The 72089-nt window shown below is 45.2% G+C and overlaps 1 protein-coding gene across 1 annotated transcript; it reads left to right on the top strand.

The window, feature by feature from the left end:
- The first annotated feature begins 21572 nt into the window (after positions 1–21572).
- ngfra (nerve growth factor receptor a (TNFR superfamily, member 16)) lies at positions 21573–67978 on the top strand. Its single transcript, XM_024403171.2, has 6 exons — positions 21573–22017; positions 30684–30846; positions 40551–40913; positions 57676–57913; positions 59054–59241; positions 64279–67978. The coding sequence occupies exons 1-6, from the start codon at positions 21979–21981 to the stop codon at positions 64323–64325; spliced, it is 1038 nt and encodes a 345-aa protein (XP_024258939.2). The 5' UTR covers positions 21573–21978; the 3' UTR covers positions 64326–67978.
- Positions 67979–72089: the final 4111 nt, after the last annotated feature.

Genomic DNA, 72089 nt, shown 5'->3' with positions numbered 1-72089 from the left:
TTGAGAACTTCAGGAAACAGCAGAGGGAGCACCCCCCTATCCACATCGAAGGGACAGCAGTGGAGAAGATGGAACGTTTTAAGTTCCTCGTCATACACATCACAGACAAACTGATATGGTCCACCCACACAGACAGTGTGGTGAAGAAGGCGCGACAGCACCTCTTCAACCTCAGGAGGCTGAAGAAATTTGGCTTGTCACCTAAAACCTTCAAACTTTTACAGATGCACAATTGAGAGCATCCTGTCGGGCTGTATCACCACCTGGTATGGCAACTGCAACTGCACCGCCCTCAACCACATGGCTCTCCAGAGGGTGGTGCAGTCTGTACAAAACATCACCGGAGCGAAACTTCCTGCCCTCCAGGACACCTACAGCACCCGATGTCACAGGAAGGCCAAAAAGATCATCAAGGACAACAACCACTCGAGCCACTGCCTGTTCACCCCATCCAGAAGGCGAGGTCTGTACAGGTGTATCAAAGCTGAGACAGAGAGACTGAAAAACACCTTCTATCTCAAGGCCATAAGACTGTTAAACAGCCATAATTAACACAGAGAGGCTTCTGCCTACATACAGACTTGAAATCATTGGCCACTTTAATAAATGGATCACTAGACACTAATAATGACACGTTAATAATGTTTACATATCTTGCATTACTCATCTCATATGTACAGTTGAAGTCGGAAGTTTACATACACTTAGTGTCACGACTTCCGCCCGAAGTTGATCCATCTCCTTGTTCGGGTGTTCGGCGGTAGAAGTCACCGACCTTCTAGCCATCGCTGATCCTCTTTTTATTTTCCTTTGGTTTTGTCTTGTCTTCACACCTGGTTCCAATAACATCAATTATATGTTGTCTATTTAACCCTCTGTTCCCCCTCATGTCGGTGATTGTTTATTGTAGTGCTTGTGAACGTCTGTCCTGGTGTGCGTTGGGTTATGTACCCATTTATTTTATTATTCTGTTTTCCGGTGGTTTTTGTTAATAAACTGCGCCGTTGGAAACACAGTTATTTCTCTCCTGCGTCTGACTTCTCTGCCGCCAGTTCGCACCCCTTACACTTAGGTTGGAGTCATTAAAATTCGTTTTTCAACCACCCCACAAATTTCTTGTTAACAAACTATAGTTTTGCCAAGTCAGTTAGGACATCTACTTTGTGCATGACACAAGTTATTTTTCCAACAATTGTTTACAGACAGATTATTTCTCTAAATCACAATTCCAGTGGGTCAGATGTTTACATACACTAAGTAGACTGTAAACAGCTTGGAAAATTCCAGAAAATTATGTCATGGCTTTAGAAGCTTCTGATAGGCTTATTGACATCATTTGAGTCAATTGGAGGTGAGGATGTATTTCAAGGCCTACCTTCAAACTCAGTGCCTCTTTGTTTGACATCTGTCAATGGCGTGCGTACTAAAAGCGGAGTCAGGTGCAGGAGAGCAGAGAGTTGTGAACAGGCACACACTTTATTTATGTCACGGTCGTCCTCCTCTTCATCTGAAGAGGAGAGGCGAGATGGATCGGAGGACCAAAATACGGCGTGGTATGTGTTCATCATTAATTTTAATAAAGAAAACACTGAACACTGAAACCCTGTACAAAAACAGTAAACGAAATAACAACCGTGAAGCTAATGTGAACTGCGCTGAAACAATCAATCAACATAGACAATCACCCACAAACAAACAGTGCAACTCAGGCTACCTAAGTATGATTCTCAATCAGAGACAACTAATGACACCTGCCTCTGATTGAGAACCATACTAGGCCGAAACATAGAAATCCCCAAATCATAGAAAAACAAACATAGACTGCCCACCCCAACTCACGCCCTGACCATACTAAATAATGACAAAACAAAGGAAATAAAGGTCAGAACGTGACAATTTAGGCAGGAGAAACCAACAGACGGACGCCACTGCATCGAAACCACCAGCCAATGCAAAAGTGCAAACGCGCAAACAGTCACAGTAATATTGTATAAACACAATAACATACCTCGTGAAATAAAACGCATACCAGTAAAGCGCGTCAACATAGACACGTAACACAAAACAATCTCACACAAAGACATGAGGGGAACAGAGGAATAAACACATGTAGTGTGATTGGGGAATGAATACCAGGTGTGCAGGGAACAAGACAAAACACATGAAAAATGGAGTGGCGATGGCTAGAAAGCCGGTGACGTCGACTGCCAAACGCCGCCCGAACAAAGAGAAGGGCCGACTTCGGCGAAAGTCGTGACAACATCATGGGAAAATCAAAAGAAATCAGCCAAGACCTCAGAAAAACAATTGTAGACCTCCACACGTCTGGTTCATCCTTGGGAGCAATTTCCAAACGCCTGAAGGTACCATGTTCATCTGTACAAATAATAGTACGCAAGTATAAACACCATTGGACCACGCAGCCGTCATACTTTTCAGGAAGGAGACGCGTTCTGTCTCCTAGAGATGAACGTACTTTGGTGAGAAAAGTGCAAATCAATCCCAGAACAACAACAAAGGACCTTGTGAAGAAGCTGGAGGAAACAGGTCCAAAAGTATGTATATCCATAGTTAAACAAGTCCTATATCGACATAACCTTCAAAGGACACTCAGCAAGGAAGAAGGCATTGCTCCAAAACCGCCATAAAAAAGCCAGACTACGGTTTGCAACTGCACATGGGGGACAAAGATTGTACTTTTTGGAGAAATGTCCTCTGGTCTGATGAAACAAAAATAGAACTGTTTGGCCACAATGACCATCGTTATGTTTGGAGGAAAAAGGGGGAGGCTTGCAAGCCGAAGAACACCAACCCAATGTGAAGCACGGGGGTGGCAGCATCATGTTGAGGGGGTGCTTTGCTGCAGAAGGGACTGGTGCACTTCACAAAATAGATGGCTTCATGAGGGAGGAAAATTATGTGGATATATTGATGCAACATCTCAAGACATCAGTCACGAAGTTAAAGCTTGGTCGCAAATGGGTCTTCCAAATGGACAATGACCCCAAGCGTACTCCCAAAGTTGTGGCAAAATAGCTTAAGGAAAACAAAGTCAAGTTTTTGGAGTGGCCATCACAAAGCCCTGACAATCCCATAGAAAATCTATGGGCAGAACTGAAAAAGCGTGTGTGAGCAAGGAGGCCTACAAACCTGACTCAGTTACACCAGCTCTGTCAGGAGAAATGATTCACCCAACTTATTGTGGGAACCTTGTGGAAGGCTACCCAAAACGTTTGACCCAAGTTAAATATTTTAAAGGCAATGCTACCAAATACTAATTGAGTGAATGTAAACTTCTGACCCACTGGGAATATGATGAAAGAAATAAAAGCTGAAATAAATCATTCTCTCTACTATTATTCTGACATTTCACATTTTTAAATAAAGTGGTGATCCTAACTGACCTAAGACAGGGAAATGTTACTTGGATTAAATGTCAGGAATTGTGAAAAACTGAGTTTAAATGTATTTGGCTAAGGTGTATGTAAACCTCCGACTTCAACTGTATATACTGTATTTTATACAATCTATTGCATCTTGTCTATGCCGCTCTGTCATTGCTCATCCGTATATTTATATATTCTTATTCCATTCCTTTACTTAGATTTGTGTGTTTTCGGTAGCTGTGGTGGAATTGTTAGATTACTTGTTAGATATTGCTGCACTGTCAGAACTAGAAGCACAAGCATTTCGCTACCCTCGCAATAACATCTGCTAACCATGTGTATGTGCCCAATAAAATAAAAATAAAAATATTTTTACTATCCAGCTTTTCAAGAACTGAACCTTCCCCAGCCCATCCTGTCCCCCCTACCCCCACCTGCAAATCCCAGGTCGAGGGAAACCTCAAGTAAAAAGTTGCAGGAAACAATTAAGGCTAATAATTGGGCACCAGTGAAACTGAGTTCCAGTTCATTTTGAATCTGCGTCTGTTTCTCAGGGACTGGTACCTGCTAAATCATGAACCTCAACCACTGCTCTGCAACATACTGTACATTAACAACTTATGACAGAGTTGATGCTACAAATCCACTGAGGATAACAGAGGATAACTGAGTCAATAACACAGTAGAAAACAAAGGGGGGAGTCTATATACAATGTGTGCAAAAGGCATGAGGAGGTAGGCGAATAATTACAATTTTGCAGATTAACACTGGAGTGATAAATGATCAGATGGTCATGTACAGGTAGAGATATTGGTGTGCAAAAGAGCAAGTAAATAAATAAAAACAGTATTGGGATGAGGTAGGTGAAAACGGGCAGCCTATTTACCAATAGACTATGTACAGCAGCAGCGATCGGTTAGCTGCTCAGATAGCTGATGTTTGAAGTTGGTGAGGGAGATAAAAGTCTCCAACTTCAGCGATTTTTGCAATTCGTTCCAGTCACAGGCAGCAGAGTACTGGAACGAAAGGCGGCCAAATGAGGTGTTGGCTTTAGGGATGATCAGTGAGATACACCTGCTGGAGCGCGTGCTACGGATGGGTGTTGCCATCGTGACCAGTGAACTGAGATAAGGCGGAGCTTTACCTAGCATGGACTTGTAGATGACCTGGAGCCAGTGGGTCTGGCGACGAATATGTAACGAGGGCCAGCCGACCAGAGCATACAGGTCGCAGTGGTGGGTGGTATAAGGTGCTTTAGTGACAAAACGGATGGCACTGTGATAGACTGCATCCAGTTTGCTGAGTAGAGTGTTGGAAGCCATTTTGTAGATGACATCGCCGAAGTCGAGGATCGGAAGGATAGTCAGTTTTACTAGGGTAAGCTTGGCGGCGTGAGTGAAGGAGGCTTTGTTGCGGAATAGAAAGCCGACTCTTGATTTGATTTTCGATTGGAGATGTTTGATATGAGTCTGGAAGGAGAGTTTGCAGTCTAGCCAGACACCTAGGTACTTATAGATGTCCACATATTCAAGGTTGGAACCATCCAGGGTGGTGATGCTAGTCGGGCATGCGGGTGCAGGCAGCGATCGGTTGAAAAGCATGCATTTGGTTTTACTAGCGTTTAAGAGCAGTTGGAGGCCACGGAAGGAGTGTTGTATGGCATTGAAGCTTGTTTGGAGGTTAGATAGCACAGTGTCCAATGACGGGCCGAAAGTATATAGAATGGTGTCGTCTGCGTAGAGGTGGATCAGGGAATCGCCCGCAGCAAGAGCAACATCATTGATATATACAGAGAAAAGAGTCGGCCCGAGAATTGAACCCTGTGGCACCCCCATAGAGACTGCCAGAGGACCGGACAGCATGCCCTCCGATTTGACACACTGAACTCTGTCTGCAAAGTAATTGGTGAACCAGGCAAGGCAGTCATCCGAAAAACCGAGGCTACTGAGTCTGCCGATAAGAATATGGTGATTGACAGAGTCGAAAGCCTTGGCAAGGTCAATGAAGACGGCTGCACAGTACTGTCTTTTATCGATGGCGGTTATGATATCGTTTAGTACCTTGAGTGTTGCTGAGGTGCACCCGTGACCGGCTCGGAAACCAGATTGCACAGCGGAGAAGGTACGGTGGGATTCGAGATGGTCAGTGACCTGTTTGTTGACTTGGCTTTCGAAGACCTTAGATAGGCAGGGCAGGATGGATATAGGTCTGTAACAGTTTGGGTCCAGGGTGTCTCCCCCTTTGAAGAGGGGGATGACTGCGGCAGCTTTCCAATCCTTGGGGATCTCAGACGATATGAAAGAGAGGTTGAACAGGCTGGTAATAGGGGTTGCGACAATGGCGGCGGAAAGTTTCAGAAATAGGGGGTCCAGATTGTCAAGCCCAGCTGATTTGTACGGGTCCAGGTTTTGCAGCTCTTTCAGAACATCTGCTATCTGGATTTGGGTAAAGGAGAACCTGGAGAGGCTTGGGCGAGGAGCTGCCGGGGGGGCAGAGCTGTTGGCCGAGGTTGGAGTAGCCAGGCGGAAGGCATGGCCAGCCGTTGAGAAATGCTTATTGAAGTTTTCGATAATCATGGATTTATCGGTGGTGACCGTGTTACCTAGCCTCAGTGCAGATTTATTGCTGGATGAAGATGCAGTGGGATGGAAAAACCTTCCCTGTTGCCTCAAGAGCTGTGGCCACAGATAGATAGAGTGCTCTTACAAATAACCTGACTTAATATATATTCCTTCCTGTTATGAAATGTCATGTCTGGATATTTCTGTGATTGTTGTTGGACGGTCTTTTTCACCTGTAAACAATTCTGATACGGATGGGGTTTGTATAGAGTGGACACTGTGATGATATAACAGCAAGGCTATTGCTTTGTGGCTGGAATGATAAGGGACACAAAGAGCAGTATATAGCCTGTAGGGATGCAGTATGTAAGGTTGTCTATGATGAGGTTTATTGGGCTGCTGATTGGAGAGAGAGATGATGAAAATACAGCAAGTTAGAGAGAGGAGGAGAAAAGGAGGAGGAGAAAGGGGAAAGAGTTCAAGTGCAAATTCTAGCATCCATTTGCAAAAACATAGAGACATAAGCATGCCACACACTGCCACAAACACATAGAGACATAAGCATGCCACACACTGCCGCAAACACATCCTGTATACACACTTGCATGGCACGTGCTGTACAAACACACGCAAACACATGCACACGCACACAAACACACACACACCCATGCAAATGCACACACACACAGAACATTTCTTTTCTCCTTGTTTGCTTGTTGTGGATTTCTAGGACATTAGCTTGAAGCCATGTGTGCTGCTTGACTGAACCTGTCCCAGCCACACAAGGTTAAAGGCTTTGATCACTGTCAATGAGGCAAACAATATGGTCAGACTGACCCGTGTAAATAAGCATATGCACAACACAGACAGACAGACACACACATTATCTTTCCACATCCGCCCTGGGTGGCAAGTAAAATTACACACAAACAAACTAAATACATATTGAAGCACACACATCAACATAATGTAGGCTTCATAAGTAAGCATTCTTTGGATTGCCATTTCACAATTAGTGTATTATTTATTTATATGGTTTATTTCATTGGATCAGGCACACACTTTTATTATCCTATTAAATGTCATAATTCATTAGTAATATTATTCAATAGAATGGAGCTGAGGAAGTCCAGTGCCTGCAGAGTTCAATGAGAGCCTGAGCTCAGATCACATTGTGGAAGGAAAGGAAGCAGAGAGGAAGAGAGAGGAGATCAGGTTATCACTGATGGCTATTCAATACCAGGCCACCAACCAATCAGATTAGTACCTCACTGTGCCTGGCTGTCAATACTCATCACTAAGATCGTCTGTGTTAACACTTCTCCTTTCCTCCTTTCCTCGTTTGCTTTTTCTTTCTGCTCCTCTCCTCTCCTCTCCTCTCCTCTCCTCTCTCTCTCCTCTCCTCTCCTCTCCTCTCCCTCTCCTCTCCTCTCCCTCTCCTCTCCTCTCTCCTCTCCTCTCCTCCCTGGTGCTGTCCATTTAACAGATAAGAAGAAGACATCCAGTGGAGGTCTTGGTCTCAGTGGTTGTTAAGGATCCCAGGACACTCATACAGAGGATGAGAGGTTTAAACGATGATCTCCTGGCTTAGTTCCCATGCAATCTCACATACACTAAGACACTTTGATCATTCTACTGTTTGATATGCTGAATACATGACTAGCTGCGGGTGTCCAGAACAAAATAGCTCCGATGCCTTAACCCCCCCTGTAAAAGGTCTGGGTGTAGCTGGTGCAGAGGAGTCAGGCGCAGGACAGCATAGATGAGTAATAAAAGTATCAAATACATGTAGTAATTCCAAGCCCACACAATAGGACCGAAATACATAAAACAAACACATACAAAAACCATGGGGAAAACAGGGTTAAATAATGAACATGTAATCGGGGAATTGAAACCAGGTGTGTAAAACAAAGACAAACAAATGGAAAATGAAAAGTGGATCGGCGATGGCTAGAAGGCCGGTGATGCCGAACGCCGCCCGAACAAGGAGAGGGACCGACTTCAGCGGAAGTCGTGACAGTACCCCCCCTTGACGCGTGGCTCCAGCAGGGCGTCGACACCGACCTCGGGGACGACCCGGAGGACGAGGCGCAGGGTGTTCCGGATGGAGACGGTGGAACTCCTGCAGCAACGAAGGGTCCAAAACGTCCTCCACCGGCACCCAGTATCTCTCCTCCAGACAGTACCCCTCCCACTCCACGAGGTACTGAAGGCCCCTCGCCTGACGCCTCGAGCCCAGAATGGCTCGAACAGCATACGCTGGGGCCCCCTCGATGTCCAGAGGGGGCGGAGGAACCCCCCGCACCTCAGACTCCTGGAGTGGACCAGCCACCACTGGCCTGAGGAGAGACACATGGAACGAGGGGTTAATACGGTAATCTGGGGGAAGCTGTAACCTGTTGCAAACTTCGATCAGTCTCCTCAGGACTTTGAATGGCCCCACAAACCGCGGGCCCAGCTTCCGGCAGGGCAGGCAGAGGGGCAGGTTTCAGGTCGAGTGCCAGACCCGGTCCCCCGGTGCGAACACCGGAGCCTCACTGCGCTGGCGATCGGCGCTCGCCTTCTGATGCCTCACGGCCCATTGCAGGTGCACATGAGCGGTGTCCCAGGTCTCCTCCGAGCGCTTAAACCATTTGTCTACTGCAGGAGCCTCGATCTGGCTCTGATGCCAAGGTGGCAGAACCGGCTGATACCCCAGTACGGACTGGAAGGGAGAGAGGTTAGTGGAGGAGTGGCGAAGCAAGTTTTGGGCCATCTCTGCCCACTCCCCTGCCCACTCCCCCGGCCGGTCCTGGCAATAAGACCGCAGAAACCTGCCCACATCCTGGTTTACTCCCTCCACCTGCCCGTTCCATGAACGCCCACCAGACCCTTGACGTGAACTGGGGACCTCGATCAGACACTATATCCTCAGGCACCCCGTAGTGCCGGAAGACGTGTGTAAACAGGGCCTCCGCAGTCTGTAGGGCCGTAGGGAGACCGGGCAAACGAAGGAGACGGCTGGACTTAGAGAACCAATCCACAACGACCAGGATCGTGGTGTTACCCTGTGAGGGAGGAATATCCGTGAGGAAATCAACCGATAGGTGTGACCACGGCCGTTGTGGAACGGGTAAGGGCTGTAACTTCCCTCTGGCCAGGTGCCAAGGGGCCTTACACTGGACGCACACCGAGCAGGAGGAAACATAAACCCTCACGTCCTTGGCCAAGGTGGACCACCAGTACTTCCCACTAAGACAACGCACCGTCTGACCGATGCCAGGATGACCAGAGGAGGGTGACGTGTGGGCCCAATAGATCAAACGGTCGCGGACAGCAGACGGAACGTACAGACGCCCAGCTGGACACTGAGGAGGAGTGGGTTCTGTATGTAACGCCCGCTCGATGTGGGCTCAGTACGTAACGGCCACTCGATGTGGGCTCAGTATGTAACGCCCACTCGATGTGGGCTCAGTACGTAACGGTCACTCGATGTGGGCTCAGTATGTAACGGCCACTCAATGTGGGCTCAGTACGTAACGGCCACTCGATGTGGGCTCACTCGCCCGCTCATGTGGGCTCAGTACGTAACGCCCGCCACTGGGCTCAGTACGTAACGGCCATGTGGGCTCAGTATGTAACGCCCACTCGATGTGGGCTCAGTACGTAACGCCCGCTCAATGTGGGCTCAGTACGTAACGCCCGCTCGATGTGGGCTCAGTACGTAACGGCCACTCGATGTGGGCTCAGTACGTAACGGCCACTCGATGTGGGCTCAGTATGTAACGCCCACTCGATGTGGGCTCAGTACGTAACGGCCACTCGATGTGGGCTCAGTACGTAACGCCCGCTCGATGTGGGCTCAGTACGTAACGCCCGCTCGATGTGGGCTCAGTATGTAACGCCCGCTCGATGTGGGCTCTGTATGTAACGCGCGCTTCAGGTGACCAAAATCCCTGTCCGCCTTAGCCGACCACTGCAGTCACACCGGTCTCCCCTTCAGCAGTGAGGTAATGGGAGCCGCTACCTGACCAAAACCCTGGATAAGCCTCCGGTCGTAGTTGGCAAACCCTAGAAACCGCTGCACTTCCTTTACCGTGGTGGGAGTCGGCCAATTACACACGGCTGAAATGCGGTCACTCTCCATCTCCACCCCTGACGTGGAAATGCGGTAGCCTAGGAAGGAGACGGACTGTTGGAAGAACAGACATTTCTCAGCCTTGACGTACAGGTCATGCTCCAACAGTCGACCATGCACCCTGCGCACCTGGGACACATGCTCGGTGCGTGTAGCGGAGTATATCAGAATGTCATCGATATACACCACTACACCCTGCCTGTGCAGGTCCCGGCAAATCTTGTCTACAAATACCTGTAAGACTGATAGAGCATTCATTAACCCGTACGGCATGACAAAGTACTCATAGTGCCCTGAGGTGGTACTAAATTCCGTCTTCCACTCGTTCCCCACCTGTATACGCACCAGGTTGTAAGCGCTCCTGAGATCCAATTTTGTGAAGAAGCGCGCCCCGTGCATTGACTCTATCGCACTGGTGATGAGAGGCAGCGGGCAGCTGTACCTGACAGTGATTTGGTTGATACCCCGATAGTCAATGCACGGGCACAGACCTCCATCCTTGTTCTTCACAAAAAAGAAACTCGAAGAGGCAGCGTGAAGTGCAGGGCCGAATGTACCCCTGCCCCAGGGATTCAGAGACATATGTTTCGATAGCCGCCATCTCCTCCTGTGACAGGGGATACACGTGACTCCTAGGAAGTGCAGTGTCTACCAGGAGATTTATCGCTCAATCCCCCCGTCGACAGGGTGGTAATTGAGTCGCCTTCTTCTTACAGAAGGCGAGAGCCAAATCGGCATATTCTGAGGGGATGCGCACGGTGGAGACCTGGTCTGGACTTTCCACTGTAGTAGCACCGATGGAAACCCCTAAACACCTCCCCGAGCACTTTCGTGACCACCCCTTGAGAGCCCTCTGTTGCCACAAAATAGTGGGGTCATGACAGGCCAACCAGGGTAGGCCCAGCACCACGGGAAACGCAGGAGAATCAATAAGGAAAATACTAATTCTCTCCTTGTGACCCTCCTGCGTAACCATGACCAGTGGAGCGGTGGCCTCCCTAATCAGCCCTGACCCCAATGGTCGACTATCTAGGTCATGCACAGGGAAGGGCATATCCACAGGAACAATGGGGATCCCTAAACTATGGGAAAATGCTCTGTCAATAAAATTCCCAGCTGCGCCTGAATCTACAAGCGCCTTATGCTGGGAATGTGGGGAAAACTCAGGAAATTTTATAAACAAAAACATGTGAGCAACAGGGGGCTCTGAGTGAGCCTGGTGCCGACTCACCTGGGGTGACACGAGAGTGCCCTGCCTGCTGTCTCGACTTCCAGAGGAACCTCCCCAGCACTGATCAGCATTGTGCCCTCTGTGGCCACAAATGGTACAGGGAACGGCCCCTAAGTGCAGCACCTCCCAGCTCCATGGGCATCGGAGCGGTGGTGTTGGGGGATAGAACTGACAGGCCCCGATCCAGACGTCCATAGGTAGCTAGCAGGTTATCCAGCCGGATGGACAGGTCCACCAGCTGGTCAAACGTCAGAGTGGTATCCCTGCAGGCCAACTCCCGACGGACGTCCTTGCGCAGACTGCACCGGTAGTGATCAATCAGGGCCCTGTCGTTCCATCCCGCGCTGGCGGCCAGGGTCCGGACGTCCAAGGCGAACTCCTGTGCGCTCCTCGTCCCCTGCCTCAAGTGGAACAGATGTTCACCCCCCCCACTCTACCCTCAGGCGGGTGGTTGAAAACTGCCCGAAAGCGACGGGTGAACTCCGCGTAATGGTCCAACACCGCTTCTCCTTCCCCCCATACGGCATTGGCTCACTCCAGGGCTTTCCCTGAGAGACAGGAGACGAGGGCGGACACACTATCACATCCCGAAGGAGATCCCGAAGGAGCCGGGTGGACGCCAGGTAGAGTTCCAGCTGGAGTAGGAACCCCTGCCATCCGCCAGCTGTCCCATCATACTCCCTCGGGAACGTGAGCCGAATCCCACTGGGACCGGGTGAAGGAGGGGTGATTGGTGGTGGCTGTTGTAGTGGTGCCGGTGGAGGTGCTGGCAGAACCTCTTCTCTCCCATCGGTCGTCTGCAGCACGCGATCCACGGCGGTGACGAAATGTTGCAACATGGTCGCATGCTGTTAGACGCACTCCTCGACCGCCAAAGGGGTTTTGTCTGCTCCTGCTGACAAACAGGCATTTTAAGGTGCCTGTTTCTGTAAAAGGTCTGGGTGTAGCTGGTGCAGAGGAGTCAGGCACAGGACAGCAGAGATGAGTAATATAACTTTACTCAAAATTACCAAATACATTTAGTAATACCAAGCCACACAATAGGACCGAAATACATAAAACAAACACACACAAAAACCATGGGGAAAACAGAGGGTTAAATAATGAACATGTAATTGAGGAATTGAAACCAGGTGTGTAAAACAAAGACAAAACGAATGGAAAATGAAAAGTGGATTGGCTAGAAGGCCGGTGACGTCGACCGCCGTACCGAACGTGACACCACCCCCTCCCCTCAATACATATTGTATATATTGAGAGATATAAATGAAACCATATCATAGTGCAAATAGCAAACTACTGATACTGATATACTCATAATAAAATACATTACTGAAATGTTCTTGAAATGTTATACACACCATTTTACACAATACAATAGTAACAGTATTGTTGCGGAAAATTCTAATTCTGCCACAACAATATGCAATAATAATCTCCCTCCCCCCGAGAAGACCCCAGGGGAGGTTTCAAGGTCCCCACCTCTCAACATCATCAATATTCACCCAGAGCAGACCATCCATTTAGCTGATTAGAGCTAGTAGCTCAACCAGACTGATTAGAATGGGAGGGGAGAGCAGGAGGGAGACTAAAGAGAATGACTCCTCTCTTTTCTGTGGCCAGTATGTGGTGGTGAGTGTCCAGTTGTAAAATACTGCTATGCATCCATCCACCAGGTTGGGTTTCTACATGTGCCCCCATGTGCTCTACGACACTCTGCACAATCAGTAGGAGAAGGGAGGCAGGACCCACTGGGCACACATCTATTCCACATTGGTTCAAAGTAATTCCATTTTAATGACATGGAAACAACGTTGATTCAACCAGCGTGTTCCCAGTGGGGAGTTTTCCATTCTAATCTACACACACAACATGAACAACCTAGCATCTATCCCACCAGTGGAAACGGGATGCTGTGTTTATTAGCTGACCTGCCTGCTTACAGACAACATCCTTCTCACATCTGGGGGATGTCAGGGGCACACTGGACTTCCATCCTGTTTGCTGAATTCTCAGACCACATCCTCAGGGCCAATAGAGGACCACCATGTCTATATTTGTCTGACACCCTCTCACTCCTCAATGCTCTCATGGCCAGATCAACCATACTGTAATAGACAGGTCTGTCTCTATCACCTGTACAAACACAGGAGCCATGGCCACTTCCCTGTGACATCCTCAGGATCATCCCCTCTAACAGGTCAGGTGCTTTACAACCTGGTCTCCCCAGCCTCAGTGCACCTTGCCACAACCCTGACCACTGATTCTGTTTGGCTTTGTGCTGCTGCCTTACGAGATGACCGCAGGGGAGCAGGCCTGAGCCGGAAGGGTGACACGGGCCTGTCGCCAGCCTTGTAACCAGGAACAGGGTCGAGGGACTTTACAACCACTCAGGACCATTACATAACACCTGCCCATTGTTTATGTTAGTATTGTGGGTGCTGGGTTAGTGAGCTGAGAAAGGTGGTGTTAGTGGGTGCATGGGTCGAGTCAGTGTAAACACATTGCACCATCATGGGCTGTGTGGAGACAGTGGTTGGGCTTGGACAGTGGTTGGCCCGTGGTTTCCCTTGTCTCTTCCCAGATAGAATGAGCATCTCAGGGAGCTATAATATGACCCATAACTGCACTAGCTTTCCCTTCTGAGCCACAGAGTCAAGGGGTAGATTGGGTCAATGTCTGGTCATGGTTAGTGCCTCCTACCAGCCCCAGCCCACCTCCCACTGGCCTCACAGATGTCAGAGGAGGACTGTGACTCGAGACATGAGGTATGAGTTTACACTTTGAAGATACAGTATAGCCACACAATGCATGACGAGGGGTGCTGTATAACATGCTGTATGCGTTTAGTTTTTTCCCTTTGATTTTATACAGAGCTGTCATTTGAATTCACTGTCCATGTCAGTTAGAGGAATTCAGCATAGTACAAAACATAGTAAACATGACTCAATCTAGCAAAAACACTCACAGGGGAGAGTTATGCATGCACACACATAACCAGAACAAATGATTGTTCCCTAAAATAAACAGGGAGAGATTACAGTCATCTGTGATTTTGGACTTGTTGACCGCAGGCCCCAAAACAGAATGGATATCATTAGTCAGTCCATTAACGAGAGGGTTAATTAACACATAACTAATGCACTTAGCATCACATAATGATTGAGGGGGGAGCATGGAGTCTTGCACGGAGTTCCCCCCATAACCTGATGTTCTAATGAAAACAGATTTCAGAACGATGCAGAATCTTCAGGTTTCTAAGCAATCAACAACTCCACCTGAATGTGGTTCCTATAATAACACTTTAAGGGGGAGAGGGGGCATTTATATAATGGTCCTGATGGGATCATCATTTTGTGCATCCTTTTTCATCATCCTCTTTGAACCCTTGACATCCAATCTGAACACAGAACTCCATCAATCTGTCAGGGTTACGGTATATGCCAAAGTTAATGTGACAACACAAAGATGGCTGGCCAATGAAAAATGCTCCCCTGCTGCCGTCTTGGCTAAAGTCCACATTTTCACATTTCCCCCCCGCCTATCTATACTTACAAACTATTTGAACCGCCGCTCTTTTATGTCAGGGAACCATATTTCTTGTTTTTAGATGTTGGTATTTTCTGTAACCATTCTCAGGTGATAGCCTATTCCCTTAGCAATAGATACACACATGTGGTGTCCACTCTCTCCACTCCATGCTGAAATGCACACCAGGCTGTGACCTCATAAGGAACAGTCCAACTCTTAGATCAGCCTCTACCTGCCCGGTCCCAGCCTCAGTGCACACTGCGCTGATTGGCCCTAACTCATCATTTGTCTGTTAATGTTCTGTATTATGTCATGTTTCATGTTTTGTGTGGACCCCAGGAAGAGTAGCTGCTGCTTTCTCAACAGCTAATGGGGATCTTAATAAAATATGAAAAATTCTAAATACTGTGCTGATAGGCTCTAACTCCAGTACACTGTGCTGATAGGCCCTAACTCCAGTACACTGTGCTGATAGGCTCTAACTCCAGTATACTGTGCTGATAGGCCCTAACTCCAGTACACTGTGCTGATAGGCTCTAACTCCAGTATACTGTGCTGATAGGCTCTAACTCCAGTACACTGTGCTGATAGGCTCTAACTCCAGTACACTGTGCTGATAGGCTCTAACTCCAGTACACTGTGCTGATAGGCTCTAACTCAAGTACACTGTGCTGATAGGCTCTAACTCCAGTACACTGTGCTGATAGGCCCTAAATCCACTAGATGTTGGAACTTTGCCACAGGGACTTGGTCCCATTCAGCCACAAGACCATTAGTGTGGTCGGTCACTGATGTTGGGTGATTAGGCCTGGCTCACAGTCGGCGTTCCAATTCATCCCAAAGTTGTTAGAAGGGGTTGAGGTCAGAGCTCTGCGCAGGCCAGTCAAGACCTTCCACACTGATCTCTTCAAGCCATTTCTGCATGGGGGCATTGTCAGGCTGAAACAGGATAGGGCCTTCCCCAAAACGTTGCCACAAAGTTGGAAGCACAGAATTGTCTAGAATGCCATTGTATTCTGTAGCATTAAGGGGCCTAGCCCAAACCATGATAAACAGCCCCAGACCATTATTCCTTCTCCACCGTATTTTACAGTTGGCACTACTCAATGGGACAGGTAGCGTTCTCCTAGCATCCGCGAATGCCAGATTCATCAGTCGGACTGCCAGATGTGAAGCAGGATTTATCACTCCACAGAGCGCGTTTCCATGACTCCAGAGTCAAATTGCGGCAAGCTTTACACCACTCCAGCCAACGCTTGACATAGCGCATGGTGATCTTAGTCTTGTGTGGGGCTGCTCGGGCATGGAAACGACTTCATGAAGCTCCCGACGAACAGTTATTGTGCTGATGTTGCTGCCAGTGGCAGTTTGGAATGTCGTAGTGAGTGTTTCAACTGAGGACAGACGATTTTTAGAAGTTACCATTACCACTTCACGACTGAGCCATTGTTGCTCCTAGATGTTTCCACTTCACAATAACAGCACTTACAGTTGACTGGGGCAGCTCTAGCAGGGCAGAAATTTGACAAACTGACTTGTTGGAAAGGTCCCAACCTATGACGGTGCCACGTTGAAAGTCACTGAGCTCTTCAGTACCGGCCATCCTACTGCCACTGTCTTTTTATGGAGATTGCATGGCTGTGTGCTCGATTTTATACATCTGTCAGCAACGGGTGTGGCTGAAATAGGTGAATCCACTAACTTGAAAGGTTGTCCACATACATTTGGCCATCTAGTGTAGCTCTATATTATTGAAGGGAGTTCAATGTTCTGACTGCTGCGGGATAAAACACTGAAAGGGAAAAACACTGAAAGAAGTAATTGGATTGATGGGAGGGGTTATTGATGATTGTTTCTGCACATTTGGAGGTGTGCTTGGTGTACAGAAAGCTCACAGAGGGAAGGTCCCAGGACAGCCAGTAATCTTTGAGGCTTTCAGCACAACCCTCTCTAGTCTCTTCTTAATGAGACTGTCCATGTTACCATATCAAACTGTGACAGACTGTATGAGGCAAAGTCATGAGTAAGGTACTTTAAGAAACTTATCATGTTTCATTACCTATTCTAATGAATAGGACATTCAGCTACTTTACCAATTCAAACCTTTAAAACTTTCAGCCTCATCAAATCTTTATCAAGACTATATTTTATGAGTGACCTTGCCGAGTGGAATGACATTGGCTTACAGTATGCTGACTAATCACAAGGACAGGAACATGATATGTGGGGAGAGAATAATGTATGAGTCATAGACGGCCTTGTCAGCACACCAGCAGCATATACATAACACTACTTAAAGAGCTCTCATTCACTGGCTATTTGCTATCTATGGATAGATACATTTCAGCAAGACGTTCTATTCACCTCCATAACCATGTCATCACCATCATATTCATCATCACCTCTTCCAATGGGCTGTTTATCCATTAGCAAGTTGCCATGACAACCATCTTAACAAACCAACCAAGTGTATGACAACAAACTGTGGTAGGCCTGCCACCTACCATAATGGATAATAATATAGTCTGAAGAGTCATATTGTGGCTACATGCATACAAACAAAAAACAACTTGAGTGACACCATCTGGAAAGGTCAGTGACACAGTAGAAGACTTTCTTACTTGTGTATTTCCTATGCAATGTTTTAGATTAAAGCGACTTGTTGGTCCGTGTCCTCTGGATGGGGGACATGGGGGTGGGAGGAGTGGGGGCTGGTCTTCTGGGAGGATGGAGGATGTGGGATCATGGATGTGTCCAGAGATCAATAAAGGAGAGTATTCAGATCTCAATAGTGAAACCCAACCAGCCTGCCAATACAAGGGGGCTTCAGCCCATAGAGTAGAGCAGACCCGGTCAGCTGATACAGTGGGGCAAAAAAAGTATTTAGTCAGCCACCAATTGTGCAAGTTCTCCCACTTAAAAAGATGAGAGAGGACTGTAATTTTCATCATAGGTACACTTCAAAATGAGAAGAAAAAAATCCAGAAAATCACATTGTAGGATTTTTAATGAATTTATTTGCAAATGATGGTGGAAAATGAGTATTTGGTCAATAACAAAAGTTTATCTCAATACTTTGTTATACACCCTTTGTTGGCACTGACAGAGGTCAAACGTTTTCTGTACGTTTTCACAAGGTTTTCACACACTGTTGCTGGTATTTTGGCCCATTCCTCCATGCAGATCTCCTCTAGAGCAGTGATGTTTTGGGGCTGTTGCTGGGCAACACAGACTTTCAACTCTCTCCAAAGATTTTCTATGGGGTTGAGATCTGGAGACTGGCTAGGCCACTCCAGGACCTTGAAATGCTTCTTACGAAGCCACTCCTTCATTGCCCGGGTGGTGTGTTTGGGATCATTGTCATGCTGAAAGACCCAGCCACGTTTCATCTTCAATCCCCTTGCTGATGGAAGGAGGTTTTCACTCAAAATCTCACGATACATGGCCCCATTCATTCTTTCCTTTACACGGATCAGTCGTCCTGGTCCCTTTGCAGAAAAACAGCCCCAAAGCATGACGTTTCCACCCCCATGCTTCACAGTAGGTATGGTGTTCTTTGGATGCAACTCAGCATTCTTTGTCCTCCAAACACGACGAGTTGAGTTTTTACCAAAAACGTATATTTTGGTTTCATCTGACATTCTCCCAATCTTCTTCTGGATCATCCAAATGCTCTCTAGCAAACTTCAGACGGGCCTGGACATGTACTGGCTTAAGCAGGGGGACACGTCTGGCACTGCAGGATTTGAGTCCCTGGCGGCGTAGTGTGTTACTGATGGTAGGCTTTGTTACTTTGGTCCCAGTTCTCTGCAGGTCATTCACTAGGTCCCCCCGTGTGGTTCTGGGATTTTTGCTCACCGTTCTTGTGATCATTTTGACCCCATGGGGTGAGATCTTGCGTGGAGCCCTAGATCGAGGGAGATTATCAGTGGTCTTGTATGTCTTCCATTTCCTAATAATTGCTCCCACAGTTGATTTCTTCAAACCAAGCTGCTTACCTAATGCAGATTCAGTCTTCCCAGCCTGGTGCAGGTCTACAATTTTGTTTCTGGTGTCCTTTGACAGCTCTTTGGTCTTGGCCATAGTGGAGTTTGGAGTGTGACTGTTTGAGGTTGTGGACAGGTGTCTTTTATACTGATAACAAGTTTAAACAGGTGCCATTAATACAGGTAACGAGTGGAGGACAGAGGAGCCTCTTAAAGAAGAAGTTACAGATTTGTGAGAGCCAGAAATCTTGCTTGTTTGTAGGTGACCAAATACTTATTTTCCACCATAATTTGCAAATAAATTCATTAAAAATCCTACAATGTGATTTTCTGGATTTTTTCCCTCATTTTGTCTGTCGTTGTCTGTAGTTGAAGTGTAGTTATGATGAAAATTACAGGCCTCTCTCATCTTTTTAAATTGAAGAACTTGCACAATTGGTGCCTGACTAAATACTTTTGCCCCCCACTGTAGGTACAGTAGGGATGGAGCCAGACAGGGTCAGGGGGACAAAAAGGTTATAGTGGAGGTGGGACGTGACGGTAGCAGGTTCAGTGTGCTGCAACCTGATTGGTGGCTTCTGCTGGCCAAATTGTCTGAGCTCAATAGCCATCAACACTGGTTTGCCTTTAAGTGTAAATACCTCAATGAGCAGTAAACACAATTATAGAACTCAGACGTGCATTAGTGGTCTTTCAGTGGCCTTCCCAAATTTAGTGTATCATCAAGGACTGTGGAGCCTGTCCAAAAACTCCACATAATGGACCATGTGATCTGCTTTGATGGACAGGTTCAATACAGAGCATATCCCAGAGGTGTGTGTATGAGCATAATGGCTCAATTGAAAATTCACACTCTCTCTCACTCTATTCACTTACCATATGGCGTTGTGTCATGGTACCATAAGTACAAGTGGTAGGTTAACGGTTGTAAGCCTTGGTATGAAATTACATGACACGAAATGATGTTATAAAATGGGTTGTAAAACATGAGTCAATATTAATTCAGTTGTTTCTTTCTTGAAAGTGCACATCCCTCATTGAACTGTCTTACCTTGATTATTCACAGTAGTGTTACTTCAGGGATGACCAACTATGCAAGGGAAGTAGTCTCCCTCTTGTGGTCTAAGAGACTGTGGTGTATCATTATATTGTGTAAGAGACTGTGGTGTATCATTATATTGTGTAAGAGACTGTGGTGTATCATTATATTGTGTAAGAGACTGGGGTGTATCATTATATTGTATAAGAGACTGTGGTGTATCATTATATTGTATAAGAGATTGTGGTGTATCATTATATTGTGTAAGAGGCTGTGGTGTATCATTATATTGTGTAAGAGACTGTGGTGTATCATTATATTGTGTAAGAGACTGTGGTGTATCATTATATTGTATAAGAGACTGTGGTGTATCATTATATTGTGTAAGAGGCTGTGGTGTATCATTATATTGTGTAAGAGACTGGGGTGTATCATTATATTGTGTAAGAGACTGTGGTGTATCATTATATTGTGTAAGAGGCTGTGGAGTGGCTGGTAAAAAGCCTAGCTCTTCGAGCCATGTTACACATCCCACCAAGTGGGTTAACCCTATTATCGCGATGCATAGGGTGTTTGCCTTTCACGCCGGAGACCAGGATTCGCTTGCCGCTCCCTCTGTTCGCTACGTTGGTGTCAAGTCGGATGGCGGCCGTTAGGCCATCGAAAGGCACAGAGATATTTGTGAAGGGGTTTGAAAGAAAGTCGACGTGCCTACTGGTTCGAAAGGGGCAGTATTGCGGTCCTCGCTATATGACCCACTGTACAATTCCTACCAAGTGGGTTAACCCTATTGGCGCAATGCGTAGGGTGTTTGCCTTTCACGCCTGGATTTGCTTCCCACTTTTGTTCGCTACATATACTGTATATATATATATATATATATATTTTGGGGTGCGGGTGGTAAATATTGCAGGCTATAGGCCTAGGTACCTTACTACGTGACCATGTAGAAAACGCAAGAATCAAGCTGTGTCTAGAATGATGATGTGCTTGACACCAGACCCTGAAGAAGGCACAGTGATGCCAGAACGTTGGTGGGTTACCCAATACATTACTGGGAGTTTGTATATGGAGTATGCAACTCTCTTTTTTTGTTGTATAGTTTGCTCGCCATTGGTCAGCACCTCTACCAACTTTTGGGGTGTGCACCAGCTCATGAAATTCATTCATTAATATACAGTTGACGCAATAATACAGACCACATAAATGAGAAATTATCAATAAAACTGCATGTGAAAAACGCATCTACCCAGTAGATTTCAAGTAGATTTCCGGTATGCTTTTTTTGGCAAACAACATGCAATGCAACGCTTTGGAGGGAAAGCGAGAGAGCGCGATAGAGAGAAAGAGAGGGACAGAGAGAGAGAGATACAGATGAAGTGTCAGAAAAGTAACTCCAGTTGATCCTTATCTCTTGTCTATGTAGACCAGGGTCCCCCAACTCGCGGCCCGAGTGCCGAATTTGTACCGCAGGTGTTTTTTGTGTTTTTTTGTTGCATTTTCATTGTTGGACAAAAAACAAGGTAAATCAGCTCCAAGTTATTTTAATTTGGAATATCTGTTCCCAAGTATGTCCATGCATAATATAGAGACGCATTACCATATACAAATGCAAGCAAGGTTTGGAATTATTATGTTTTAGTCAAATATTATATCTGTTTGGGCTTAATGCGGTCTACAAATTATTTGTCATTATGTTCTTGCCCCCCAACCATCTACTCAAGAAAATAATGACGCGCGTCTGAATCTAGTTGATGATCCCAGGTGTAGATCGTGCAAGTCGACTACTGCAGAAGTCACAGCGTAAATCGGGAAGGAGTGGACGTGCCTCTCTTCAGTTCGTGCACGACTCTTGCCTCCGCAGTACACTGCTGGATAGCGCTCAGTACAGTCAGTCTGCGCCGGGACGCTTCACGCACGCACCAGTGACCTGCCAATGCGACGCATCTTACTCTCAAAAGGTCTCGAACGCTACACCGCAGCGAAGAGCATGGGGAATTCACTGCGGACTCATTGATAAAGAATTGCCACTGGAATTAAAATGAACAATTCGTCCTGTATGTTCCTTTGCAGTATCCATTTAGTATAGTCTATTTGTTTATGACACTGTAGGAAACCGAAGCATGGCGGGTACCTTATCTTTGGTGATGTTGTTTGGAGTGGTGAGTAGTAGCATGATTTATAACTCTGATTTCATAAAGATATATTTCATTTTGATTGAATAGGTAGCATGGGAGACACGTGTTCATTGTTTGCATGTTATTACTTTACGTTATAACTCTGTAGTTGTATTGGTCTGGAGACCCCTGCACTGTCCCTCGTATTTCTCCATCTAATGCTGGCAAATTAGTCACGATACTATTCTGAGGAGCTGCTGGAGGGAAGGTGTTTATCCCCCCCCCCCATCTCATAACATACCCGAATGTGTGTTTTATAATAACAGTTATAGTTCCCCATGCTCTTCATCTGAATCCTTTATAGAACAACCATCCTGAATGGTTTTCATAGGCAGGTGCCATAGCCCAAGGTTCCTTTTACAATGTAGGATTTCATAGCAGGTCCATCCATTTAAAACTGTGGTAAGATCACATTGGACTGAAATGAAAGGCTTGCTCAGTCATCGGTAAATATGCATACTCAGTGTTGGGGAAGCTACTCAGAAAATATAGTTTACCAAGCTACCAATTACTTCACACTGGAAGAAGTTAAGCCTCACCAAAGCTCCCCTTAAGACAAATATATATTTGACTTAAGTAAAGTTACTTTGAAAAAGTAGTTCACTACATCCAAACTTGTTCTGAAAAAATGTCAATATGTGCACCTGAAATACCATAGATAACAAATTGCAATTGAGGTCATATATTAAGAGAATGTGTAATTTAGCATAAGAAACAAAAAAACTGACGTTTCAAGTGAGAATTAGGCAGGTCTAATGCTGAAAAATTGAAAATGATTGCCTACTTCACCATATACCCAGTTTAACTTCTTCCAGTGTGAAGTAATTGGTAGCTTGGTAAAATATATTTTCAGAGTAGCTTCCCCAACACTGAGTATGCATATATGAAACAGATCTGTGCCATTTACTGATGACTGATCAAACCCTTAACATTTCAGTCCATACGTGATCTAATAACAGTTTTTATGCATGAATCTGTTATGAAATCCTAAAATACCCATATTTTCTCTTTTTATGGAAGTAGGCTTCTGTTGAAGTGGAGGTAGTGACTTATCTGAAGTTCAGAAAGTTGAGGAAATTCATGACATGTGTGGACTTTCGATAGTTGGGTGATGATAATGATAATGGTGAAGGGGATGATTAAACTGTTTGCTATTATTTGGTGAGTGGCTGTCATAGGCTAATCCTCCTGATATTTCAAGACCTGCTGGTCTAATAAGGCTTGTTCAATCACTCACCATGTGAACAGCCCTCTACATTACTCAGGAGCAGTCTGTTTTGACAGCTTCTTTACAACATTGTGGTAGTATAGAGCATGTTTGTAGAATTAGATTCAGAAATAGTCTCTAATTGACTATGAAATCAAGGAGAGTGCAAAGCAGGCATCTCAAGGCTGGGGATGTGACCTGGTGTGTGTATGTGTGTGTGTGTGTGTGTGTGAGAGGGCATTGCCTTATTCTACACAGTTGAGTTAAAGACTTAAAGCCAATTTATGCTTGATCCAGCAATGTGGTCAGAGGCTCCGTATGGATAGTGTGATGCATTTGTGGAGTCTACGGAGGGGAGGCACGCAGAGACAAAAATGAGCTCCGTACCGCGTCGCTATGCGCATCTCAAATTTTGTGACAATGCGGAGGGCTCCATATAGCTCCTCATTGACATGATTGTGTTACGGTTTTCTAGGTGTGAAGGATAGTCGGACCAAAATGCAGCGTGTAGATTGCGATCCATGTTTAATGAACAACGTGAAACACGAATAAACACAAAACACTACAAAACAAAGAACGTAACGAAAACCGAAACAGCCTATACTTGTGTAAATAAATAAAGAGCTAGGAACAACGACACTAAGGACAATCACCCACGACAAACTCAAAGAATATGGCTGCCTAAATATGGTTCCCAATCAGAGACAACGATAAACACCTGCCTCTGATTGAGAACCACTCCAGACAGCAATAGACTTTGCTAGATAACCCCACTAGCTACAATCCCAATACATACACACCAAAACCCCAAGACAAAACACACCACAATACAAAAACCCCATGCCACACCCTGGCCTGACCCAATACATGAAGAAAAACACAAAATACTTAGTGACAGAACCCCCTAAGGTGCGGACTCCCGAACGCACCTCAAAACAATAGGGAGGGTCCGGGTGGGCGTCTGTCCATGGTGGCGGCTCCGGCGCGGGACGTGGAACCCACTCAGTCAATGTCTTAGTCCCCTCTCCTCGTGTCCCTGGATAGTCCACCCTCGCCGCCGACCATGGCCTAGTAGTCCTCACCCAGAAACCCACTGGACTGAGGAGCAGATCGGGACTGAAGGACAGCTCGGGACTGAGGCAGCTCGGGAGTGAGAGAAAGCTCGGGAGTGAGAGAAAGCTCGGGAGTGAGAGAAAGCTCGGGAGTGAGAGAAAGCTCGGGAGTGAGAGGAAGCTCAGGCAGGTAGGTAGATCTACCAGATCCTGGCTGGCTGGTGGTTTCAGCAGATCCTGGCTGACTGGCGGATCTGGCGGATCCTGGCCGACTGGCGGATCCCGGCCGACTGGCAGGTCTGGCAGATCCCGGCTGACTGGCAGGTCTGGCAGATCCCGGCTGACTGGCGGTTCTGGAAGAGTCTGGCTGACTGGCAGATCTGGAAGAGTCTGGCTGACTGGCAGATCTGGAAGAGTCTGGCTGACTGGCGGATCTGGAAGAGTCTGGCTGACTGGCGGATCTGGAAGAGTCTGGCTGACAGGCGGATCTGGAAGAGTCTGGCGGATCTGGAAGAGTCTGGCTGACTGGCAGATCTGGAAGAGTCTGGCTGACTGGCAGATCTGGAAGAGTCTGGTTGACTGGCAGATCTGGAAGAGTCTGGCTGACTGGCGGATCTGGAAGAGTCTGGCGGATCTGGAAGAGTCTGGCTGACTGGCAGATCTGGAAGAGTCTGGCTGACTGGCAGATCTGGAAGAGTCTGGCTGACTGGCAGATCTGGAAGAGTCTGGCTGACTGGCAGATCTGGAAGAGTCTGGCTGACTGGCGGATCTGGAAGAGTCTGGCTGACTGGCAGATCTGGAAGAGTCTGGCTGACTGGCAGATCTGGAAGAGTCTGGCTGACTGGCAGATCTGGAAGAGTCTGGCTGACTGGCAGATCTGGAAGAGTCTGGCTGACTGGCAGATCTGGAAGAGTCTGGCCGCCTGGCGGATCCTGGCAGACTGAAAGATCTGGCTGCTCCATGCTGACTGGCGGCTCTGGCTGCTCCACGCTGACTGGCGGCTCTGGCTGCTCCATGTAGGCTGACAGCTCTGGCGGCTTCTTACAGACTGGCAGCTCTGGCGGCTCCGTGCAGACTGGCAGCTCCTTGCAGACGGCAGCTCTGGCTGCTCCATGCAGACTGGCAGCTCTGGCTGCTCCATGCAGGCTGGCAGCTCTGGCTGCTCCATGTAGGCTGGCAGCTCTGGCTGCTCCATGCAGGCTGGCTGCTCCATGCAGGCTGGCAGCTCTGGCTGCGCTGAACAGGCGGGAGACTCCGGCAGCGCAGGAGAGGAGAGAGGCTCTGGCTGCGCTGAACAGGCGGGAGACTCCAGCAGCGCTGTAGAGGAGAAAGGCTCTGGCTGCGCTGAACAGGCCGGAGACTCCAGCAGCGCTGTAGAGGAGAAAGGCTCCGGCAGCGCTGAACAGACGGGAGACTCCGGCAGCGCAGGAGAGGAGAAAGGCTCCGGCAGCACTGGAGAGGCGAGGCGCACTGTAGGCCTGATGCGTGGTGCTGGTACTGGTGGTACTGAACCGAGAACACACACAGGAAGCCTGGTGCGGGGAGCTGCTACCGGAGGGCTGGAGTGTGGAGGTGGCACAGGATGGGCTAGACCGTGAAGGCGTACTGGAGATCTTGAGAGCAGTGCTGGCACAGGACGTGCAAGGCTAGGGATGTGCACAGGAGGCCTGGTGCGTGAGGCTGGCACCAACTTCACCAGCCGACTAACACGCACCTCAGGACAAGTATGGAGCGCTAACCCAGGTGCCATCAAATCCCCGACACGTTCCGTCGGGCGAATTCCATGCAAAAAGCACCAACACAGCAACTCCCTCATTTCTCTCTCCTCCAATTTCCCCATTAACTCCTTCACAGTCTCTGTTTCGCTCACCTCCAACACCGGCTCTGGTTCTGGTCTCCTCCTTGGCTCCTCACGATAAACAGGGAGAGTTGGCTCAGGTCTGACTCCTGACTCTGCCACACTCTCCCTGAGCCCCCCCCAAGAAATTTTTGGGGCTGACTCTCAGGCTTCCTTCCGAGTCGCCGTGCTGCCTCCTCATACCGGCGCCTCTCCGTTTTCGCCGCCTCCAGTTCTTCTTTGGGGCGGCGATATTCTCCAGGCTGAGCCCAGGGTCCTTCTCCATTTAGGATTTCCTCCCATGTCCAGAAATCCTTATAGCGCATCTCCTCTTTGGGCTGCTCCTGCCTGTTGACACGCTGCTTGGTCCGTTGGTGGTGGGTGATTCTGTTACGGTTTTCTAGGTGTGAAGGATAGTCGGACCAAAATGCAGCGTGTAGATTGCGATCCATGTTTAATGAACAACGTGAAACACAAATAAACACAAAACACTACAAAACAAAGAACGTAACGAAAACCGAAACAGCCTATACTTGTGTAAATAAATAAAGAGCTAGGAACAACGACACTAAGGACAATCACCCACGACAAACTCAAAGAATATGGCTGCCTAAATATGGTTCCCAATCAGAGACAACGATAAACACCTGCCTCTGATTGAGAACCACTCCAGACAGCCATAGACTTTGCTAGATAACCCCACTAGCTACAATCCCAATACATACACACCAAAACCCCAAGACAAAACACACCACAATACAAAAACCCCATGCCACACCCTGGCCTGACCCAATACATGAAGAAAAACACAAAATACTTAGACCAGGGCGTGACAGATTGGTTGATGATAGGTACAGTTGATGTCGGAAGTTTACATACACCTTAGCCAAATACATTTAAACTCAGTTTTCCACAATTCCTGACATTTAATCCTAGTAAAAATTCCCTGTCTTAGGTCAGTTAGGATCAAGACTTTATTTTAAGAATGTGACATTCCCAGTGGGTCAGAAGTTTTAATACACTCAATTAGTATTTGGTAGCATTGCCTTTAAATGTATTAACTTGGGTCAAATGTTTTGGGTAGTCTTCCACAAGCTTCCCACAATAAGTTGGGTGAATTTTGGCCCATTCCTCCTGACAGAGCAGGTGTAACTGAGTCAGGTTTGTTGGCCTCCTTGCTCACACACACTTTTTCAGTTCTGCCCACAAATGTTCTATAGGATTGAGGTTAGGGCTTTGTGATGGCCACTCCAATACCTTGACTTTGTTGTCCTTAAGCCATTTTGCCACAACTTTGGAAGCATGCTTTGGGTCATTGTCCATTTGGAAGACCCATTTGCAACCAAGCTTTAACTTCCTGACTGATGTCTTGAGATGTTGCTTCAATATATCCACAGAATTTTCCTCCCTCATGAAGCCATCTATTTTGTGAAGTGCACCAGTCCCTCCTGCAGCAAAGCACCCCCACAATATGATGCTGCCACCCCAGTGCTTCACAGTTGGGATGGTGTTCTTCAGGTTGCAAGCCTCCCGTTTTTCCTCCAAACATAACAATGGTTATTATGGCCAAACTGTTATATTTTTGTTTCATCAGGGACAATCTTTGTCCCCATGTGCAGTTGCAAACCGTATTCTGGCTTTTTTATGGCGGTTTTGGAGCAGTGCCTTCTTCCTTGCTGAGCTGCCTTTCAGGTTATGTCAATATAGGACTCGTTTTACTGTGGATATAGATCATTTTGGACCTGTTTCCTCCAGCATCTTCACAAGGTCCTTTGCTGTTGTTCTGGAATTGATTTGCACTTTTCTCACCAAAGTACGTTCATCTCTAGAAGACAGAACGCATCTCCTTCCTGAGCGATATGATGGCTGAGTGGTCCCATGGTGTTTATACTTGCCTACTATTGTTTGTACAGATGAACATGGTACCTTCAGGCGTTTGGAAATTGCTCCCAAGGATGAACCAGACTTGTGGAGGTCTACAATAGTTTTTCTGAGGTCTTGGCTGATTTCTTTTGATTTTCCCATAATGTCAAGCAAAGAGGCACTGAGTTTGAAGGTATGCCTTGAAATACATCCACAGGTACACCTCCAATTGACTCAAATGATGTAAATAAGCCTATCAGAAGCTTCTAAAGCCATGACATCATTTTAGGAATTTTCCAAGCTGTTTAAAGGCACAGTCAACTTAGTGTACAGTATGTAAACTTCTGACCCACTGGAATTGTGATACAGTGAATTATAAGTGAAATAATCTGTCTGTCAACAATTGTTGGAAAAATTACGTGTGTCATGCACAAAGTAGAAGTCCTAACCGACTTGACAAAACTATAGTTTGTTAACAAGAAATTTGTGGAGTGGTTGAAAACGAGGTTTTAATGACTCCAATATGAGTGCATGTAAACTTCCGACTTCATCTGTAGGTCAAGAGGTCCTGTATAAACACAAACTCATTTCCTTGACAACTTCCTTCGCAACAGTTCTGCGCTGCTCCGCTAAGCTCAAGAAGTATGAATACCCTGACTTCTGCAGAGGCCATATCACCCTAAATGCTGCACGGCCAATGCAGATGTCAGGTTGACCATGCAGCACCTTTCAGTCACTCAGATCATGTTGAGAGTAGCAGGCTCCTTATCGGAGGTGAACCTGGTAAATTGCCAGTTTATAAACTTGGGGGTTTGGGCGGCATTCCAAGTTCACATTCACCGACCTGGTGATTATAGTGTAAGACCATATTCAAATAAAAACAGAGGTTTTGAGCCAAGGTTTGCATAAATTAGTAAGGATAAGAAAATATGCTTATGTGTGGTTTAACAATGCTTTGGGCAATTCTCCAATAGAGGGGGACATGCCAAGAGTAGAGGGGTCACAGGCGCAACTTTCACTGGGGACAGTGGGGGGACGGACAGACAAATGCAATCTGAAATTGCATTTTTGTCCTCCTCGGTTTTATCGTTGGATTGTGGTACAAAACGAGGCAACGGTGTGCTTTAGGACCATGCAGATCGATCCAAGTGGTCAGGTAGACTGTTTGGAGTGTTTATCTGACTGGATAAAAATTAAATAAAAAGTTATGTCCCCCCACTTCTAAAACCAAAGTTTCCCCCTTAAGAGGGTTTGAGATTATGTGGGGGATATCACTGGGGGGCACACACGCACACACACACACACACACACACACACACACACACACACACACACACACACACACACACACACACACACACACACACACACACACACACACACACACACACACACGCACGCACGCACACACAGAGAAGATAGAGAGAGAGGGAGAAATGTACAGAACGGATGATCGACAGAGAGAGAGAGCTGTGCTGGCGGCTGCTCTCAGTGCATCTGTTTCTGAATGAAAGCAGGGGCTGAGGGAGGGGGAGAGAGGGAGACAGTTAAATAGAGAAAGAAGGCATTTCAGTGAGAGAGAGACCAGCAGTTTTTCTTAGTAAAATGTGAGGCATTAAACATTAAAGCGTTTCAGTCTAATGGTTTTGATGATTATGACTTCAGAATGTGCCTCACATTATTTTATCCTTATTTAAATGTATTGTATGTATGAAAACATGCTTTAGTCTTGTGCCTGTGAAGCTGTTTGGCATTTATATCAGAGTGAGAGAGAGGAAGTGACAGAGAAGGAAGAGTGGAGAGAGGCAGTGAGAAAAAGACTGGAAATAAAGAGACAGAGAGAAGATTGTGTGTAGCAGGAAGCAGCATGTGTGTATGCCTTTGCGTGCGTGTGTGAATTTATAGTTTTAAGTTGCGCAATATGAGGACTTGTTATGCAAATTCCAGAGAGGAATCTGTCTTTTACCACACCTAGCAATTAGAGAGAATAACAAGGACGTTAACTCTCCCAGGCCCTCCATCAACAGTACGGAGTCTGACCAATAGCCCCGTAGACAGCTCCATTGCAGTATGCTCCAGCCAGCAGTTTTCAACTAACATTTGCACTACAAGCGAATAAATAAGGAGGAGAGTAACCCCTATGGGGAAGAAAACAAAAATCAACTATTAGAAAAACAAAGGTAGATCTTCTCCTTATAAATGAATGGGTTCAGGAGTCTTTGTAAACACCCTGCAGACTGACAGCTTCAGTGTGAAGGGCAGTGGGCTGGACATGGATGATCGGAACAGGAATTCTGGGGGGAAGTGTGTGTGTGTGCATGAGTGTGTGCATGCATGGGTGTGTGTGTGTATGGGGAGGATATATTGAAGTGCTAACATGCAACATGAGGTTGTGCATTAGGCACATATGTTTATAGGTGTTACTTGGACCAGTCATGGGTGAGCACCTTGAGGCTTGCCTTTATGTGCCTTTAAAGGCTGGGACAATGTATTGCTCTGTAGAAGAATTTGTCTCTGATTTAGATGTAGACAAAATGATTTATTGCGAATCATGATACGAGGTTAGATTAGGAACATGATTGTAATATGCATCTGGCTGTCATTTTTGCCTTCAAAACGTTCCCCTCTATGAGCCAGTATTATGGGTGACCTCTGCTTTAACACCCTTCTGTCTGTTCCTCTGTCGTGGCAGGTTGGGGTGTTGGTGGCTTCTAAGACGGAGCGGGCGGTGCAGGTGCCCTGTGACTCAGGCCAGTACACCAAGGGTGGAGAGTGCTGCGAGGTGTGCCCACCTGGAGAAGGGGTGGTGAGGAGGTGTGGTGCCAACCAGACCGTCTGCGCCCAGTGCCTAGACAGTGAGTTCATCCTTCAAATGTACAAGTACACATCTATACAGGCATACTGTATTATGCACATGCACACAGGCACGCACACACAGCTATTTTCAGGTGCACAACTAGAGGTTTTCTTCTGGATCAAAAAGGGGCTTAGGTGGTGGGCATGGCAGGGGGCGCTGTTGGCTCATTGGCGCGTCATCATTTTAGAAGCCCCCATCTTGGCGGGGTAAAGAATGGCTAATGTTGTGTTCTTTTGCTCAAACATAATAACAAAATCTATAATGGTAAATTCATTGTTTTTAGAATTTTCAATTCTCCCTGACTGTCTAGTTTTTATTTTGGGGATTGTTAGTTCTCAATGATTATGTCATCAAAAAATATATAGGTCCATTATCTTTTTTACACACTTTATGTTTGGTTTTAGTCGTTTAAGTACACACTGAAAGTGTTTTTATATGCCGAAAATTTATTTAAAAAGTACATATACAGTATATTAGAACTTTTCTTTACACTGTTTGGACTTATCCACCGCAATGATTTCAATGGCATAAAAATCGCTGAACTATACATTTCACCTTATATGCACTCATTTACACCATCAATGGGAATTTACACATTAATACCCCACCGTCTAAAACCATCCAATCAAAACAGAAAAAAGCCTGAACAAAAATGTTACTGTCCAATTTGCACATAACAAAAAACATAATTCTGTCCCTGCTTTACTAACAAAGTGTTCTTTAGAAACAGGCAGGGGTTCCTATGTTTGATGGCTGTAAGTGGGGCCAAATGTGTTCACTTACAACTCAGGCTGAAACCCATTAGCACTGATTCAGAGGGAGGATAAAACGGGACGGTAGAGGTGCCAATGTTGTGCTACAACGTCCTACAGAGAGGAAGAGCCTTTATGCAAACATACATATGCACTTCATCTTAGGGTTTGTTTCACCATTTTCCCTCTCTTTCTCTTTCACTCTCTTTCTGTTGTTGTCCTTTACAGTAGTTAAGATGCATAGTAGAAGTTAAAGTGTAGTTCTCACAGGTCACTGCATAGCATAGAAATAGAATCCAGAGAGAGAGAGTCAGCTGGATTCTACAGCACTTCTATAAGTCAAAATGTAGTTCCCAAGGTCACTGCATGGTTGTGGTGGATGAGCAGAATGTCAGAGTGCATTGTGACTCATGACTGGTGTCAGGTCTGCTCTATTGACTGAGTCATACAAATAGGATCTTCTTTCACAACTGTGACAATTCACAGACAAAGTATTCTTCAGTTGAGGTCCTTTACAAATCCCAGGAATGCCAGTGTCTTCCAACACAATTTGAGCAGGACACAGAACAGACGAGGTCTGAAATTAGATCAATTAAGTAATTTAGTCAGAAGATGGCCTGTGTTGCTGCTTGATATAGTATTACCATAACAAGCTCCTACAGACACAACACTGGCCTGGGATGCCTGTGAACTGCTGCCCAACAATGTGTAAAGACATGGTATGCACATATTATTTAATGTAACCTCCAAACATTCCTGGAGCTTGGCAGTTTAAGATCAAAGTCTCATCCACAGCAGCTGGTCAGTTGGGGAACAGCCAACCAGACAGTGTACATGGAGAGGTAAAAGAACAACGGGAAGGGAGGGGAAATGGAAATGGAAGAGGAGGGATGAGGAATGGAGACTAATTCATCATTATTATCAGCAAATTACACAAAGTGAATGATTACAGCAGGAAACTGGAGCCGCTTGGCTTCTCTGCAAAAGCAGCAGAGACATCCTAATATGGACTTGTATTCAAAGGTTTGACTGAACCCTGCCCTCAGAGTCCTTAATTTATAAATTAAAATGTATAAATGCTGTCACTTTTTTTCATGGGAAATAATAAACCACTACAGAGCGCTCCACTCTCATCCCCTACCAGTCTTTATGTGACTCATCGGCTGTAACGGGGACAAAAACTAGTCTGAGGGAGCATCAGGCACCAAAGAACAAGGTCTGCTCATTCATCTTGCATGGTGCTATATGACTGCATCTTTACACATTTAAACAGACTAATTATACCAGTGCGCCACGCCCATTTGATATCCTACACAGGGATGCAGAAAACAATGTTGTCAGTGTTGTCCCATCGCTGTAACTCCTGTACGGACTCAGGGGAGGTGAACGTCGAGAGCCACGAGTCCTCCGAAACACGACGCCACCAAGCCGCACTGCTTCTTGACACACTGCTCGCTTAACCCGGAAGTCAGCCGCACCTCTTGGGTCTCCCGGTTGCAGCCAGCTGCTACACAGCCCGGGATCGAATCTGGATCTGTAGTGACACCTCTAGTACTGCGATGCAGTGCCTTAGACCACTGCACCACTCGGGAAGCCCTAGAAAACAATTATCGTGAGCCACGATACAGACATGGTATCAATAATGTGGTAAACATTCCACAATTTAGCAGAATTGCATTAGTTTGTGACAATTTGAGTCAATTTACAATTGTTCTCTGCCTGTCCATTTTTGTTTGTCCCAATAAAATCTTATTGTGCCTGATGCATCCCTGAAACACTAACAAAATAGGGCCTGAGAGTGTTATAAATGGATGTCAGTGGCTGAAAACACGGAGCTTAATCCTGAATAACAAAAGCTATATGCGTACATAGAAGCAGTATTTCATAAAGCGCAGGTATTAATATTTTAAAAGGTGAAAAAACATTCAGAGCATCCATTTACAGTTTCATGGTAAATATGGGTGCATCTTTATTTACCTCTTCTTCCTCTCTGGATACTCTACTTCCTGTCCCGCTAACACCTCCCCTCCTCATTGCCCTATCAATTCAGGTCTAGACGCCTGCCAACGTCAGCACCGCTAAAATATTTATCAGTCCTTTCCACTTTCTCCCTCTCTCTGCCTGTCATGGGACACAGCACATACAGAGCTGCTTCTCAGTGAAGCATCACAAAGGGGGCTGCAACTGACTGGGGATCAGTGGGGATGGAGAGAGAAAAGGCCAGTCAATGAAGCATTTAGAAAGTCCTCTGACTGAATGGGGTTCAGTTGGGGATTTAGAGAGAGAGAGAGAGAGAGGGAAAGAGAGAGAGAGACGGAGAGAGAGAAGGACATACAGTAGAGAGAGGAGAACCACAGCTATCTTAGTCAATGGAGTGTATAAAAGAGGACTGACTGATTGTGGATCAGTGGGTAATGGGGGGAATGAGGAGAAATTAGTTTGAGAGTCCTCTGTGGCTCCTACAACGGAAACTACTGCATGACTCCACTGACCCCACAACAGCACTAGGTGAGCTAATGAGAGATAACATAACTGTCACCAGATATGACTTCTCTTTTTAACATCCTAATAATAGCATTATAGGAATGTTAATAATACCCTAAACAGATGTTGTAAACCTTGGGGTCGAGCCAAGCAGACCACTGAAGTGTGGCGATAATTACACACTGTTAAATAAATGTTTCAAGTTTTAAAAGACAAATAGAAACCGGCATGCAGGTTTCAGAACGTTTAACGTATAGCCCTACAGAGAAACAAGAGCAAGTGAAAGGTCAGTATGTTATGTTAGCATAGCAGAAAGAGAGAAAAGAGTTAAGGAAGGAAAGCTGTCTGACATTAGAGGGGAAATGGCCATTGGCCACGGTCCCCTAGAAGAACACAGCAGGATAGTGCTGACAATGGAGAAGATGAAAGAGGATGGACACAGGAGAAACTTAAGGATGTCCAGACCTGCATTATTAATGATGCTAATCTAATGGGGCCGAAACACTTCGATGTGAGAGGAGGAGCCTTCTCAGGCTGAATTGGCACATTTACACTACATCCCTCAGCCTTCAATCACTAACTGCTGACAGGATCATACTGCTAGATATCTAGAGGAGGTGGTCAGGTTGAGAGGAACCATTAGGATCATACTGCTAGATATCAAGAGGAGGTGGTCAGGTTGAGAGGAACCATGAGGATCATACTGCTAGATATCTAGAGGAGGGTGGTCAGGTTGAGAGGAACCACGAGGATCATACTGCTAGATATCTAGAGGAGGTGGTCAGGTTGAGAGGAACCATTAGGATCATACTGCTAGATATCAAGAGGAGGTGGTCAGGTTGAGAGGAACCATGAGGATCATACTGCTAGATATCTAGAGGAGGGTGGTCAGGTTGAGAGGAACCACGAGGATCATACTGCTATATATCTAGAGGAGGTGGTCAGGTTGAGAGGAACCACGAGGATCATACTGCTAGATATCTAGAGGAGGTGGTCGGTTTGAGAGGAACCATGAGGATCATACTGCTAGATATCTAGAGGAGGTTGGTCGGGTTGAGAGGAACCACGAGGATCATACTGCTAGATATCTAGAGGAGGGTGGTCGGGTTGAGAGGAACCACGATGATCATACTGCTAGATATCTAGAGGAGGTGGTCAGGTTGAGAGCATGGTAACTGATTTACTGAGAGACAGTGTGGTTCGGAACATCATCCTTCACACACACTCTCTCTCTCTCTCTCTCTCTCTCTCTCTCTCTCTCTCTCTCTCTCTCTCTCTCTCTCTCTCTCTCCTCTCTCTCCCTCTCTCCCTCTCTCTCTCTCTCTCACGTGCATGGTTCTGGAGCATACAGTCACGTTTAGACATGTTTATATACAATGATCGCATAGGGGTTTATGCATGCGAGCTAAAATTAGGTACTGCGGGATAATTGGGGAGGTTGAGGAAAGGTTGTACCGTCAAGCCTGACTGAAAAGAAAACAAAGGCTCTGAGTCCTACTTCAAATCATTATTTACCCTAAGGTCAGTTATTTATCCACCAGATCGAAGGCCCCACTCACTCAGTCAATGTCAGAGCTGCTCTGCTACCTCTAGCCAGAGCCATATAAAGAGACCAGACCACCATCTGAACCACTCACTGCCAAATGCCTGCTGAGAGAAATGTAAGAGAACAATAGCACTGGACCTGGGCTACCACCTGTCAGTGAAGGGAGCTCAACCTCAGGTCTCTCCATTGCCCTGTCACATGTTCCCTGATTGTTATGAAACATATGAATGTATATTTACTATTTGATCCTCTTTTTGATGGTCTGTAACATGTTGTCATGTTTGGAAATTGGACCATCGTCAATGTTTTTCACTGTGTTACCTCAAATGGTTGGAGTTGGAAGCTCAGAGGAAATAACATCCTGTTCTCACAGTATGAGCCTGTTTTATCCAATCCTGTTCTCACGGTATGAGCCTGTTTTATCCAATCCTGTTTTCACAGTATGAGCCTGTTTTATCCAATCCTGTTCTCACAGTATGAGCCTGTTTTATCCAATCCTGTTCTCACAGTATGAGCCTGTTTTATCCAATCCTGTTCTCACAGTATGAGCCTGTTTTATCCAATCCTGTTCTCACAGTATGAGCCTGTTTTATCCAATCCTGTTCTCACAGTATGAGCCTGTTTTATCCGATCCTGTTCTCACAGTATGAACCTGTTTTATCCAATCCTGTTCTCATAGTATGAGCCTGTTTTATCCGATCCTGTTCTCACAGTATGAACCTGTTTTATCCGATCCTGTTCTCACAGTATGAACCTGTTTTATCCAATCCTGTTCTCACAGTATGAGCCTGTTTTATCCGATCCTGTTCTCACAGTATGAACCTGTTTTATCCAATCCTGTTCTCATAGTATGAGCCTGTTTTATCCGATCCTGTTCTCACAGTATGAACCTGTTTTATCCAATCCTGTTCTGTTTATCCTCCACTAATGTCTCAATGCCGTTACCTCTCACATTCTCTGTTTCCAGTGTGTTTAAAGTAAGGGAGAGGACACCCTGTGTTGTCAGGTAGTAAGCTGTGCTGCTGTTTACAAGGTGCTAGAGATATTAGGCTCAGCCTGTGCTAGTGTTTACATGCTGGAGGAGCTTACAAGGCAAGGCAAGAGCTGGGACATTGCTGCAGGGCTTTTCACACCAGCAATACGCTCTCTCTCTCTTACTGAACACAACAACAACTGCCATCCAACACTTCTCACTGCTCGTCCTGACACAGACACACACAGACATGTGCACACAGACACACACACACACACACACACACACACACACACACACACACACACACACACACACACACACACACACACACACACACACACACACACGCACACACACACACACACACACACACACACACACACACACACACGGTACTCTCACGCAGCTGTAGACACACAAAAACATGCATCACTTGTTGTTTCTAATAGCAAGGGAAGCCTCTAAAGCTCTACATTGCAGAAGATGCCTCCTCTCTCCTGTTCCCCATTTAGAAGAGCATCACACAGGAGGACAGAGGGATTTGGGGAACCCTATACCTGGTGGGGATCCCGCTGTTCTGTTATTCAAACCAGCCTGCCCCTCCTCTCCACCGTCTCCTCCTCTCCTCTCTTATCCTCTCCTCTCTTATCCTCTCCTCTCCTCATCTCTTCCCTCTCCTCCCTCTCATCCTCCCTCTCCTCCTCTCCTCTCTTATCCTCTCCTTTCCTTATCTCTTCTCTCTCCTCCCTCTCCTCCTCTCCCCTCCTCTCCCGCCTAACGTCACTCTCATCTCCTACAGCCACAAAAATAACAGACTATATGAATAATTCAGCAGGGTTCCAATTATATCTGGAAAAAAAATCTATAAGAACATGCAATATTAATGGATGACTTTGTACCGCTAAGAACTCTCAGCATGAGAATAACCCAGTTTGGGGTGAACACCTTCATGGCTCAACTTCTAGCACCAACATTCCTGAAAAGCACATTCTACTAATGTAACTTCATAAAGACAATTACAACTGGCTCAGCAAATAGTCATAAACATTGCTTAGCTACAAGATATAACACAAAACATGTGTGTGCCAGTTGTCATTTATAAAAAGTGAACTTGGCTTGAGAATGTGCTTTCCTCCACGCACATTTTCTATTGGTTGTAGTATTGTATTGCAAGCAGGCAAGTAAGTATGTTGTGCAAATGGGGGATATGAGGACATGCTTATTCATAAAAACATAATAACAAGATGCAACCATTTGCTGTTAGTGAGAAGAACGAAAATCAATTTGTTTTATTTTTGGAATTGAAATCAAAACATTGTTGACAAGTCCACAACAATTGGCCACTGTTTTCTCTGTCTGAAAGTGTCAGTCCTTTACAGCCAGATACAGCATAAATTATTGTCAGCAGGGTTCCAATTATGACTGTCCTTTACAGCCAGATACAGCATAAATTACTGCCCTTTATAGCCAGATACAGCATAAATTACTGCCCTTTACAGCCAGATACAGCATAAATTACTGTCCTTTACAGCCAGATACAGCATAAATGACTGTCCTTTACAGCCAGATACAGCATAAATTACTGTCCTTTACAGCCAGATACAGCATAAATGACTGTCCTTTACAGCCAGATACAGCATAAATTATTGTCCTTTACAGCCAGATACAGCATAAATGACTGTCCTTTACAGCCAGATACAGCATAAATGACTGTCCTTTACAGCCAGATACAGCATAAATTATTGTCCTTTACAGCCAGATATTGTCCTTTACAGCCAGATACAGCATAAATGATTGTCCTTTACAGCCAGATACAGCATAAATTACTGCCCTTTACAGCCAGATACAGCATAAATTATTGTCCTTTACAGCCAGATACAGGATAATGACTGTCCTTTACAGCCAGATACAGCATAAATGATTGTCCTTTACAGCCAGATACAGCATAAATGACTGTCCTTTACAGCCAGATACAGCATAAATGATTGTCCTTTATCGCCAGGTACAGCATAAATTATTGTCCTTTACAGCCAGGTACAGCATAAATGACTGTCCTTTACAGCCAGGTACAGCATAAATTATTGTCCTTTACAGCCAGATACAGCATAAATGACTGTCCTTTACAGCCAGGTACAGCATAAATTACTGCCCTTTACAGCCAGATACAGCATAAATGATTGTCCTTTACAGCCAGGTACAGCATACATTATTGTCCTTTACAGCCAGGTACAGCATAAATGACTGTCCTTTACAGCCAGATACAGCATAAATTACTGCCCTTTACAGCCAGGTACAGCATAAATGACTGTCCTTTACAGCCAGATACAGCATAAATTATAGCCCTTTACAGCCAGATACAGCATAAATTATTGTCCTTTACAGCCAGGTACAGCATAAATGACTGCCCTTTACAGCCAGATACAGCATAAATGACTGTCCTTTACAGCCAGATACAGCATAAATGACTGCCCTTTACAGCCAGATACAGCATAAATGACTGTCCTTTACAGCCAGATACAGCATAAATGATTGTCCTTTATCGCCAGGTACAGCATAAATTATTGTCCTTTACAGCCAGATACAGCATAAATGACTGTCCTTTACAGCCAGATACAGCATAAATTACTGCCCTTTACAGCCAGATACAGCATAAATTACTGCCCTTTACAGCCAGATACAGCATAAATTACTGTCCTTTACAGCCAGATACAGCATAAATTACTGTCCTTTACAGCCAGATACAGCATAAATTATTGTCCTTTACAGCCAGATACAGCATAAATTACTGTCCTTTACAGCCAGATACAGCATAAATTACTGCCCTTTACAGCCAGATACAGCATAAATTACTGTCCTTTACAGCCAGATACAGCATAAATTACTGCCCTTTACAGCCAGATACAGGATAAATTACTGAAAAAGATTAATACATTTTTCCCACACAGTAAATATACCGGTAGCTTGTGTAAAAGACTTGACAGTATGGGTTTAGGCTACAGTATTGCTGTGCGATAGGAGCGCGACATCTCAGAGACCCAAGACAGGAGATACTGAAGAAACATAAGAATATATTGATAAACAAAACAATTAGTCTTTTGCAAAGAAGTGTGGGCTGAAGCATTTTAATTAAAACATTTTTGAATATACAATCAATAGGGTAAGTATTTGGCACTCGGTATAGGCAGTATGCATGTTTAGTTTGAAAAAGTCACTGTAAAAGACTAAAACATTCTGCCCACACCTCTACAGAAATGTGATCAAATTGGCCATTGCTCTTTCTTTGAGAAACTGCCGTCCCCTGGCCCAATTCCAATAGTTCCACATCATACAGCAAATAAAGTGTTTTGAAGGGTGTTATAGTCAGGTGAATGGAGGGCGTTTTCCTGGCAGAGTTATAATGCTTGTTCACACACGCACAGTTTCATGACGAGTCTGATTTACAATGGGAAACATGTGGATGGCGTGCGCTACGTTTATACATCTCAATATTGTTAGACGTATGCGTATGTATTCTTTTCAGAAATAGCTTGAAACATACTTTAAAATTATGAAGAGTGGCCAAGCATCAAATTGCCAGTGGTCATTTGTGCCAAACCCAGCTTGATTAACTTTGAATACAGGCCATCTCATAGTCTGTTCAGAGCAGTAGAGAGCTATATCATTACAGTACAGTCGGTACAGTCCACATAGAGATCAATCTAGTAATGAGCGCGGCGTGCTTCAGACTCCTTCCTTAACAAGAGCACCTTTCATGTCTCAGAACACTAATCATCCAGAGCCCACTGGATCACTGTGTGTCCCCCTCTCGATGAACACAGCAGCAGTAAACATGATTCATGTCATCAGACTGACTGTCTCTCTCTCTCCTCCCTCCATCCCCCTCTCCCCTCTGTCTCATCCTCCCCTCATTGTTCTCTATCCCCCTCTTCTTTCTTCTCCTCCAGGTGAGACCTACTCAGAGACCTACAGCCACACAGACACCTGTATCCCCTGCACCATGTGTACAGGTCTGATGCGCATGCAGACGCCCTGCACTGACTCCAACAATGCCATCTGCGTGTGTGACTACAACTACTACCTGAATGAGGTGTCTGGGCGCTGCGAGCCCTGCACGGTGTGCCCGGCGGGCCAGGGCGTGTTGGCACACTGCGAGCACAACCACGACACGGTGTGTGAGGAGTGTATAGACGACACCTACTCTGACCGGGACAGCTCCCTGGACCCCTGCCTGCCCTGCACCATATGTGATGAGGGCATCGAGGTGGAGCTGAGCGCCTGCACCCCCGTCAGCGACTCCTTCTGCCATAGTAAGAGAACTAACGCACACTCACAGCAACATACACACACACAACCTGCACACTAGCCAGTAGCAGTAACGTCTGGGAACTTATGGTAACCTTTGCCCTCCTGTCCTATCAGGGTTGTATAGTAAAGGCCTGTATGTCTCTATCACAATGTTTTCTTTCTCATGTGAATTTAGGAGGTCAACAGGGGTGACTTCCACATGTGTCTGTTCTACAGTCAGGGTCAGAGGGCCATGCAGGCCAAATTGTCAGACTGCAGAAAAAACAGAACAGCGGTCACAGAGGTCAAGAAGTGGTGGAGTGTCAACACAGACACAGTGCATAATCTCCAAACGCTCTAACTAGAGGCCAGGTATTCCCTCTGCAGGCACGGTGAACACAGATGCACTACAGGGCAGGCTGCAGCACTGGAGCACATACCCAGGAAGCTGTCAATCCAGTAGGGTGGATGTGGCATGAAATCAGCCATGTCAGTGAATAATAAGCCTAGCCTCTGGGAGGTCCACTGCTGCTGCAAGGTATGGACCTCCCTGCTTTGGTAACAGACTGGGTTATGTTTATATTAATGTGTTGGCTCTACAGGCTGGGTTAGATTTATGGGACCTGGGTTGGCTCCACAGGCTGGGTTAGGTCTATGGGACCTGGGTTGGCTCCACAGGCTGGGTTAGGTCTATGGGACAAGCAGGTTTGAGTTCCAGTAAATATACTGTATGAAGGAAATTATCAAATTTATAACAGAAGTCCTTAACGCCACCTCCAGATGACCTTTGGTACAGTAGGACTAGAATGTTCCAAGGTTTTGTAAAGGTGATCATAACAAGGCTTGATATTGGTTTTGGATCATGGACATTAATTTTGGGTTTTGGAAAAAATATTTCCGTAATGGTTTTGGATATTCGGTTCGGAAGTTGGAACTTGGACACTTACTAGGATTAGTTACTTTTTGGATGGGCGACTTAGGTGAGGTTTGTGTGCTGGGCTTGGATGCTGCCTGGGCCAGAAATGCCACGTTGCAAATGCAAGTGGGATATCCGTGGACACCTGCTGCACTGTGCTTGAGATGCTTGTCAGGCAGATGGGGGTCATAAATCGCTCTTCTTTTAATGTTCTGTCATCTCTTGGCCGCGGCTGGCAGTTCTCAGTTAGTTGTGAAACAGATTGAGAAAAGATAAATCCAGAAAGATCAGGAGAGGAAGAACCACTCTCTCACCCACACATAGGCTTTGTCCAAATTGGCACTCTATTCCCTATATAGTGAATTGCTTTTAACCAGAGCCTGTAGCGTGTCCTGGTCAAAAGTAGTACACTACATAGTGAGTAACGTGTCATTTAGGAGGCAAACTGACAGCTGTTTCTGGGTTCTCAAAAAGGCAGAAACACCTGCTTCTGATCAGCCAGGGACATCTCTGTTCAGAGAGAGGGAGATTACAATGAGAGAAGAGAGAAAAAGTTAGATACAGATAGACAGAAAGAGATCAAAAGAGAGAGAGACAGAGAGAGAGTAGAAGGTAGTGAGGGAAAAAGAGGACACATGTCCCAGCACCATAATCACATGAGCATGTCCAGAACCTTCCCAATTCATAATCACATGAGCATGTCCAGAACCTTCCCAATTCATAATCACATGAACCAATCCAGAACCTTCCCAATTCATAATCACATGAGCATGTCCAGAACCTTCCCAATTCATAATCACATGAGCATGTCCAGAACCTTCCCAATTCATAATCACATGAGCATGTCCAGAACCTTCCCAATTCATAATCACATGAGCATGTCCAGAACCTTCCCAATTCATAGTCACATGTATTAGTCCAGACATGAAAGTGTAAGAAATTGTGTCTTCTCTTCCCTTCTCTGTTTTCCTCACTACCTTCTTCTCTCTCTCTATCTCAATTCAATTCAAGGATTTTATTGGCATGGGAAACATATGTTAACATTGCTAAAGCAAGTGAAGTAGATAATAAACAAAAGTGAAATAAACAATAAAAATGTACAGTCAACATTACACTCACAGAAGTTCCAAAAGAATAAAGACATTTCAAATGTCATATTATTTCTATATACAGTGTTCTCTCGCTTTCTCTCTCTAAATGTGAGAATTGGGAATATCACTTATATCACTCATAAGTTGTGTGAGAGTCAGAGTCATATGGACTGCAGAAATTCAGTCAAACCGCACCATGTGTGCCTCATACAGTGAGTGAACATCTATGTCAGGCCTTCTATTATGAGTGATGTACAGTAGGGTACAATGCAGCCTTGTGCTGTACCATATAGAGGACCACCAGCAGTGGAGATAAAGACAGCACACAACCAGAGCGCCTCTCACCTCTGACCTCGGGGCCCTGTCTTCTTCTCTGTGACCCTGTGTTGTGTTCCGCTGGCCACGGACAGGACTAGGGACAGTGCTAGGGACAGTAATGGCAGTATGGGGTGGCTCTTGGTGACCTTGCCCTGTGTGGTGTGTCAGGGGGACTCTGGCATGTGAAAGGAGCCACAGTCATATACCCATAAGGTCACACGGAAACATGTGGACGCCATCAAACCATTGCCATGACTGTTCTGTTCCCAAGACACCCCGGTGGTCTATGAGGACAAATTTGGTGCTCACCAGATTAGTAGCAACAGTGCATGAGGACAAAAACATCTACAAAACAAGCAGTGGTGACAAAACATTTGAGAACATTTACAGCATGCTGGTTTTAACAGCATGTCTCTGTTATTTCTAGATCAGTTAAATCTACAGCAAGAGGGGAGAAATGTTCTACAATGCTGGCCATGTCAATATTTAAAATGTTGATATTTCTGAAGTGATATTTGGTTGTAAAGGCTAGCATGAGTGACAAGAAGTAGCTAGCCACAATGACCCATGGCATATAGGAGATACCCCTAGTCTCTTGGAACATTCATTGGGGCATCTCTCTTCATCGGGAAAAACTATCACGTTTAGGCAAGACGCAGATGCAGACTCGAAGCAACAAAAGTCTATTACAACAACAGGGGCAGGCAGTCTCAGGGTCAAGGCAGGCAGTCTCAGGGTCAAGGCAGGCAGTCTCAGGGTCAGGGCAGGCAGTGGTCAATAATCCAGAGAGTGTGTAAAGGGTCCAGAACGGCAGGCAGTCTCAGGGTCAGGGCAGGCAGAACGGTCAACATCGGGAAGGACTAGAAAACAGGAGCACAAAAACAGGCAGGAGCAGGGGAACAAATGCTGGTAGGTTTTATGAACAAAACGAACTAGCAACAGACAAACAGAGAACACAGGTATAAATACACAGGGGATTATGGGGAAGATGGGTGACACCTGGAGGGGGGTGGAGACCGTCACAAAGACAGGTGAAACAGATCAGGTTGTGACACAAACAGGCTTTCACAGCGTTCCTTATCTGAAGACAGAAAACATTATAAAGATACAGGCTTCATTATACTTCAATTACACAGCACAGAATATTATGTTGCTATTATCTCGCTGTCCTCAAACCTTTCCCCTCTAGGTACTGGAACTGGACAATCTTTTCATAATGTCCTGCTACAAAATGACCTGCCCTGTCCAGTAGCCTACACTCTCCCTTTACTGACAGCTGGATATTCAATTTCACCCTCTTCCATGGTTATGGTTATCAAGATAGCTAGCTAATAGGAAGTTTGCTAGCTGATGACATTTAATTCACTTAGCTTAACAGTGTGTAAAGTCAGCTAATTAGCAGTTCAATTGAGTTATGCCGGGTGTACACTACACAATTTTACCTGTCCCTGAAATCTGAGACAAAATCCCCATGTCGTTGCCTACTCAGGGTGCGCGGCCGTCACCAACGCTCATTTAACTTGAACGGGTCAGAGACGCAATCTGAGGGCTACCGATCTCGTTTTCGAGCAGTCCCAGACATCCCGATATTTTCAAACATGTTTGTTTTTATCGGAGCAAAATCTGCAATGTTCTTGTAGTGTGAAATGTGCAACAACAAGCTTTCAGAACTGTGATCAGCAATAGCCAATGAGAGCTCGCCAGAGAAGAAGCCAGTGAGATGTTGACATTGTTTCGCGTCACCCAGAATGTGTAGACTCTCCAGCAGGAACGATGACTACTACTAGTATGCGTTTATACTTGCCTTTAAGCCTTTAACCAAAACGTTAAATCGTTACAGCTCTGAAGTGCACAAGCAATGTTATTCAATTCAATGGCTAGACATTTCAACTCTGTGTGGCAAGCGTGAATGTCTGACTGAAAACATTTATGAGAATGCTTTGAGCCAAAGCTTGTTGTAGCTACGTTAAATGAAATGACATCATTGTTGCAATGGAAAGTCTAGTTCATCAACTCTAAATAGCAAACCGCAGCTTGTGTAGATCTATAAAACAACAGAAACATCACTCATACCAATATCAATGAGTAAAATGGGTCAATACATGTATTGGTTTATCTGTCATCTGAGCAGATGATGCAACGTTCACATGTCCACTTTCATTTAAATGTGTCGACTAGAGTGTGGGAAGACGGCGGAAGTGGATGCTGAGTTGGAATCAAGCAACACATTTGGGTAATTTTGGTGAAGACGAATGTTCTGAATGGAGAACCGTAGTTGAAATGGTCTCAAATTGGAGTGGAGGATACGTGTGTGAATGATTATGAATTGCTTCTTGTTGGGATGCGTTTGTTGAGTAAGGATGCATATGTGGGAAATCCGTTTGAGGTGTCTAAAATGGCGTTTCTTGATTCATTGTATTTCTGAAGAGCACAGGAAGATTGCATTAAAACAAAAGTTTTATGTTTTGAACTTCAGAGTAAAGCACCGTTAAAAGAGTAATCTCAGGGTGTCGATGGATGTTCAGGTTGAATACCTGAAGAGAATTCCTGGTGTGGTTGGTGCACGGCGTCTGAACCGCTGGAGGAATGGAGAAATAGAAGAAAGTCTGTTGATTCTGTTGGTTTTTGATAAAGAGCAAATACCTACGCATGTGAAGCTTGGTTATGTAGGAAGCTTTCGTCCCCAAACCACTGCAGTGTAAGAATATTAAAGGATTTGGCCACGTTTCAAATGTGTGCAGACGTTTCAAGTGTGTGCAGACATTTCAAGTGTGTGCAGACGTTTCAAGTGTGTTCAGACATTTCAAGTGTGTGCAGACATTTCAAGTGTGTGCAGACGTTTCAAGTGTGTGCAGACGTTTCAAGTGTGTTCAGACATTTCAAGTGTGTGCAGAAGTTTCAAGTGTGTGCAGACGTTTCAAGTGTGTGCAGATGTTTCAAGTGTGTTCAGACGTTTCAAGTGTGTGCAGACATTTCAAGTGTGTGCAGACGTTTCAAGTGTGTGCAGACGTTTCAAGTGTGTGCAGACGTTTCAAGTGTGTGCAGACATTTCAAGTGTGTGCAGACGTTTCAAGTGTGTTCAGACATTTCAAGTGTGTGCAGACGTTTCAAGTGTGTGCAGACATTTCAAGTGTGTGCAGACATTTCAAGTGTGTGCAGACATTTCAAGTGTGTGCAGACATTTCAAGTGTGTGCAGACGTTTTAAGTGTGTGCAGACATTTCAAGTGTGTGCAGACGTTTCAAGTGTGTGCAGACGTTTCAAGTGTGTGCAGACATTTCAAGTGTGTGCAGACATTTCAAGTGTGTGCAGACATTTCAAGTGTGTGCAGACATTTCAAGTGTGTGCAGATGTTTTAAGTGTGTGCAGACATTTCAAGTGTGTGCAGACATTTCAAGTGTGTGCAGACGAACAGAGTATTCTGAAGAATGGTGTGTAGAAAGATGATGGTGTTGCAATTGTGGTGGGGATCATGATCCTGAGTTCCTGGAGTGCCCTGTGAAGGTGAAGAAGGTGGCAAAAGTTAGAGCTGTCAATCAAATCTCCTATGCAGAGGCGATTAAAATAATTAAAGTAAATAATTATATAATAATAGTAATAGTAATAATAGTAATAATAATAGTAATAATTAAGTAAAATCACATTTTATTGGCCACATACACATGGTTAGCAGATGTTAATGCAAGTGTAGTGAAACGCTTGTGCTTCTAGTTCCAACTATGCAGTAAAATCTAAGTAATCTAACAAATCCACAACAACTACCTTATACACACAAATACACACAAATGTAAAGTGATGAATAAGAATATGTACATATAAATATATGGATGAGCTATGGCGTGCGGCATAGGCAAGATGCAGTAGATGGTGTAGAATATAGTATATACATATGAGATGAATAATGTAGGATATGTAAACATTATTAAAGTGGTGTTATGGTGGACAGGCAGTGGCTCGTGAGGCACTGTTGCGCCTTCTTCACCACACTGTCTGTGTGGGTGGATCATTTCAGTTTGTCTGTGATGTGTACGCCGAGGAGCTTAAAACTTTCCAACTTCTTCACTGCAGTCCCGTCGATGTGGATAGGGTGGTGTTCCCTCTGGTGTTTCCTGAAGTCCACGATCATCTCCTTTGCTTTTATGAAATTGAGTGAGAGGTTATTTTCCTGACACCACACTCCGATAGCCCTCACCTCCTCCCTGTAGGCTGTCTTGTCGTTGTTGGTAATCAGGCCTACCACTGTAGTGTCGTCTGAAAACTTGATGATTGAGTTGGAAGCATGCATGGCCACGCAGTCATGGGTGAGCAGGGAGTACAGGAGAGGGCTGAGAACACACCCTTGTGGGGCCCAAGTGTTGAGGATCAGCGGGGTGGAGATGTTGTTGCCTACCCTCACCACCTGGGGGCGGCCCGTCAGAAAGTCCAGGAACCAGTTGCACAGGGCGGGGTCGAGACCCAGGGTGTTAAATGCTGAGCTGTAGTTAATGAACAGCATTCTTACATAGGTATTCCTCTTGTCCAGATGGGATAGGGCAGTGTGATGGCAATTGCATTGTCAGTGGACCTATTGGGGTGGTAAGGAAATTGGAGTGGGTCTAGGGTATCAGGTAGGGTGGAGGTGATATGATACTTAACTTGTCTCTCAAAGCACTTCATGATGATAGAAGTGACTGCTACGGGGCGATAGTAATTTAGTTCAGTTACCTTATCTTTCTTGGGAACAGGAACAATTGTGGCCATCTTGAATTCTGTGGGGACAACAGACTGGGATAGGGATTGGTTGAATATGTCCGTAAACAGACCAGCCAGCTGGTCTGCGCATGCTCTGAGGACGCAGCTAGGGATGCCGTCTGGGCCTGCAGCCTTGCGAGGGTTAACACATTTAAATGTTTTATTCATGTTGGCCACGGAGAAGGAGAGCCCACAGGATTTGGTAGCGGGCCGTGTCAGTGGAACTGTATTGTCCTCAAAGCGAGCAAAGAAGTTGTTTAGTTTGTCTGGGAGCAAGACGTCGGTGTCCGTGACGGGGCTGGTATTCTTTTTGTAATCCATGATTGACTGTAGACCCTGCCACATACGTCTCATGTTTGAGCCGTTGAATTGCGACTCTACTTTGTCTCTATACTGACGTGTTGCCTGTTTGATTGCCTTGAGGAGGGAATAGCTGCACTGTTTGCATTCGGTTATGTTTCCGGTCGCCTTGCCATGATTAAAAGCGGTGGTTCGCGCTTTCAGTTTTGTGCGAATGCTGCCATTGCTAATAAACTCGCTCACCGAGTCAGCGTATGTTACAATGTTATTGTCTGAGGCTATACGGAACATATCCCAGTCCACGTGATCAAAGCAATCTTGAAGCGTGGAATCCGATTGGTCAGACCAGAATTCTATTGACCCGAGCAGCATAAGGGAAGATATGGTACTGGATACACCACAGCCTGTAGTAAATGTTTTCTGCCAGACAAAAGATACCCTGTGTGAAAAGGGTGGAATTTGTTGCATTTATTTCCACAGTTATAAGCTATACAGGACAAGTCTCAAAGAAGTCTAAGAAACTGGACAAACTGACGTAAGGCTTTTACATCTGAAGACTTTCAAGGGGTACTGGCGCCGGAAGACCTACCCTTCCAGGTTCCTCTTGAGCCTGTGTAGGGATCAGATCTGTTTTTATATTTTTAACAAAAACGTTTTGAATTACTTTATTTATTTATTTTTGGGTGGTTTGTTTTTTGGGGAATCCTGTTTCCCTCCGGCATAGTAGGTGGCAGGATGCACATTCAATTATGTGATCAGAAATATACCATAGAACGTGCAATCAACAATCCTCACGACCAAGTGAGTAATCTTGTAGTGTGTGACCCCTGTCTGTGCCACATGGTTTAGTGTGTGACCCCTGTCTGTGCCACATGGATTAGTGTGTGAGCCCTGTCTGTGCCACATGGTTTAGTGTGTGAGCCCTGTCTGTGCTACATGGTTAGTGTGTGAGCCCTGTCTGTGCCACATTGTTTAGTGTGGCACCACTACAAGACAACAAAATACTACAGGAAAGACAGTTGTTTAGTGTGAGTGTAACGGCTGTAGTGGGTTGAAGAAGTTGAGGACCAAGGTGCAGCGTGGGACGTGTTCATCTTTATTTATGAATTGAACACTGAATGAAAAAACAACAAAAGAGAATGAACGAAACCGAAACAGTTCTGTCTGGTACAGAATACAAAAACAGAAAACAACTACCCACCAACACAGGTGGGAACAGGCTGCCTAAGTATGGTTCTCAATCAGAGACAACGATTGACAGCTGCCTCTGATTGGGAACCATACCAAGCCAAACACATAGAAATACAACACACAGAACAAAACATAAAATGAAAAACATAGAATGCCCACCCCAACTCACGCCCTGACCAAACCAAAATAGAGACATAAAAAAGGAACTAAGGTCAGGACGTGACAGTGAGAGGCTCAGCCATGTTAGGATTTTGAAAGTGGCATTACACCTGGCATTACCCTACAAGTGGCCTACGGTAGCCAGCTAGCTAGCTAATAATACATTGTTTTTGTATTTACTTTCTAGGTTCTCCCACTGCCTCAGTTTTTTGGGTCCTTATAAAAACAATTTTCTCGATATTTGCGGTGGTAACAAAGTGCAGCATCAGCCATGTCGATGAATGGAGACAGGGAAAAAGTCTGTCACCAGAGTGGTTTAGAACGTGTTGTGATGTTTGACTTTACCAGTATAATCCACTTTCAAATTCAATGAAAATAAATTGCAGACTGTCGGCCACCTTTCATTACTTGAAACTAGCATAGGCCACAACTACTGGAGAGATATCAGTGACGCACATAACACACAGCACCCCTTCTACGGGAGTGTGGGGGAGGGTTCTTGAAATGTAACATCCAATCAAAATCTTTTCTCTGGGAGCCAGTGGACCATTCAAACCGTTTTTGCAATAAAAAATTATCCAGACTTCGGCGGTTAACGCTTGATCTGATTGAATCTAGGCCTAACTCAGTCAATGTGTGTGATACTAGATTTCAATCTTGCTGACACAGTGTGTGTGTGTGTGTGTGTGTGTGTGTGTGTGTGTGTGTGTGTGTGTGGCAGGCATTTTCACATACTCCCTTCATATCCAGCTGTTTCCAAGTGGCAATCACTCACAATGAGAGAATGATTAGAGAGAGGGGGAGGGGGGGTGCATCAGATGTGCTGTGCTGTTCTGTGTGGACTGGAGGGTCGATAAGAGTGCTGGGGTTTCTCCTGCTCACACTCAGGTTTCACTGAGTGACCTTTATGAGCACCGAACACTCTGCAGCAGGACCCACACAGACGCTTAGACGCTCTCTCAGCTTACATCTCTCTCTCTCGCTCAGCTCACATCTCTCTCTCTCTCAGCTCACATCTCTCTCTCAGGTTTAAATCTCTCTCTCTCTCAGCTCACATCTCTCTCTCTCGGCTCACATCTCTCTCTCATCCTCTCTCAGCTCACATCTCTCTCTCTCTCAGCTCACATCTCTCTCTCTCAGCTCACATCTCTCACTCTCTCAGCTCACATCTCTCTCTCTCTCTCTCTCAGGTCACATCTCTCTCTCTCAGCTCACATCTCTCTCTCTCTCGCTCAGCTCACATCTCTCTCACTCTCTCAGCTCACATCTCTCTCAGCTTTAAATCTCTCTCTCTCAGCTCAGATCTCTCTCTCAGCTCGCATCTCTCTCTCTCTCTCTCTGTTCACATCTCTCTCATCCTCTCTCAGCTCACATCTCTCTCTCTATCAGCTCACATCTCTCTCTCTCAGATCACATCTCTCAGCTCACATCTCTCTCTCTCTCAGCTCACATCTCTCTATCTCAGCTCACATCTCTCTTTCTCTCTCTCAGCTCACATCTCTCTCTCTCTCAGCTCACATCTCTCTCCCTCTCTCTCTCTCTCTCTCTCTCTCGCTCTCTCTCTCAGCTCTCTCTCTCTCAGCTCACATCTCTCTCTCTCAGCTCACATCTCTCTCCCTCTCTCTCTCAGCTCACATTCTCTCTCTCTCTCTCTCTCTCTCTCTCTCTCTCTCTCTCTCAGCTCACATCTCTTTCTCTCTCTCTCAGCTCACCCCCTCTGTCCCTCAGCTCACATCTTTCTCTCTCAGCTCACAACTCTCTCTCATCCTCTCTCAGCTCACATCTCTCTCTCTCTCTCTCTGTTCACATCTCTCTCATCCTCTCTCAGCTCACATCTCTCTCTCAGCTCACATCTCTCTCTCTCAGCTCACATCTCTCTCCCTCTCTCCCTCTCTCTCTCAGCTCACATCTCTCACTCTCTCAGCTCACATCTCTCACTCTCAGCTCACATCTCTCGCTCTCTCAGCTCTCTCTCTCTCAGCTCACATCTCTCTCTCTCTCAGCTCGCATCTCTCTCTCTCCCTCTCTCTCAGCTCACATTCTCTCTCTCTCTCTCAGCTCACATCTCTTTCTTTCTCTCTCTCTCAGCTCACCTCCCTCTCTCTTTCAGCTCACATCTTTCTCTCTCTCTCTCAGCTCACAACTCTCGCTCAACCTCTCTCAGCTCACATCTCTCGCTCTCCTTCCCTCTCTGTTCATCTCTTCATCTCTCAGCTCAGCGGTCTCTCTCCTCCACCATGTGGTTAGTTGTGTGTGTCGGTGAGTGTGCAGACTGTGTGTGTGACAGGTTTTATTGCACAATTCCTTAAACACTAAAGTTTAGCTTTTCATGACTCAGTTTATCACCTACAGACCCTTCTTAGATAAAGATGGAGAAATGATTTATTTCTCCCTCATCTCTTCCCCACTCTCTCTTTCTCAGCCTCTCTTCTCCTCCCCTCTCTCCTTCCCCCCTTTCTCCCAGAGCAGCCTTGAGTGGTTAGGCCGAGGGAATAGAGGGGGAAAAGGGGATGAGGGGAGGAGTGGGTCATTCAGTGCTTCACTGCTGCAGTGTAATTACTCCTGCTAATCAGAGCACTTTACAGCAGTGCTTCTGTTCCTCTTCTCCTCCATCCTCTCACCTCCTCTCTCCCCCTCCCATCCTCTCTCCCCCACTCGCCCCCTCGCTCCCATACACTCTCCTAATACTGTCCCTTTCTGACTCTCTCTACCCCCACTCTCCCTATTAACTCTCACTCTCTATGGAAAGCAGAACGCCAACTTGAATCATTTCATCCGAGGAGAGTGTGTGTGTGTGTGTCTGTGTGCGTGTGTGTGTGTGTGGTGTTTACAAGAGGCCTAGGCAGATAGAGATAGGCCGTAATGAGACAGTGGGAGAGTGTTCTCTGATAGATAAAGAGGTCATTGTGCATGTGGTGTGTTTGATAACTGTCCTCCACCCCAACTTGACTGCAAGGAACCAAGGAGGGAATACAGTGCCTTGACTTTTTCCATGTTTTGTTGTGTTACAGCCTGAATTTAAAATGTATTCGATTGAGATGTTTTGTCACTGACCTACACACAATACCCCATAATGTCTAAGTGGAATAATGTTTCTATACTTTTTGTTGTTGGACAAATTAATTCAAAATGAGATGCTGAAATGTAGATGTAGTCAACCCCTTTGTTATAGCAAGCCTAAATAAATTAAGGTGTAAAAATATGCTTAACAAGTCACATAAGTTTCATGGACTCACTCTGTTCGCAATACTAGGGTTTAACATGATTTTTGAATGACTACCTCATCTCTGAACCCCACACATACAATTATCTGTAATGTCCCTCAGTTGAGCAGTCTATTTCAAATACAGATTCAACCACAAAGACCAGGGAGGTTTTTGAATGCCGCAAAAAGAAGGGCACCTATTGGAAGATGGGTTAAATATCCCTTTGAGCATGGGGAAGTTATTAACTACAACTAACTCAGTTACAAGGGATTTCAACAAGAGGCCAATGGTGACATTAAAACAGTTATAGAGTTTAATGGCAGTTGTAGGAGGAAACTGAGGATCGATCAACAACATTGTAGTTACTTCACAATACTAACCTAATTGAGTGAAAAGAAGGAAGCCTGTACATAATGCAAATATTCCAAAACATGCATCCTGTTTGCAACAAGGCACTAAAGTAATACTGCAAAAAATGTGGCAAAGAAATGTACTTTTTTCCCTTAATATAAAGTGTTATGTTTGTGGCAAATAAATACATCACCTGTAACACTCTCCATATTTGCAAGTATAGTGGTGGCTGCATCATGTTATGGGTATGCTTGTAATCAATAAGGACTGGGGAGTTTTTCAGGATAAAAAATAAATGGAATGGACTAAAGCACAGGCAAAATCCTAGAGGAAACTTCAGTCTGCTTTCCACCAGACATTTGGAGATGAATTTGCCTTTCAGCAGGACAATAAACTAAAACACAAGGCCACATTTACACTAAAGTGCCTTACCAAGAAGACAGTAAATGTTCCTGAGTGGCCTAGTTACAGTTTTGACTTAAATCTACTTGAAGATCTATGGCAAGACCTGAAAATGCTTATTGCTGCGAAGGGTGCTTCTACAAAGTGTTGACTAGGGGTGTGAATACTTATGTAAGTGAGAATGTTCTGTATTTCATCTTCTAATACATTTGCAAAAACAATTCAAAAAATGTGTTCACTTTGTCATATTTGTGTGTCGAGGAAAAAATCTAATGAATCCATTTAGAATTCAGGCTGTAACAACAAAATGTGGAGTAAGTCAAGGGGTACGAACACTTTCTGAAGGCATTGTATAGGGTTAACTTTACAATAAAAAAATAACAAAAATTAAAAAGCCAAATAAAATACAATTGAATAGCATTTCTCTATCCTCCTCCACTCCCCCTAATAAACAGTTATTCACCAGCCTGGGCTCATAAAAGCTCAGGGAAGTTTTATTTGTTTTAGAGACGTTTAAATCCATTGAAGCTGAAATAAAACAGTTAAACCACGACTGCCTTTGGGTAACACGCTTAGCCGACCGAGACAGGCACTGGAGCCGCAGGTTTATTTCCAAGTTAACTGCCTTACTTTCTAGATCAGCACAGGGCTGATGCATACACGCAGGTAAGCATGAGATATGAGAGAAAAACAGAGAGAAAGAGAATGGGGAGAAAGAGAGAGAAAGAGGGCAAGGGGTTCAGAGGAATATAAAAAGAAGGAGAGAAAAAGGAGATACAGCTAGAAGGAGGAAAAGAGAAAGTTTGTGTTGGTGACAGTGAGTGTTGAGTCACTCTGACACACTGTGATCACCCCAGATTGCCATCTATAGGGTACCGGATGAAATGGACACGGCTATCAGAACTCACACACACCGTCTCCAAAGGTGTGAATAAATGGTGTGTGTGTGTGGTCATTGTAGAATTATAGGCTAACGTAGTCGCTGCATGCACTGTATGACTCACACAGTGGAAAAAGTGGAAAGAGGGGAATTTGATTGTGGAAATCTCATCTTAGGGATCCTCTTGTTTTATCACCATAATGCTAAACTGACTGTAACTGATTGGTCATTAGAGTTGGAAGGAGAAGCGCACTTCCTGAAAGTTCAAGCATGTTCTGTTACACCTGCACTGGGACTGACAGACTGGAAACGTGACTACCATTCCTACTGGCCACACACTTGTGACTTGACCTTGACCTAACATAATTCCCTGAAATCGATACCATGCCTTTAAATAGGTTGAGTTTTATTTTTGTGTCTTGGTGTGACGTGGCTGTGAGCAGGGAGTGTCCAGTGTGGAACGGTATTCTCTACAGTTTCAGTAAACCTATCCCTCCCTACAGACAAAGGAATGTCCTGTCATCGACAAGGAAATAGCCAGGAGATCATCTAAGTCTTAACAAGCTGCAGAATTTAACAAATGTACCCTAAGATTCCCATCAGTGTCCATGGGGAGCGTAAATAAATATGCATTCAATCAATGTGGAGAAAAAAACTGAAAAATAGCCTTGTCAGTAATAAAAAGAAGTGCTGAATTTCGACAGTTCATTATTATTGTGATGGTCCACTGCTTAACTTTGTGTCAAACTGTCAAGAGACCACATCACTGACCAGGACTGGCATTTCATACTTCACTGTGTTCTTAAAGTTCCATTGCAGCCATTTTTATCTCAATATCAAATCATTTCTGTGTAACGATTAAGTACTTTACAGTGATTGTTTTGAATTAAAATGTTCAAAAAGAAAGAAAAATAGCTTCTTAGCAAAGAGCAATTTCTCAAGTGGGGTGGGGAAAACTGAAAACTAGCTGTTATTGGCAGAGAGGTTTGGAACTCTTTCTTATTTGAACTAATTTACAGCCTGGTGATGTCAAAATTCCATCCCACCAAAACAGGCAGAAATTTCAGGCAGTATTTTCAAAGCTCTTTCACTAAAATGGCATTATAATTTTCACAGTATTACACCAACCTCACTCATAGTGTGGAAATATCCACTCACCAGCCAGTTTATTAAGTACACCACCACGTTTCACAAAAATGGATCGCTCCTACAGACAGTGAGTCACTTGGGTTAGGGTTAGGCATCGAGGCATTCAGTTCCTGTTCGACTGAATGTTAGAATGGGCATAACGAGTGACCTAAGTGACTTTGAGTCTGGTTTGATCGTCGGTGCCAGGCGCGCCGGATCCAGTATCTCAGAAACAGCTGGCCTCCTGGGATTTTTACGAAGAGAATGGTGCAACAAACACAAAATCCAGTCAACGCCAGTCCTGTGGGTGACAACAACTTGTGGATAAGCAACGACGAAGGAGAATTACAAGAATCGGGCAAGCTAACAGGAGTGCCACAGACAGACAAATAACGGCGCAGTACAACAGTGTGCAGAACGACATCTTGGGAACGCACAACTCGTCGGTCCTTGTCACGGATGGACTATTGCAGAAAACCACCAAACTGGGTTCCTCTCCTATCAGTTAAAAACAAGAAGAAGCGGCTCCAGTGGGCACACGATCACCAACACTGGACAACTGAGGAGTGGAAAAACATTGCCTGGTCCGACGAATCCCGGTTCCTGTTGCTTTATGCTGATGGCAGAGTCAGGATTTGGCGTAAGCAGCATGAGTCCATGGACCCATCCTGCCTGGTGTCAACAGACCAACATCCCCGTGGAATGTTTCTGACTTTTAGGTCTGACCCGGTGTTTATAAAACACAGTGTTTATAAATCATATTATTTGAGGGCTGAGGAAGCCTGCATGGAGTTCTGTTCTGTTGGGGATTACTCCTTCATATCCACACCACCACAGAGAGAGACAAGGCCCATCTCCACCATCCACCACACTCCCCTCGGGGTGTGGATACTGGCAGACATACTGTAACTACATCTAATGCTTGAAGCATAACAGTTTTATTACACAACACACACAGTAGGAGTGCGTGACACAGCAGATAACAGGGTAACCACTACAAAGAACATGACTGAGTTGTCCTGTGCTGCGTTGCCAAGGGAAGCAGAAGCAAGAAGGCCTCTGGGCAGCCATGGTGAATGGTGCTGCTGGCACGCTGGAAAATAGCAGTTGTTCATTAATGCAATTAACAGAGAAACAGAAAGAGAGAGAGGAAATGGGTCAATTTATAAAAATGTCTCCTCTTTAGTGAGTTAAGCCTGATGAAAACCAGACCCCTCAAGTAGCAGAGAGAGAGAGCGAGAGAGAGAGAAAGAGAGAGAGAGTTCCTACTGCTGCCCTCCCAGGCCTGGCCTGCAGCACCAGAGGTTAAGCTGAACACACTGACCCTCTAAAGCCCCTGACTTTGTACTGCAGGTAGTCCACATGGTGTGTGTCATGTTATGTACAGAGATCACAGTCATGCTCCCATGTAGAGAATAACTTGGTGTGCATCCCCAATGGCACCCTATTCCCTCGATAATAGTGCACTACTTTTGACCAGAGCCCTATGAGTTCTGGTCAAAAGTAATGCACTATGTAGGAAATAGGGTGCCCTTTGGGATACGACCCTGGTGAGAGAGTCATGATGTGCTGCTGGGCTTGGGTTATTATGTGGGCGAGTGACAGTTTTCTCCCATCTCCTCCTCCTCTAGAATCATTCCCCCCTTTTCTCCAGATAGCATCTTAGCCGGAGCCCATCTGCCTATAAGCATTCACATGTGTGCACTGTCACTCAAACATCTGCTTAGGGACATCGTCGTGACTAAACCCAGGCTCAGAACTACTTGAAGAAGGATGTATACAGTTATAGTTTATGAAATGTTATTTTTTCATTATGGGGAAACGTATCTCTTTGGTTTGTTTTCATTTCCCTGGTCCCCATTGTAAATTCCCTTTTTGATATACCGGTGTGCTGACTACAGTACCATGTGCTGGTTCCAAGGAGACTTGATGTAGGTTGCTTAGCCAATGATAATGTATTCCTAAACTGGCTATTATTAATGCTGATTAAGTGTGTGATTTTTTAAAATAAAACATTCTTACCATAAAATAATGACCTCATACGAAAATTACCCCTTCCTCTCTTATATAATAGCATTCTCTCCATTTTCCTCTCTTCCTTCACTCTCCTTAGATCCTCTCCTCCCGTCCTACACTTCTCCCACCTTTCCTCTGGACCTGTCTTCCCCCTCTTTCACAGACATCTTCCCACCAGACAGCTCCAGCAGCCCCTCCCCGGGGGGAGAGAGCACCACGGCCCAGCCCAGCCCTCACTTCATCAGACCGGGCTTCAACGAGAACCTCATCCCCATCTACTGCTCCATCCTGGCTGCTGTGGTGGTGGGGCTGGTGGCCTACATCGTCTTCAAAAGGTGAGGGGCCATGGAGTGGGAGCATAGACAAAGCAGGGAGATAGGATATGAGTACAGATAGAAGCAGCTATCACACCGATAGAATAATATATCACACAGATAGAAGCAGCTATCACACAGATATAAGCAACACAGATAGAAGCAACACAGATAGAAGCAGCTATCACACAGATAGAAGCAGCTATCACACAGATAGAAGCAGCTATCACACAGATAGGACCAGAGACAAAGCAGGGAGGATGATACATGTATGCAGACAGTGGGCTCAGGCTGGAGGAGGGAGAGAGAGTGAACTAGGACAGAGGTTGACTTGTCAGGGAAGGGGAATGACAGGCAGGATGGTGTTTGAGTGATGTAGCCCATGGCTAAAGAAAGGCAGGGAGCCCGATTGTATGGTGTAATATTCAGGCCTGTTGTGGAATGGCAAGATATTGACCCAGTTACACCACATGATTACACACACACACACACACACACACACACACACACACACACACACACACACACACACACACACACACACACACACACACACACACACACACACACACACACACACACACACACCATAATGCATTTCAAAGGTCACACACACAAAGGTCACACATACACACACAAGCATTTGCACACAACACATACACACACACACCGATTCAAACACACCATGTACCAAGTTAACAAGTTCATCATCAAATCCAGTATCGATTGTAAAGTGCAGTCCAGTTGAAATCCGAGTGGCTACTTCGTCAACACAAACAGTTACGGGGCTACTTTAATATCTGTCTCCTTCCACTGTATAAACAGGTCCAACACGGTCTGTTAAAGGGCCTTGATTGACTGATTGATTAGATTGGATCATTACGACTAGGAGGCTGTTCCAGCCAGAGACAACATTACAGTAAAAATGACTGAGGATAAAACCACTATGAAGCCAGAAGGCTTGTTTCCCTGCTGGTCCTTTATGTTTACTGGAAGACTTTCAGAGATGTTTGATGACTGATCACTCCTCTTCCCTTCCACGTTTCCTGATGACCATCCCAATCACAAAACGTCCATTACTTGTATCACATCAATTAAACCACTTCTGGGAACACAGTGTTGTGGGCTTGACTCACTTCTTCTCCGTTCACACCTTCCCAGGTGGAACAGCTGCAAGCAGAACAAACAGCCGGCTAACAACCACCAAGCCACAGCAGCCAATCAAACGGTGACGCCGGAGGGGGAGAAGCTGCACAGCGACAGCGGCATCTCAGTGGACAGCCAGAGTCTGCAGGAGCAGCAGCATGCAGCCCAGGTCCAGACACAGACACACAGACAGGAACAGATAGGTGAGCTCTACAACACACACTGTACACTTAGCTAGATGCTGTAATGGAAGTCTGTATGAGTGTGTGTTCACCTGTTGGGTCTGTATGGAGACTCTATGCTAGCTGGACTAGGCATATACAAGTGAGAGATGAAAGTGGTAACAAAGTGAATTTAGGATACATATTTTATTATTGTACATAGCGAGTCTCAGATATTATCCCGTTGTGTGTACATTAGACACGACTTTGGAAATGTCACCAAAGAAGTCTTAACATGGGAGGTTATGAAGTTGGGAAGGATGAGTAGTCTACACAATTTACTGATATCTGTGTTTTACCAATGTACAGTATACCCCTTTACCTATGCTGAATGTGACCCAGCCTTCGATATTTGGGTGAGAGAGAGAGACAGAGAGACAGAGACAGAGAGAGAGAGAGAGTGGACAGGGTGGTCCAGTATTCGGTGGGAGACAGCACCACTGCCTTGTGGGAAATACATGATGAATGGTCGTGAAGGAGGAGAGCAACTTTTTAAACGGAACAAGAAAGTGAAAACAAAAGCAAGAGCTTCAGGAATGTGAAGTGGTCTCTCTATAGAGCCTGGAGCAACCTATCTTCCTTTCATTTAAAAATCCATGGCAGAGACACAGTCAGTCCTCTTATACTGAGGAGAACCATGCTCTACTTACTCCTCTCTCCATCTCTTTCAACTTATCTCTCTCTTTCTGTGTCTCTCTACATATCTACTCTTTCTCCCTCCCTTTCTATCTCCCCTTTTCTTTATCTCTCTCTCTCTCTGGAGTCTCAGTGGCGTGGCACAGTTTCTATCCACTCAGGGGAGTGATAGAGAGAGCTTTGTCGTCAAAAGGAAGAGAGGAGACCAACTACAGAGTGACGAGTTTGTTTTTCCAACCTCCTAAGTGCTGAGCCAGAGCCTAAGGGGCCCCACACATCCAGTGACTCAGCATCTCTCTCTATGCAATCATGAATGCATAACTGAAGAAGTTATGAAGTAGTAATGAGGTAGTTCAGAAGACAATTATAAAGTTATGTTCATGAATCGTGAGTTAACTTATGCACCATCACCTGATCTGACACTGGACCTCTGCTGTTTTGGATCTTACCCACAACCTAAGTGCATACCCATGCCCATGTGATGTTTGGGAAGCCTGGGAAATGCTGCTATTGTTTTATTTTGTGTTGTGGGAATTCTATTCATTTCCCCCCACTCAGAAATGCAAAGCCTCAGTATAATGGAGAAAAGGGGGCATCTTTTCCTGGGGATTAGCATGTGATTGGGTCATTGAGTAGATCCCCGCCCCTTTAACCCGTGTCTCTTTGTGTGATTGGCTCATTAGCAGGTGTTGTGTGATGGAGGCCAGGCCCGATCCCCCTGCCTGTTTAAATGTGATCCAGTAACAGTGTTTAATGTCTGCTGATTAGCGTCAGCTCTGTCTTCTGGCGCAGAAGCCATTAAAATACAGTACTGCACACAGCATGCTGTGGGCTGGGTGGCTACTCCACTAGTAAATGGGGACTTGTTAAAATATAAAACACCCAAGGGGGTGAGAATATGTACAATAAATCCATAAAATCATATGGATTTCCCTTTTCAAATGAACCATATTTTACACATACAGTATGACTGAAAAGCCCACAGCAGTCTTTGTAGACGGTGTCATACCCAGTCAAAACAAGTCAATTAAGATTTCAAGTGAAATATGAAAATCTATAAAAGATACCCTGCGCTGTGATTGACAAGCTCAAAAGGACTCCCCGGGTCCCTGCCTTGGGGTAAGAACTCCCAAAAGACTTACAGACATCTATAATAAGTCTTCTCTACTCTCCAGTGCATTCTGGTGATCTTTTAAATAGCAATCTGTCTTTTACCTCTGAGGCCCCCTCCCCTTTACACTGGAGTATTCCTTCCTCAAGGGGCAGAGGGGTGTTTAAAATTTAAATGAGACTCAAACCTCTCACTCATCTCTCATCATCGTGCCTCTGTCCTTAATCTGATCCCATTCTCTACCTGAACGATAGTCACGGAAACTGTCAATCAAAGTCTGCTCGTCCCAGGTTAGAGGGGTAGTGGGCCAAAGCTAGTGTAGTACAGCGCTAGTGTAGTAGGAGAGTAGCTAGTGTAGTAGGAAAGTAGCTATTAGGGGTAGGAGAGTAGCTAGTGCAGTATGAGAGTAGCTAGTAAGGTAGAATTGTAGCTATAGGGGTAGGAGAGTAGCTAGTGCTTTAGGAGAGTAGCTAGTGGGGTAGGAGAGTAGCTAGTGGGGTAGAGGAGTATCTGGTAGGATAGGAGAGTAGCTAGTGGGGTAGGAGAGTAGCTAGTAGGGTAGAAGAGTAGCTAGTAGGGTAGAAGAGTGGCTATATGGTTAGGAGAGTAGCTAGTGCATTGGGAGAGTAGCTAGTAGGGTAGGAGAGTAGCTAGCTAGTGGGGTAGGAGAGTAGCTAACTAGTGGGATAAGAGAGTAGCTAGTGGGTAGGAGTGTAGCTAGTGGGGTAGGAGAGTAGCTAGTGGGGTAGGAGAGTAGCTAGTAGCGTAGGAGAGTAGCTAGTGGGGTGGGAGAGTAGCTAGTAGGGTAGAAGAGTAGCTAGATGGTTAGGAGAGTAGCTAGTGCATTGGTAGAGTAGCTAGTAGGGTAGGAGAGTAGCTAGTGTAGTAGGAGAGTAGCTAGTGTAGTAGGAGAGTAGCTAGTGGGGTATGAGAGTAGCTAGTAGGATAGAAGAGTAGCTAGATGCGTAGGATAGTAGTTGGTGGGGTAGGAGAGTAGCTAGTGTAGTAGAAGAGTAGCTAGTGTAGTAGGAGAGTAGCTAGTGGGGTATGAGAGTAGCTAGTAGGGTAGAAGAGTAGCTAGATGGGTAGGATAGTAGTTAGTGGGGTAGGAGAGTAGCTAGTGTAGTAGGAGAGTAGCTAGTGTAGTAGGAGAGTAGCTAGTGGGGTATGAGAGTAGCTAGTAGGATAGAAGAGTAGCTAGATGCGTAGGATAGTAGTTGGTGGGGTAGGAGAGTAGCTAGTGTAGTAGAAGAGTAGCTAGTGTAGTAGGAGAGTAGCTAGTGGGATAGGAGAGTAGCTAGTAGGGTAGAAGAGTAGCTAGATGGGTAGGACAGTAGTTAGTGGGGTAGGAGAGTAGCTAGTGGGGAAGAAGAGTAGCTAGTGTAGTAGAAGAGTAGCTAGTAGAGTAGGAGAGTAGCTAGTGGGGTAGGAGAGTAGTTAGTGGGGTAGGAGAGTAGCTAGTGGGGAAGAAGAGTAGCTAGTGTAGTAGAAGAGTAGCTAGTAGACTAGGAGAGTAGCTAGTGGGGTAGGAGAGTAGTTAATGCAGTAGAAAGCTGGTGTAGTAGGGAGTAAAGCCCTTTCTGTTGAGGAGGCAGCCCTGGGATGTGGATGAGGTAGACAGCAAGAGCTTTAGAGCAGGACAAATACTGACAAATTGCGTTGTCCAAAGCACTTTGAGACTAAATGAAGAGCTATATAAATGCTAATCCATTATTAGTATTAATCATGAATAAATGTAACATATTGTAGTGAGGACCTCTGTATTGAGTAAAATAGAATAACTTGAGTCTGTATTGACTCAGTTCCAAAAGAAAGAGGGATGTCAGTGGTGGGAGGGGTATAATGTGACAATCAGACAGAGAAGCTAGGGCCAGGTCATATTTACATTTTGCATGTACACTTTGGTAATTTAGCAGATGCTCTTATCCAGACAGACTGACAGTCAGTGCATTCAATTAAGGTAGGTAAGACAACCACAAATCACAGTCCCTGTTTAAGCAAAATCCCATCACAGAGAGGGTAATCGAATGTGAGGAGGAAAGTGAGACGCCTCAAGGTGCCAGAGGCAATGACGTGCATGTAATTGCCGGCTGATTGACAGGTAGTGTATGAGGGGTCTGGTTAGGGCTGGTCAGGGCTGGTCAAATGACCCTGGGGCAACAGAAGGTAATCAGCATGTCTCCTGTATTCCATTCTTGCCATTAAGAGGAGAGCAGTTGATTGCCTCTTCACTACCGATCTCAATCTCAGTCTTAATCAGCTATCTTTAAAGCTTTGGAGTGGGCTGAAATCAAATCAGCATCAGCTGAACATGCTAATGGAAGATCGACTGTTAGATCGACTATTCTGAACATGCCCAGTATAATTTAATCTGATAAAGACTGGTCAATAGCTTAGAAATTGAATGGGTGAAACAGTGGTTCCCATTTAAAGCAACCATTACATTTTCTGTGTCAACAATATTTATCAAGGAAGCCACCAACTGACTCAGTAGGTTTACATTTACAGTCTAGGGAGGGCTGCATGAACCATTCAAAGTGGAGTTCCTGAAGAGGAACACAAATATTTTGCTGCTATCATGAAAAGACAGAATGATTCAGCAAGACTGCTCAGTGTCTGTCTGCAGTGTCTGTCATGCCTGCAGGATGGCTGTCTGAACAGGAAGGAGAACAAGTCACAGACTGCATGACGTACTCGGGAGAGAATCAACATGAATAACGAGAGCTAAAGGAGAGCCAGAGGAAAAAGAGAGGATTTCAGAAAAAAATGGAATGTGTGTAGAATGAGAGAAGATCGACTGTAGCAGAAGCTCCGCCTCTGTGTGCACCACATACACTTAAACAGGCCTGATGATGTCATAGCGTGGTTGATACAAAAAGCCCTTCTTGTGAACCTTTAGAATTAGAGAGCTCTCTTCTGGCTGGCACAGGGGTGCATTGATCAAGACAAGAAAACAACCAGAGAGCTCAGAGCTCCTCTAAAAAACGCCTCTGTATTCCGGAAGCGTTTCCATGGCACCCCTCAATTGACAACAGGTTGAGGGCTTATGGGAAAAGGGGACATTTGTCCCTCTTCCTCACTCCCTGTAGTAATGAGTTCAGTGAAACAGTTGGAGGGGTTGATGAGTTTGTGACCTCACAAGGCCCCCTATAGGGCAAAGTGTGTCAGAGTGGATACACTGATACTGTGTTACTTCATACGACCAGAGAACATCTGCATGTTTCACCACTGATCATATATGTTTTTAACATGTTTCTCTCTCTCTCTCTCAGTGGTGAGGGTGGATGGGGGACCTGACTCACCTCCCCCCCAGGTCTGAGGAAGAGGAGAAGCCGCTGACAGGAAGGAGGAAAAGGAGGAGAGGGGGAAGTGGGGTTGCCATGGAAACCTTGATGTGGGAACGGACATAAAGTATAAGAGTATAAGAGTACAGACTGAGTGGGCTTCTTGGATACAACAAGGAAGTTGACGACATTATCGCCCCTTTTCACCAAGGGTGGCCACTGGTTTCTGACTGGACTCTTGTCCCAGTATGGACCCTTATTGGACAGACTGGAGCACCAGAGGCTATCTGATGCTATCCCAGTATCTCTACACAGAACCCAACTCTGCCAGTGTGTCTTTGAACACTAAACCTCTCCGCCAGTACCAACCCTAACACCAACCCTAACACCAACGCCAAACACCAACCCAAAACCAAACCCTAACACCAACCCTAATACCAACTCTAACACCAACTGTCTGCCTCAAGTCACTAAAGTTACAATATCACTACCACCCATAATCCAAGAAGCATCACTGTGTTAGATATCCTGGTCTCCGTCTTTTCTGTCAGCTGGTGAGGACCAATCATTATGAAAAGTGTGTTAGTATGTTATCCCATGAAGGAGTTTCATCCTGTGTCCCCATAAGTTCACTGCCAACTTCCTTTGACCATTTGCTAAAATTATTATTCATCCACCCCCTGGTTCCCCCCTACTCACTCAAATTATCAAATGTTTGTGCCTCAGAGGTAGATAAACTCTCTGTCCCCTCTCTCCCCTTGTCTGTACTCTCTCTCTCTCTCTCTCAGCGTGTAACTATCTGTCCCTCTTTCCATCCCTCCATCTGTACTTATCCTATCCTAGTGTGTTCTCAGGGCAAGTCCTGCAGTAGTCTCTCAGTGACTCCGTCACACCTCCAGACTGTCTTCTCAGACCTCAGCAGTAGCAGCTTGTTGTAATCCTCCATGTGAACCTGTCTGATAGTATCCCACTGTTATCTATTCAACACAACTCAGTGGGGGAACGGTTATGCTGCGTTTAGATGGTACGAGGTAGACGGCGTCCGGATGTCATTGTTTTCAATGAGAGCACGACGGTAAATGCCGTTGAGGTCACGGTAGACGGGACATGCCACCAGAGTGAAAATATTTAAACTTTTGTTGTCTGTCGTAGCGTTGTTTTCTACCAGATGTTGATTTGCACTGTTTGTTTACCAAAATCACCATAGCAACACATACCGTCGTGCTGGCTTGCTTTCTTCTTGTATGATGGTTTCTGCGTCCCTCGTCTAAATGCAGCATTAGTCGCCCATTCCAAAATCTCCTATCCTTTTTCTTTACCACAGACACAGACATTCCTAAGGTGTACAGGGACGGACACATTTGTGTTGTTGTTATACTGTTGCCTCTGATTACTGCTCTCCTATTCTCATTGGCTGTGGATCATTCCATCATTCTGTCACCGCAACATGATACACCATCCCTCCTCTGTTTTCTGACACACTTGACTCCTTTTCTCCATCCAACATGGACTCCAGGATTCTGTTGGAATGATTCATGCTTTGAATGTAACAGATTCTAGATGTTTCTCTCATGTCTGTTTGTGGCACATCTGCCTCTCTTAGTGGTTTGAGTTACAAGGCCTCCTCAGCAGTGCAGCTCCATTACCCCAGGAGCTGTGATATGCAATGTGAGGAGCATTTTTGGACTATTTAACATTCCTGACTCATTGACCTGACGCATAATGTGATGTCCAACTGCCAAAAATGGAACTGTGACATCATCAGAAAGAGGCTCTGCAGTATCAGTATTCGAGGCTGTTCCATGGTAGCCTGACGAGAGTTGTCTAGAAATAGTATACAGAGTTTATATACAAACACTGTATAGTAGGCTATACTCAAGACTCCCCTTAATTATCCATTATATTGTACTTGCTAAGGAGTGGAGACATGGGACACTCGTCAGAGACTTCCATCTCACTGAAATAAACACAAGCACTTGCACACACACACTCACGTGCAGATATGTGTGTGTGCTAAAGAGTGTGCGGTGGCGCTAATGTGTCTGCTGCGGTATGGTATGGTAGGGGTATGGGTGTAAACACAGGGGCCATTAGGGAGACATTCCTGACAAGCAGGTATAATTACCTCAGGGTTTCAGGTTCATTTAGCTTCACTCAGTCAGCTGGCTCTCATCTGAATCCCTCTGTTATGTACTGCACAGAGACATACAGAACGCTTTTAAAGTGGCAACAATGTGACATTACCATTACTCACCTCTCATGTGTCTGAAAGAGCAGTGACATTTTACTGTATCACAATAGTGATCTGAAGCATACTGAAGCATACGCAGCATACTGAACACGCAGTAGGTATTAGATGTTAGCAATGTAGCTACGCTTACTGTAACTGTACTGCTTTGAAGTCCAGGTTTGATTCCCAGGGACATGTGATTACTCAGGGTCCCTTTGGTGTGGTTTGGTGCTTGAATGTAGATGTAGGTAGATAGCAAAGTAGAGATATTAGCAGAGATACTTTTGTGTCTGTGTGAGAGAGAGAGAGAGAGAGAGAGAGAGAGAGAGAGAGAGAGAGAGAGGTAGAGAGAGAGAGAGAGAGAGAGAGAGAGAGAGAGAGAGAGAGAGATAGAGATAGAGAGAGAGAGAGAGAGAGAATCTGGCATAGCAAAGATACAGCAGGGAAGACGCTCTCATAGTAGTGAGTTTTGAGGCTTTTGAATAGAAAACAGACCAACACAGCCACACTATATTCCCCCTGGGGGCCTCTTTCTCCTTGTGACATATCCAGTGGCTTCACACACACAGTGTTTCACACAATATTATTGACAGCAGTGTGATTCATATTGCTCCACAATGGAAGTGCAGTAGGACCCAGTGGACCAACAGATTGGCATAATACCACTGACTAACAGGAGGGATTGTCATCAACGACTAGTGAACAACTGAACCTTTCACTGTGGCTGGCGGCCCCACGGGCTCAATCTAACACTGTGCTGTCTCACAGGTGAATAGAGGTGTCAATATAGAATCTACAGTATGACTCAATCTGTACTGTTCCTCCACAGCAGGGGACACTGGTAGAGTGGATGAAGATAATATAAGAATGTAAAGCTGAATAACGTTACAGACATAAATATGCAAAACATTCAATATTCTTCTATTGTTTTTGTTATGAATATTATTCTCTTTTTTGAAATCAGTATTTTTTTGTAAACGGTTTCTTGTTTTAGCACTTATTAGATGTAATAGGCACACTCAAAGACTGTGCTATACAAGTGCCTGTGTACAGAGTCAGGTGTCTTTGAGTTCTGTTCAGAACACTTCTTCTTCTTCTTCTTCTTCCGTTTGTATTCTGACTTGTTGTATGATCTGTGTTTTGTTTCATCATTTGAGTGTTAATGAAGGTTTCAGGAAGTATAGGCCATAGGTTAAAACGTACTACTAATGTTGTTGAAATCCATATAGCATCATCTACGTACATGCCATCTGCTGTGGTCCTATTTTACCGACCACAATATACTCTACCTACAGTGCAAAAGTGGCAATATGTGATGAGCATGACCAGTATGTTTTTACATGTTCAGTTTGTCCAGAGGTTGTGGACAGACATGCCATGTATGAGGAGGATTCACTGTGATTCTCTATGGTAATATCCAAGATATAATAAATCCCCACAGAAATTTCAGCCCCCCCCAAAAGCTGAATGTTACATGTACTTACCTATTAGTGTAAAATGCATTGTGTAAATGTGAATTTCTTAGAGTTGTTACAATATATAAATACACTATAAAATTTAAAAAGCAAACAAATTCATTATCTGATAGAATAAAAACAAATGTAATTGCACCTTTGTCAAGTCATTTGTCCTCAATACTGAATGATGATAATGTAGCAAGTCAGCTGATGGATTCTCATTCCCTACTGTGAATTCATTGTTGCTTGGGAAAGAAATATAGTGGACACAATACACTGAAATATGCTTCTTCGCTTAAAACATCTCAAATTGCCAATGTTTAACACGGGTAGTCGGCTATCTCTCATCTTTTCTTTTATCAACAGTTACAGGAATAATCTCTGTGGGTTTGTCTCATTGACAGTTTTGGCTTTCTGTATGAAAATACCCAAAAGGTTCCCCTTTAGAATTACCCCCAAAGTATTTCTGAAAAAGGCCTCAAGCTAATGAAAATAAAATGTTAAAACCACAAAGTATGGAGCATGTGACCTTAGCCAAACCACAGTTAAAAACAGGACCATATGTGAGGGTTCATTGGACTGTTGGAGCCTAGTTCTCTATTATATTATCATCAGGTAAGTGTTCAATAACATGGAGATGTCTGGTAGATCTGGTTCACACACACACACACACACACACACACACACACACACACACACACACACACACACACACACACACACACACACCAGATATGACATAGTGTGATGAATTGCTGAATCATCAGAATGTGTGGTTGAATCCCAAACCAGCAAACCAGATGGGAGCTAGACACACTACATAGTTTAATTTGATTAGCCAGGACCGTTCAAATAGAGGCGCTAATGAAATGCTGAAATGTATTTTTTTCCTACCTGAACATTAATCCAGAGCATGAGTCAGCTGAAATTGCAAAGAAAGTAACATCGTTAAAGAGAAAAAAAGAACAACCAAGAATAAAATGGATGTATGTGGAGATCGGGGGAAAAGCGTTTCAGAAATGGGATTGAGGCGATTACATTCAATGTGGATGATGTCATTAATTATGCTTACTGTATAAAGTATATGCAAACACTGACCTTCATAAGTCTAACCTCATTCAAATGTTTTGTGTTGTGTGTAACAGATGTCTCTGTCACGTATGCTCGCTCTAGGTCATCAGGCTGCTGATTATCCCGCACACCTGTCACCATCGTCTCGCGCACCTGCACCTCATGACACTCACCTGTACTCCATCACCTCCTTAATTAACTTCCCTATATCTGTCACTCCTCTTGGTTCTTTCCTCAGGTGTTATTGACTCTGGTTTCATGTCGGTGAGTTGTTTGTGTTACGTGTTTATTGTTTCATGTGTTTTTTAAAACACTCACTCGTTACAGTCTCTTTCCATACACCACTGTTTGGAGGTTGGACATGCATGTACAGTGCATTCAGAAAGTCTTCAGACCCCTTCCCCTTTCCCACGTTTTTATACATTACAGCCTTATTCTAAAATGGGTTAAATGCCAAACTGAGCAATCGGAGGAAAAGGGCCTTGGTCAGGGAGGTGAAGAACCTGATGGCTACTCTGACAGAGCTACAAAGTTCCTCTGTGGAGATGGGAAAACCTTCCAGCAAGACAACCATCTCTGCAGCACTCCACCAATCAGTGACCAGACGGAAGCCACTCCTCAGTAAAAGGCACATGACAGCCCGCTTGGAGTTTGCCAAAAGACACCTAAAGACTCTCAGACCATGAGAAACAAGATTCTCTGATGTGATAAAACCTGAATGCCTGAGTGCCAAGCATTATGTCTGGAGGAAACCTGGCACCATCCCTACGGTGAAGCATGGTGGTGGCAGCATCATGCTGTGGGGATGTTTTTCAGCGGCAGGGACTGGGAGACTAGTCAGGATCGAGGGAAAGATGAATGGAGCAAAGTACAGAAAAAAAACCTGCTCCAGATCACTCAGGACCTCAGGCTGGGATGAAGGTTCACCTTCCAACAGGACAATGACTCTAAGCACACAGCCAAGACACCACAGGAGTGGCTTCCGGACAAGTCTCTTAATGTCCTTGAGTGGCCCAGCCAGAGCCTGGACTTGAACCCAAACAAACATCTTTTTTTAGAGACCTGAAAATAGCTGTGCAGCGATCCTCCCCATCCAACCCGATAGAGTTTGAGAGGATCTGCAGAGAAGAATGGAAGAAACTCCCCAAATACAGGTGTTCCACGCTTGTAGTGTCATACCCAATAAGACTTGAGGCTGTAATTGCTGCCAAAGGTGCTTCAACAAAGTACTGAGTGTTTGAATATTTATGTAAATTTGATATTTCAGTTATTTATTTATTTCTAAAAACGTGTTTTTTGTTTGTTATTATGGGGTATTGTGTGTGGATTGATGAGGTAAAAAACAAAACAATTTAATGTTACAGAATAAGGCTGTAACATAACAGAATGTGTAAAAAGTCAAGGGGTCTGAATACTTTCCGAATGCACTGTATGTTGAGAGTGGATGAATGTGCGAGGTTAGCCTAGTAAAGGATTCCTTTGAAGTGATTGCTTGACAATCAGATGAAGGCACCGTGATTGGTTGTTTGTATGCCACAATGAAAGGTAATACATTTTAAAAGTTAAATGACACATTTTTACGACTAGGTGTACAGAGATCCTATTGAATTAATAGCAGTTCTATATGGAATTCTATGATTAGGCCCATAGAAAATACACCCCTGTTAACCTGAATGTTACAGAAACTCTGACTTGGTGTACGTTTGGTGTACTGACTTGGTGTACTGTCTCCTTTATCTCATCCACTGACGTGTTGAATAGCCTGTGAGACATCAGAACTCTTACCACACATTGTTGTCTCTACAGACTCTGGTAAGCAGAGCCTTTGCCTGTTGGAAGCAGTTCAGAATAAGGTCAAGGTGATTGACGAAGGCATCGTATTGCCTGATGGAAGACGACACAGGCGTAGGCCTAGAACAAGGCAGGCAGGAGAGAAAGTGATTCACATACACAGAAAAACACTCCCAGAATGTGTTGGCACACGCAGTCAACCCAAAGACAGCTGCAGAGCCACCCTATAGTCTTTCATCCCTTTCTGAACATAGACCACAGATTGGTAGGTAGAACTACTGCTGTACTGAGATCATTATCAAGTCGCTCTGTTTCTGTTCCTGCTGCTGGGTTTTACTGGGGTTTCTCAGGTGTTTGTTTACAAGTCTCTGTAGTGGCCTGTGTGGGGGAGATGGCTGGAACAGGCCACAGGGCATCATCCAACATGTCGGTTTCCTGTCCTCTACTCTCTGGGCTAGTAGAAACTGGTGTTAGAACTTGGTGTTAGAACGCCCATGAGGAAACCATCTGGAACACCACAGCAATTAACACATGAGAAAATCAAACAGCCCCACCCATCCTCCATTCCTCCATCCTCCCACACAGGTGGAGAGGGACCACCCTGTCTGACACTCTGCCTTATGAGAGAGGGAGAGGGAGAATAGGGAAAGAGAGACATACCCCTCCCTGGGATGGAGACCAGCTGTGAGCACCCGACCCTGCAAGTGTCTTGCCCCACTCCCCTCTCAACCCACCCACTCACACACACCCTTACTCATCTATATCCAATTATCTGTTTCCAATGCCGCAGTACTGGTGATACTGTTGAGCACTTAAAAGGCATTCACAACCTACAGCATTGCAACACAAATTGTACTCCCTCCCTCCCGACCCTACCACACCCCACAACACTTTCACTCATACAAAAGTCTGGAAATGAGGCCACACACACTCACACATGCAGCCAAATACAGTGGGGCAAAAAAGTATATAGTCAGCCACCAATTGTGCAAGTTCTCCCACTTAAAAAGATGAGAGAGGCCTGTAATTTTCATCATAGGTACACTTCAACTATGACAGACAAAATGAGGAAAAAAAATCCAGAAAATCACATTGTAGGATTTTTAATGGATTTATTTGCAAATTATGGTGGAAAATAAGTATTTGGTCACCTACAAACAAGCAAGATTTCTGGCTCTCACAGACCTGTAACTTCTTCTTTAAGAGGCTCCTCTGTCCTCCACTCGTTACCTGTATTAATGGCACCTGTT

The sequence above is a fragment of the Oncorhynchus tshawytscha genome, linkage group LG27, assembly GCF_018296145.1.
Source record: "Oncorhynchus tshawytscha isolate Ot180627B linkage group LG27, Otsh_v2.0, whole genome shotgun sequence".
Taxonomy (NCBI): Eukaryota; Metazoa; Chordata; class Actinopteri; order Salmoniformes; family Salmonidae; genus Oncorhynchus; species Oncorhynchus tshawytscha.
Note: the sequence above shows the minus strand (reverse complement) of the source record. Positions and strands in the feature narration are given on the sequence as shown.

What these genes read in the sequence shown, in the direction of transcription:
- ngfra (XM_024403171.2), top strand. Translation starts at nt 21,979, where the DNA reads ATGGCGGGTACCTTATCTTTGGTGATGTTGTTTGGAGTG. An exon ending in CAGCGACTCCTTCTGCCATA is followed by an intron (nt 40,914 to 57,675) that starts GTAAGAGAACTA and finishes CACTCTCCTTAG; the next exon opens with ATCCTCTCCTCCCGTCCTAC. An exon ending in ACACAGACAGGAACAGATAG is followed by an intron (nt 59,242 to 64,278) that starts GTGAGCTCTACA and finishes TCTCTCTCTCAG; the next exon opens with TGGTGAGGGTGGATGGGGGA.